The sequence below is a fragment of the Microtus pennsylvanicus genome, chromosome 1 (genome assembly GCF_037038515.1).
Source record: "Microtus pennsylvanicus isolate mMicPen1 chromosome 1, mMicPen1.hap1, whole genome shotgun sequence".
Lineage (NCBI taxonomy): Eukaryota > Metazoa > Chordata > Mammalia > Rodentia > Cricetidae > Microtus > Microtus pennsylvanicus.
Genome location: NC_134579.1, coordinates 409,494 through 479,702, shown reverse-complemented (window position 1 = coordinate 479,702; position 70,209 = coordinate 409,494). Strand labels below are relative to the sequence as shown.

The window sequence follows — 70,209 nt, the reverse complement described above, 5'->3', positions numbered from 1 at the left end:
TCTTACATGTGAGATGTATGTTCCTGCATGTAATATGTTCACACCCCCAAATATGCATGGATTCTAATTGTTCTTAATAATAAAAATCTGAAGTCAACTATCAAGGGGTGAAAGCTGAAGGATCAGAGAAGCAGAGCGGTCAGCTGCAAAGTTCAGTGCAAAAGGGTTACCTTATCCTCAGACTGCATCCTCAGGCTGACTGCTACAGACTGCTGCTCAGACTGCATTGCCTCCTGCCTCCTCCCACCTTATATTTCTCTCTCAACCTAGCCATATCGCTCCTGTCTCCACCACCCTAGTTCTGCTCTGTTTCTCTTTTAAAATGGATCAATTTCGTGTAGTGCAGGGTGGCCTTGAACTCATAGAGATCTGTCTGCCTCTGTCTCTTGTGTCTTGGGATTAAAGGTATGTGCCACCACTGTCTGGCCTCTAGTGGCTTAACTCTGCCCTCTGATCTTGAGGCAAGCTTTATTTGTTAGATTACAAACAAGATATCACTACACCCCCAAACACATAAGGACTATTTAAAACATTTATTAGATTTATTAATTTTTATCACATGTTCACATGTGATCTCTCTCTCTGTATAGATTCAGAGATCAGAAGACAACTTTTAAGAGTTAGTTTTTTCTCTCTGCCACGTGCGTCCTGGGAATCAAACTTAGCTCATCAAACTTGTCACCTACTGTGTCGTCTCACTGATTCCTCCTGTATTCATTAAACCCTCCCCAGATTACAAATAGTTCTAGTATAATGTAGATTCTGCGTAAATAATTCTCTCACTGTATGGAATGGAAGAGAATGGAAACCGGCTGTGTATCACACAGGACAATGTTGGTTGATAAATTTAGATCTGTAGCTGTTTGAAACTCTGTATACTGACCTGGGATTAGGGAGAGGCCACTGTACAGAGAAACTAGGACAACAGTGAGCAGTCAGTTCATCTGTCTGTGCTTTCAGTTTATGTGACATATCAGAAATAAAATTGTCTGTGACATGGCATTTTCCCTTTCCTGTAAAAATTTTCTCTCAATTAAGAGTTCTGTCTCTTAGTATATTGCTGTTCTCATGGAATATGGTTCTTTTACTCCCCTCTCACACCCTTGCTAGAATCAGCTGTGGCAAGAGCGGGAAATATAATCCTGTTTGTGGTACCAGATGAAGCCACTAGAGTGAGACGTGCTGGTTAAGGTGTAATTGCTCAATATTGCCACGAGATGGAAGCAAAGCACACACATTCCTACCTGCACCCCGGCTTTTTCTTAAGCCGTCCTTTTTTTTTTTTTTAAAGAAAAACCACAAACTGAACGAAAATTAATTTGTGCTTGTCAATACAGGAGAGAAGGAAAGAGAAGGTTAGTGACAAATAGTCAAATGGTTTAAACAATAACCAAAAAAGAGAAAATTATTGAAAAATAGTCAAATGGTTTAATCAACAATAGAAAATTAAACCCTGTTATTAAGATAGACACATTTTTCTCTTTTTGAATGGTGGTTAATGTGTATTTCTTATATTGAATAGCGAGCATAGTTTTAAGGTTCTACTTTATTCTATAGAAAGAAAATTATTTTTATTTGTAAATACCAAGAACTAGAGATGAATGCAGTGGAAACACGAGCTTTCTATCAAAAAGACTTGTTGACATGACTACTGTTTGACATGAGAATCACAGGGCCTGGAAGGTGGGGCTCTGGGGCTGGATGAAGAAGGTTCTGGATGATTCTCTTTTTGGAGGGTGGGCATTATTTGGCTTAAACTTCCACACTGTAATCTATCATTGAAGGGCAGGAACTCAAACAGGATAGGAACCTGGAGACTTTATACCAATAATAATAGCAACACCCTCAAGTCGGTATAGGTCACTTTGGAATATCACGATGAGGCAATAAAACATAGTAATCTTGAATGAAATCTTTTCTTGTCAAATGTTCTGAAAATGAAATATAGTTCCACTTACTGGTTGTGTGAATATTAACATAAACTTAATGTTTTTCTATATGTTAGGTACTTCATATTTCCTTGAATTCATGGTTCAGACATGTCACCACATCAACTCTGCTTTTCCAAGAATATAAAAAGTCTTTCCATTTTCTTGTGTCTTAATTTCTTCAGTGTTTTAAAGCTTTCAATGTAGATATCATTCACATCTTCTGCTGGGAATATTCTAGGAGTGAGTTTTTTGTCTTCCATTCAACTTCTGTGCTTTTCAATTGGAGAGTTAAGACTGTTTACCAGTTGGGGTTATTATTGAAAGATTTGTGAAATGAAATGAAAAAAAAAGAAATTTATGCCCTAGCAATGCGGAAGCCCGTATATGGCGGTTCTGTTGTCCATATTTGGTTTTATGGTCTAAATTGATGAGGATAATTGAAGTTGACCTGATCTCTTCCTCAAGAGGGCATGAGATTTCATTACAGAAGATTGTGAGCCACTGTGTGGTTGCTGGGAATTGAACTCAGGACCTTTGGAAGAGCCAGCAGTGCTCTTAACTGCTGAGCCACCTCTCCAGCCCTGACTGCTTTCTAGTTGGGGTTGTTATTGAAAGATGTTCCACTTTGTATTTTGATTTTTGTAATAAACTCTGACTGTGTAGTCCTAGCTGTCCTGGAACTCACTATGAAGACCACACTGGCCTTGAACTCAGAGAGATCAGCATGCCTCTGGCTTCTAAGTTCTGGGATTAAGGGTGTGTGCCACCATGCCAGGCATAAATTTGTATTATTAACTTCTCTTTTGATTGTGCTGAGGTTCACTGGTTTATTGACTTAATGTTCAATTCTTTTCTATTTTTTGTTTGTTTACTCTTCTATTGAGAATTTATTAGTTGCTCAACTCCTGCCATTGGGAACCCATCTCTTTCCCTTTTTATGCCATTTTCCTTAGGTATCTTCTGTTATGCTGCCTTAGTGGTCATGAACGTATTCGGTTTACACTTATCATGAAGTCTTTATTTTACTTTTGCTTTTAAAGGACAGTGTTGCTAAGATAATAATCTTGGCTGTTAGTTGTTTATTTCAGGGTTTGAACAACATTAGTCAGGATTTTTCTGGCCTTTAGGATTTCTGCTTAGAGGACTGCCAGTCTACCTTTATACTCATAGATTAAATTGTATAACTAACATTATATGTTGTAGAGGGCAAACTGTCTTTTGCACACAGACAAGCACTGGAGAAGCCAAGAAAGTTAAACATACAGCTCACTTCTTCAGTGGAATAAGGTACTTACCTGGCCTACTTAGACTGCTAGGAATGATGTAGTTTTGTAATCTGGCAATTCTTTGCTGTCTGATGCAACAGGTTTTCCCCAAGTCTTCTAGAATTTACTTTGGTTAGATCCTTTCCATGTAAATCTTGAGCATTGCTTTTAGGAAATGGAAAACACTCTTGTGAGTAATGTCACTTGTGTTTTACAACATCCTAAGTGACTTCCGTGTTATCCTAGAGCCAGGTCAATACTAACTCACACAGGCAGTGTATTTACCTCAGCCATTCTCCCTAGACCTTTATCCTGAGCATTATTTCTAAGCCAACAGGAAACCATCTTACAGATGCAACCATATGTACTTTGCAAAAAGCTTCAGTGTAAAAGTGTCTAAATTGTTGTGCACTTGGGACTGAGTTAATTGTCATCTGAATACAAATTTTTTTTTGAAAATTGTGCTATGCTTAAATATGGCTAATGTAAAATGATCTGGTACAGAATCTAGAAGTCCTGGTCCAACATGGGCTACAATAAAATCAGGCTAAGCCAAGTTTTATTCTTGATTGATTTTCTTTCCCTTGTCTCCTGTAAAGTCTGTGGGGTAATCACCACAACACTCTTCTTTTGCAGTACTCTGCCCTGTGGGAAGTCCAAGGCCCTCCACACTACATTTAGGCTGAGCAAGGTATGCATCCAAAGAAAATAGGATTTCAAAAAGCCAGGACATACAGTACAGACAAATCCCAGTGCCATTGTCATTGGTTCTCCCCCTCCCCTCCCAGTCTGCCCCAACTGTAAGCCACATTCAGAGAGACCAGTTTGATCCCATGCTCATTGAGTCCCAGTCCAGCTGCCTTTGGTGAGCTACCATTAGATCAGGCACACTGTCTCAGTGGGTGGACCAACCCCTCGTGGCCCTGACTTTCTTGCTCATATTCTCCTTCCTTTTTCTCTTCAACTGGACTTTGGGTGCTCAGTACAGTGCTGCCATGTGGGTCTGTTTCAGTCTCCATCTGTCGCTGGACGAAGGTTCTATGGTGATATTCAAGATAGTCATCAGTCTGACTACAGGACAAGGCCAGTTCAGGCACCCTCTTCTCTACTGCCCAGGGTCCTAGCTGGGATCATCCCCATAAACTCCTGGGAATCCCTCCAGAGCCAAGCCTCTTGCCAACCCCAAAATGGCTCCCTCAATTAAGATATCTCCTTCCCTACTCCCATATCCATCCTTCCTCCATCTCAACCACCCCACTCCCCCAAGCTCTCCCAACCCTACCCTTCTCTCCTCTCCCTCCCCCTCTCCCTTTCCCTATACCCTTTGCCACCATGCTCCCAATTTTTGCCAGGCGATTTGGTCTGCTTCCAATTTCCAGGTGGATCTATACTGGGTTCACCTTATTACTTAGGTTTTCGAAGATAATGTACTATAGGCTCAATGTCCTTTGTTTACGGCTAGAATCCACTAATGAATGAGTACATACCATATTCATATTTTTGGGTCTCGGTTATCTCACTCGGGATAGTGTTTTCTAATTCTGTCCATTTGCATAAAAAATTCAAGATGTCATTTTTTTTAACCGCTCAGTATTACTGTAATCTGTAGATGTGCCACACTTTCTTTCGCCTTTCTTCCATTGAGGGGCATCTAGGTTGTTTTCAATAATGCTGTTGTGAATAATGCTGCTATGAACATACCTGAGCAAATGTCCTTGTTGCATGGTTTGAACATCCTTGGATATATGTTCTAATGTGTATATGTGCCATACTTTCTTTACCCATTATTCTGTTGAGGGGCATTGAGGTTGTTTCCAGGTTCTGGCTATTACAAATAATGCTGCTATGAACATAGTTGAACAAATACGTTTGTAGTATGATTGGGCATCTTTTGGGTATATTTCCAAGAGCGGTATTGTTGGATCCTGAGGTAGGTTGACTCCCAATTTTCTGAGAAACTGCTATACTGATTTCCAAAGTGGTTGCACAAGTTTGTATTTCTACCAACAATGGATGAGTGTTCACCTTACTTCACATCCTTTCTAGCATAAATTATCATTGGTGTTTTTGATTTTAGCCCTTCCGACAGGTATAAGATGATATCTCAACGTTGTTTTGATTTGCATTTCCTCGATAAGGAAGAAGTTAAGGAAGTTGAACATGTCCTTAAGTATCTTTTGTCCATTTGAAATTCTTCTGTTGAGAATTCTCTGTTTAGTTCAGTACCCCATTTTTAAATTGGGTTATTTAGAATTTTAATGTCTAGTTTCTTGAGTTCTTTATATATTTTGGAGATCAGTCCTTTGTCTGATGTGGGGTTGGTGAAGATCTTCTCCCATTCAGTAGGTTTTTTTTTGTCTTATTGACTGTGTCCTTTGCTTTACAGAAGCTTCTCAGTTTTAGGAGGTTCCATTTATTAATTGTTGCTCCTATTGTCTGTGATACTGGGATTATATGTAGGAAGTGGTCTCCTGTGCCCATGCATTACAGTCTACTTCCCACTTACTCTTCTATCAGGTTCAGTGTGGTCAGATTGATATTGAGGTCTTTAATCCATTTGGACTTGAGTTTTGTGCATGGTGATAGATATGGATCTATCTTCATTTTCCTACATGTTGACATCCAGTTATGCCAGCACCATTTGTTGAAGATACTTTGTTTCTTCCATTGTATAATTTTAGCTTCTTTGTCAAAAATCAGGTGTTCATAGGTGTGTGGATTAATATCTGGGTCTTCAATTCGATTCAATTGGTCAACATCTCTGTTTTTATGCCAATACCAAGCTGTTTTCATTACTGTGGCTCTGTAATAGAGTTTGATGTCAGGAATGGTAACACCTTTGGAAGTTCCTTTATTGTATAGGATTGTTTTGGCTATCCTGGTTTTTTTTTCATATTAAGTTAATTATTGTTCTCTCAAGGTCTATGAAGAATTTTGTTGTGATTTTGATGAGAATTGCATTGACTCTATAGATTGCCATTTTTTACTATGTTGATCATACCTATCCAAGAACATGGGAGATCTTTTCATTTTCTGGTGTCATCTTCAATTTCTTTCTTCAAAGGCTTAAAGTTCTTGTCAAATAGGTCTTTTACTTTCTTGGTTAGAGTTACCCCAAGATACTTTATGCTATTTGTGGCTATCATGAGAGGTGATATTTCTCTGATTTCCCTCGTGGCTTCTTTATCCTTTGTGTATAGGAGGGTTACTGATTTGTTTGAGTTGATCTTGTAATGTGCCACATCACTGAAGGTATTTATCAGCTGTAGGAGTTCTCTGGTAGAGTTTTTGGAGTCACTATGTAGCTGCTGGAAAAGAAAGATGCCTGTGCACTGGTACTAGTAAACCACAAGCCTTATGCTAAAATATAAAATAATGGAAATGGGTTAATTTAAGATTCAAGAGCTAGCTAGAAATACACTTAAGCTATTGACCAAACAGTACAATATATTTTATGTGTGATTATTTTGGGTCTGGGCAGCTAAGAATGAATGAGTAGTCTCTGTCTACAGAGATTACTGCCTTTTTCCATTATATCACTTTGGCTTCTTCAATTTGCTTCCATTGGTCCATATGTCCGTTTTTATGTCAGCACTATGTTCTTTTTATTATTATAGCTCTGTAGTAGAGTTTCAAGTCAGGGGTAGTGATGACTCTGGAAGTTCCTTTATTCTACAGGGTTGTAATAGATATTTCATATGTTTTGTTTTTTTCATATAAAGTTTAAGATTGTTCTCTCAAGGTCTGAGAAGAATTGTGTTGGTATTTTGATGGTGATTTCATTGAATCTATATGTGTAATCTTCATCTAAGCTTCATTAAACCCATTTTGAAATTATTTTTATATATGGTGTAAGATATTGAGTTGTAAATTTGATTCTTTTTTTATTTATTAAAGATTTCTGTCTCTTCCCCGCCACCGCCTCCCATTTCTCTCCCTCTCCCCCAATCAAGTCCCCCTCCCTCGTAAGCTCAAAGATCAATCAGGGTCCCTGCCCTGTGGAAAGTCCAAGGACCACCCACCTCCATCCAGGTCTAGTAAGGTGAGCATCCAAACTGCCTAGGCTCCCAAAGCCAGTGCGTGTAGTAGGATCAAAAACCCATTGCCATTGTTCTTGAGTTGTCAGTAGTCCTCATTGTCCACTATGTTCAGAGAGTCCGGTTTTATCCCATGCTTTTTCAGACCCAGGCCAGCTGGCCTTGGTGAGTTCCCAATAGAACATCCCCATTTTCTCAGTGTGTGGGTGCACCCCTCGCTGTCCTGAGTTCCTTGCTCGTGCTCTCTCTCCTTCTGCTCCTCATTTGGACCTTGAGATTTCTGTCTGGTGCTCCAATGTGGGTCTCTGTCTCTGTCTCCTTTCATTGCCAGATGAAGGTTAATATTCAGGAGGATGCCTATATTTTTTCTTTGGGTTCACCTTCTTATTTAGCTTCTCTAGGATCATGAATTATAGGCTCAATGTCCTTTATTTATGGCTAGCAACCAAATATGAGTGAGTACATCCCATGTTCCTCTTTTTGGGTCTGGCTTACCTCACTCAGGATAGTGTTTTCTATTTCCATCCATTTGCATGCAAAATTCAAGAAGTCCTTGTTTTTTACTGCTGAGTAGTACTCTAATATGTATATATTCCACACTTTCTTCATCCATTCTTCCATTGAGGGGCATCTAGGTTGTTTCCAGGTTCTTGCTATTACAAACAATGCTGCTATGAACATAGTAGAGCATATACTTTTGTTGTATGATAAGGCCTCTCTTGGGTATATTTCCAACAGATTGACATCCAGTTTTGCTAGCACAAGAGTGATATTGCTGGGTCCAGGGGTACGTTGATCCCAAATTTCCTGAGAAACCGCCACACTGCTTTCCAAAGTGGTTGCACAAGTTTGCACTCTCACCAGCAATGGATGAGTGTACCCCTTTCTCCACAACCTCTCCAGAAAAGGCTATCATAGGTGTTTTTTATTTTAGCCATTCTGACAAGGTGTAAGATGATATCTTAAAGCTGTCTTGGTTTGCATTTCCCTGATCGCTAAGGAAGTTGAGCATGACCTTAAGTGTCTTTTGGCCATTTGAACTTCTTCTGTTGAGAATTCTCTGTTCAGCTCAGTGCTCCATTTTATAATTGGTTTGACTAGCCTTTTACAGTCTAGTTTCTTGATTTCTTTATATATTTTGGAGATCAGACCTTTGTCAGTTGCGGGGTTGGTGAAGATCTTCTCCCAGTCAGTGGGTTGCCTTTTTGTCTTAGTGACAGTGTCCTTTGCTTTACAGAAGCTTCCCAGTCTCAGGAGGTCCCATTTATTCAATGAGGCCCTTAATGTCTGTGCTGCTGGGGTTATACGTAGGAAGTGGTCTCCTGTGCCCATGTGTTTTAGAGTACTTCCCACTTTCTCTTCTATCGAACTGATTTTGAGGTCTTTAATCCACTTGGACTTGAGTTTTGTGAATGGTGATAGATATGGATCTATTTTCATTCATCTACAGATTGACATCCAGTTTTGCCAGCACCATTTATTGAAGATGCTTTCTTTTTTCCATTGTATACTTTTAGCTCCTTTATCGAAAATCAGGTTTTCATAGGTTTGTGGGTTAAAGTCAGGGTCTTCTATTCGATTCCATTGGTCGACTTCTCTGTTTTTATGCCAATACCATGCTGTTTTCAATACTGTAGCTCTGTAATAGAGTTTGAAGTCAGGGATGGTAATGCCTCCAGATGATCCTTTATTGTATAAGATTGTTTTGGCTATCCTGAGTTTTTTGTTTTTCCATATAAAGTTGATTATTGTCTTCTCCAGATCTGTGAAGAATTTTGATGGGATTTTGTTGGGGATTGAATTGAATCTATAGATTGCTTTAGGTAGAATTGCCATTTTTACTATGTTGATCCTCCCAATGCAAGAGCAAGACAGATCCTTCCATTTTCTGGTGTCCTCTTCAATTTCTTTCTTCAAAGACATAAAGTTCTTGTCAAATAGATCTTTCACTCCCTTGGTCAGAGTTACCCCAAGATATTTTATCCTATTTGTGGCTATCGTGAAAGGTGATGCTTCTCTGATTTTCCTCTCTGCTTCCTTATCCCTAGTGTATAGGAAGGCAACTGATTTTTTGGAGTTGATCTTGTGTCCTGCCACATTACTAAAGGTTTTTTTTTTTATCAGCGATAGGAGTTCTTTGATAGAGTTTTTGGGGTTGCTTATGTATACTATCATATCATCTGCAAATAAGAAAAGCTTAACTTCTTCCTTTCCAATACAAATCCCTTTGACCCCCTTATGTTGTCTTATTGCTATTGCTAGAACTTCAAGCACTATATTGAAGAGGTATGGAGAGAGGGGACATCCTTGTCGTATTCCTGATTTTAGTGGGATGGCTTTGAGTTTTTCTCTGTTTAATTTAATGTTATCTGTTGGCTTGTTGTAAATAGCTTTTATTTTATTTAGGTATGACCCTTGTATCCCTAATCTCTCCAAGACCTTTATCATAAAGGGGTGTTGAATTTTGTCGAATGCTTTTTCAGCATCTAATAAAATGGTCATATGGTTTTTTTCTTTCAGTTTATTTATATGGTGGATTACATTGATAGATTTTCATATGTTGAACCAGCCCTGCATCTCTGGAATGAAGCCTACTTGCTCATAATGTATAATTTTTTGGATGTGTTCTTGGATTCGGTTTGCCAGTATTTTATTGAGAATTTTTGCTTCGATATTCATGAGTGAGATAGGCCTGTAATTCTCTTTCTTGGTTGGGTCTTTGTGTGGTTTTGGTATCAGGGTAACTGTAGCTTCATAAAAGGAATTTGTTTCTATATTGTGAAATACATTAAGGAGTATAGGTATTAGCTCTTCTTCGAAGTTCTGGTAGAATTCTGCATTGAAACCATCTGGTCCTGGGCTTTTTTTTGGAAGGGAGATTTTTGATAACAATTTCTAGTGTTTGCGACTAACAGGTCTATTTCGAGCATTCGTCTGGTCTTGGTTTTGCTTTGGTATATGGTACTTATCTAAAAAAATGTCCATTTCTTTTGCATTTTCCAGTTTTGTGGCATACAGGCTTTTGTAATAAGATCTAATGATTCTCTGAATTTTCACTGAGTCTGTGGTTATGTCCTCCCTTTCATTTCTGATATTATTTATTTGCATGTTCTCTGTCTGTTGTTTCATTAGTTTGGATAGGCATTAGTCGATCTTGTTGATTTTCTCCAAGAACCAACTTTTTGTTTCATTGATTCTTTGGACTGTTTTCTGTGTTTCTATTTTGTTGATTTCAGCCCTCAGTTTGATTATTTCCAGTCTTCTATTCCCCCTGGGAGCATCTGCTTCTTTTTTTTCTAGAGCTTTCAGGTGTGCTGTTAAGTCCCCAATGTATGCTTTCTCCATTTTCTTTAAGTGGGCACTTAGTGCTATGAACTTTCCTCTTAGCACTGCTTTCAACGTGTCCCATAGGTTTGAGTATGTTGTCTCTTTATTTTCATTAAATTCAAGGAAGACTTTAATTTCTTTCTTAATTTCCTCCTTGACCCAGGTGTGGTTCAGTAGTTGACTGTTCAGTTTCCATGAGTTTGTCAGCTTTGTTGGGGTGGCATTGTTGTTGTCTTCTAACTTTAGTCCGTGGTGATCTGATAAGACACAGGTGGACACTGATATTTTTTTTGTATCTGTGGAGGTTTCCTTTGTTTCTGAGTATGTGGTCAATTTTCGAGAAGGTTCCATGAGCTGCAGAGAAGAAGGTATATTCTTTCCTATTTGGGTGCAGTGTTCTATAGATGTCTTTAAGTCCATTTGCTTCATTACCTCCAATAATTCTCTTAATTCTCTATTAGGTTTCTGTCTGATTGACCTGTCCATTGGAGAAAGAGGTGTGTTGAAGTCTCCTACTACTAGTGTGTGTGGTTTGATTTCTGCCTTGAGTTCTAGTAATATTTCTTTTACATAAGTGGGTGCTTTTATATTAGGGGCATAGATATTCAGGATTGAGACTTCATCCTGATGAATTGTTCCTGTTATAAGTATAAAATGTCCATCTTGATCTCTTCTGATTGACTTTAGTTTGAAGTCAGTTTTGTTAGAAATTGGTATGGCCACACCTGCTTTTTTCTTAGGACCGTTTGCTTGAAAGACCTTTTACCAACCCTTTACTCTGAGTTGATGCTGGTCTTTGTGGTTGAGATGTGTTTCTTGCAAACAGCAGAATGTTGGATCCTGTTTTCGTATCCAATCTCTTAGCCTGTGCCTTTTTATAGGTGAATTGAGACCATTAATATTAAGTGATATTAATGACCAGTGGTTGTCTATTCCAGTTATTGTTTTTGGTAGTAGAGTTTGTGTGTCTCCCTTCTTTGAGTTGTGCTGGTGAAGGGTCACTGGATGCCTGAGTTATTGTAGGCATTGTTGGCAATGTTGGATTTCTTGTGTAGCAATTTTCCTTCTATTAATTTCTGCAGGGCTGGATTTGTGGCTACGTATTGTTTAAATTTGTTCTTATCTTGCAATGTCTTGTTTTCTCCATTGATAGTGAACAATAGCTTGGCTGGGTATAGTAGTTTGTATTTGCATCCATGGTCTCTTAGTGTCTGCAGTACCTCTATCCAGGACCTTCTCGCTTTCATGGTTTCCATAGAGAAGTCAGGTGTAAGTCTGATCGGTTTACATTTATACGTTACTTGGCCTTTTTCCTTTGCAGCTCTTAATATTCTTTTTTTAACCTGTATATTTTGTGTTTTGATTATTATGTGGTGAGGGGATGTTTTTCTTTGATCCAGTCTGTTTGGTGTTCTGTATGCTTCTTGAATATTCAAAGGAATATCTTTCTTTATGTTGGGAACGTTTTCTTCCATAATTTTGTTAAAAATATTTTCTGGGCCTTTGAGCTGTGACTCTTCTTCTCCTTCTACTCCTATTATTCTTAGATTTGGTCTTTTTATTGTGTCCCATATTTCCTGAATGTTTTGTGATGAGTATTTGTTGACTTTGCTGTTTTCTTTGATTAGTGCGTTTATTTTCTCTATGATGTCCTCAGAATCTGAGATTCTTTCTTCTATCTCTTGTATTCTATTGATCATGCTTGTTTCTGTAGACTCTGCTCATTGACCTAGATTTTCCATATCCAGCCGGTCCTCAGTTTGTGTTTTCTTTCTTGCTTCCATTTCAGTTTTCAATTCTTGAACTGTTTCCATTACCTGTTTGATCGTTTTTTCTTGGTTTCCCAGGGTATCATGTACGTATTTACTCATTTCTTTAAACTTTTTGTTATACTTCTCATCCATTTCTATAAGGTCGTTTTTTACATGTTGTTTAAGGGACTCTATTGCTTTCATAAAGTCAATTTTTTCCACTTCTTCTGTGTTAGGGTGTTTGAGTCCTTCTGGTGTAAGATCATTGGGTTCTGGTGTTTTCATGTTGTTTTTCACATTGTTGGTTGAATTCTTGCCTTGGTGCCTGCCCATCTCCTCCTATCGATGTTATCTAATATGTCTTTAAAACCGGATCAGGTTTCCCTGCTGGCCAGGGGCTCCGCTTACAAAATGCCCTCGCTCCTTTTCCTAGCTCCTGCTGCTGTCCAAGATCCCTCTCACCACTCAGAGGGGTCTTCAGGAACAGGGCCAGGCTTCCTGTTTGCCAGGGACCTCGACAATAAAAGGCCTACCTCTTTGATTTAATTGTAGTGGGCGATCTGCTCTCGCTGTCGTGCTTGTCCCTGCTGCTTGTGTCTCTGGGCTGAGCCAGTCTCCGCCACTTGCATGTCCGCTGCGTGTCTGCGCAGGTCTCTCTGCTGCGCGTCTGCTATATTTGATTGTTTTGTCTGTAGAAGAATATCTTTCTCAATACCTCTTACCGGAGAGACTTTCATTTCACTTTGCCATCTTTTGGTGCCATTGTTAAAAAACATTGAGCACAAATACTTCAGTTTCCATTCTTATCTATTAGTGTGTAAGGTGTAGCCTGACTTCCTTTGGACTGTCAGCTTCTGAATAATGACACAAAGATTTTTATTTTGTATAAAAGCTTGACCTTAGATTGAGCTTGTTCCCAACTAACTCTTTGATTTTTTTTTTGTTGTTGTTTTGTATGAGACATGGTTTCTCTGTGTAAAAGTCCTGGGTGTCCTGGAACTTACTTTGCAGACCAGGCTGACTTCAAACTCACAGAGATCTGCCTTCCTCTGTCTCCCAGATGCTGAGATTAAAGGCATGTACCACCACTTCCTGGCTCAACCAGATCTTAACACTTGAGCTGTTTATATATATCTGCTTTCTTCTACATGGCTTGTCACCTCTCCTTGGTCTTGTACATCTGACTTCCTATGCACCTCACTGGCAAAATCTCCTGCTTCACAGATTCTTCCCTTTAAGTAGTCTCTCTCCCCAGAAATCCTACATATCCTCTCCTTCCTAGTTATCAGCCATTCAGCTCTTTATTAAACCAGTCAGAAGATGTCTTAGCAGAGACATACCTTCACAATATACAAAAAGATTATCCCACAACATATAGGGATAATTACATGTTAGTGTGTAAGATGTTTTCTAAACTTTTTTTTATGCTATTAACATGCTTTGGTATATACTTCAAGATTAGGGAATATGATTATTTCAACACTTTTTTTCTTTTCTTCATGACTGATTTACTGTGTGAGGTATTTTGTGGTTCTTCACAAATTTTTGATTGATTTTGTTATTTATAAAAAGAAAGAGAGAGGGGCTGGGGAAATGGCTCAGAGGTTAAAGCAATGACTGCTCTTCCAGAGGAACAAGATTCAATTCCTAGCTCCCACATGACAGCTATCAACTGTCTGCAACTCCAAGATCTGACACCCTCACACACAGACATACATGCAGTCAAAGTACCAATTTAGGTAAAATAAAAAAATACACTACTGAAAATTGAAATGGAATGAGGTGGTATATATGAAGGTTTGGAAGGAAGGAAGGGAGGGAGAAAGTAAGACAATAATTTATTTTATTTAAATGTTTATTTAAGGTATTTTAATATCTTAAAAGTGTAATATGCATTAATTTTGTGTAAAAGATATCCATTATATTTTTATATACTTCATAGTGATTCAGATTAATATACACATGGCTAAGTGACTTGGTGTCTATGGCCGTCTCAATAACCTTTCAGAAAATTACATGTAACAAAAAGCATACCCATCAAAATTATTAAGAGGAAACCTCCTGTTTCTCTCATGCTTTAAAAGAAGAAGAAAAACATCACCCTATCTGTTGATTAAGGAGACTCTGGGTTCTAGGAATGTGAACTCTCTCTAATTTCATTCTCACATGTCTCGATTACATTTTCCCTATTTCTTCTCTCTGCAGTGTGAGCAGCCTGAGGGGAAGTGATGGAAGTGAACAGGATTCAGAGCTGCAATTACCCTTGTACTTGGTGTTCTTCTTTATTAATATTAATTCTGTCAGATCTCAAAATGACAAGGTAACTAGGAAGGATAAGGCTTATAGTAGATGCAGGCTGAAACATTTATTTTAAAATGTTAATGTGTTATTCATTTTTCACCCTTGAATATGTCTCATTTTTCAATTTAAATCACTACATAGCTTACAGACAGCATGAGCTAGATGTAAAAACTTTTAAGTATAGAGTTAAATTTTTATTATCATAAATTGCCAACAGGAAATCATATGCCTCAGTTTTATTCTTCTGACCCTTATCTCTTGCAAAAAAAGATGAGCGAATTTCTCTCTACAAAAATCAAATGATAAAAATGAGTTAAGTCACTATTTTATACCCTTTACTCTCTGTCAAGTACAAGAAGGACTTGATATTCATTCTTTCATTTTGCCCCTGTTACTCCTTGTTAAGTTCCTATTATTAATTTTAAAAGTGAGGATATCAAGACTTAGAGAATTTACTTGATTAGTGTTTTCGAGGCAAAGACCTTAAACTGGTGTGCTTTAAAGTCTATGGTATTAACTTTGTAACTCTGCCTCTCCTATGGCTGAATGCAGAAACCTAGTATTTATTGTGTCTTTAACATTTTAAAGTGATATGAAGCATAATTTTAATTGTCATTGCTAACTTTAAGATATGTTGCATGTTTCTCCTATGTTATTTTTGAAATTTATGCAAGTTTTTATAAGATTACCTTTCAGATTAATATAGTTTTCTAGTCAAAATATTTCCTAATTATTCTATCTTAAGTAGGATTAAAATTATATATTATTTTAATCGATTAAAACCCCCTAACTGGTTGACTATTCATAATCAAGTAGTTACCAATATCAAGATAGTGGTCTAAAGTTAGACATATTGAGCAAAGTACAGAAATAAACAAATACTAAAACCTTGAAAACTGATAGTCTTCAATTCATAGTGTTCAAAATTGCATATTTATATTCAGAAAATTAAAGTTAACTGATATTCTAATTATATGCAAACATCAATTCAAAATAAGCTATTTGCTTAAATAAAGGTATATCAAAACTCTATTACTCCCAAGGAACAAAAAAACCTCTTACATTTGCCTGGACAATCTTTGTTGAATATTAAGCCCAAAATTATAAGAATGAAAAGTTAAATTAGACTATAAAAGTTTTGCATAAAATAACCAAATATAACTGATGAGATTATAACCTATATAATGGGACAAAACATATGCAAGTCATATATTTGATAAGCATAAGATATGAAAAAATAAAGAACAGAAGCAAGAATGTCATGAAAAGTGATTAAAATGAGAAAGTGTAGATATTTTGTGATGAGGAAGTAAAAATATCCAGCAAATCAGACACATATACATACACACACAAACATACAAATTACTTTTGGCTAGTCTAAATTTTATAATGTTGTATTTCCAAATATATATTATAAATCTGCTCATTGTAGATTTAGGAACAAAATTCTGAGCAATATTAACTTAGTTTGACAATAATTTTTCAATTCTAGAAGTTTAAAAATAATAAATTCTTAATAAAAATAATGTGGCCAGGAAAACAGTTCATAATTTTGGGAATTTGGGCATTGTTTTTTTCCAGACTGCTTTCTGCTGCTTGTTGGGTGAAGTATTTTTAGGGTTTACAGAGACATTTTGGGGAAGGATCTTGTTCCATCAAAACACATTAGAAGGAATCCACAGGTTCTCGTCTTCTGTGGAAACAAAAGCAGAACCTTTTATTCCCCAAAGTAACATATTCTTAGACTCGACTTTTGGAATCAATATACCATATATATATATATATATATATATATATATATATATATATATATATATATATATAGGTTTAACTTAGCAGTCAAGAGAATAAAATGTCTCTCTGCAGTAAAGGAATTCAAAGACAGCACACTAATATTCATAATCTATGTGTATCTCCATCTTTAGGAAGCTTATTTTTAACTCTATTACTTTTTAATATTTATTTTATTATGTTGCCTCCTTTAATCTAGGACTGTCTGTAATCTTTTATATTACTTTTACTGTCTCTTTAAAGACTTTTATTTTTTGAAACTATCTTTTATGTAATTGTCCATACTCTTTTTCCTCTCTCTCAAGCCTGTTTATATTTTTAAACACTTTAGGACTCATCTAAAGGTTCATTTTTGTCTAAATCTGTCTTTAATGTGTATCTCTAATTCTTTTGTGATCACTGCTTTAAACTGTTAAGTAAACGTGGGTAGGACCAGAGTGCTTTGGTTGTTGGTTCCACCCTTCGTGGTCCATTTGCCATCAGCTGTGGGAGCCAAGTTTACCACCCCAACTCTGGGAAGCAATTGGCCCATGCTGACACCAAGTAACTTGTAGCACATTGCTCACAAAAACCCATTCAAGCTGGACCTCCCAAACGAGCCAGAGCTATTCTTGCCACCAGCACAAATTAGGAAGCCGTTTCTTTTCTTTACTTTTTTTTCTTTTTTCTTTTTCTTTTTTGGTTTTTCAAGACAGGATTTCTCAAGGAAGCTACTTCTTAAAGAAATCAAGCAGGTTTTGCTGCTAAGGCTGAGACAGGAAGCCTTCTCTTAAAGGAGCCACACCTTTGCTTGCTGTCAGCAAAGACTCTATCTGAAAACTTGTGGCTACCAAGAAGCTCCAATTGACTTGTATTTTTGTGGGTCTAGAAGTCCACTTATTTTTTTAAGCTTTATTATTAGGTCTTATGTGAATCCATGCTCTGGATGGCGGGCCTCATTCTGTAGACAGAGACAGCATTTTGCTTTCTGGCCACCCAGACCTGAATAAACACACAGAAACTACATTAATTACACACAATTTGGCCCATGTCTTCGGCATATTTCTAGCTAGTTCTTACATCTTAAATTACCACTTTTCTATTAATATTAACCCATGTAACAACACAAGGCTGTGGCATACCAGTAAGGTTTTGGCATCTGTCTCCTTTGGAAGCTATATAGATTCTCTGTGACTCCACATACTCTTTTAATATCTCTTTTCAGATTTCCTGCTTGGCTTTACTCTGTTAAACCATTGGCTGAAAGAGCTTTATTCATCATCCAATAAAAGGAATTCATATATAGAAGGGAATCCCACATCAAACTGAAAAGAAAAAAGGAAATATTTTTCCAATGTAGACAGCATGGTTGTTGCTTAGAAGTAAAGTTAGATAACATTTTTAAAAATATCATTTAAACAATGTGGATGTATTAAATATTTCATTTGACTTAAAATTGACCTTTGGCTTTAGTTTTTGAAAAAAAGTAGAGCATATAAGGACAGTTACAATAGCATTATTAGTTTTGATCTGCTGATTAGTGAACAATGCCCAGCAGATTGGATTTATCCTACTGGGAGTTTTTGTCAGCATTTAGGGAGTTTCAGTGTTCATCTCACAAACAGGATTGAAGATTGGAAGAGATAAATATTCCTCCAAACTGGGCTTTTTAAGAAAAATTGACACAGAAAGAACAATTTTTGATATCTTTGTTCCTTCACTTAAAATATTTTTCATGAAGATTTTTTCTTACATCCATAGGTAAGAGAAAATATTTTATTTTTACTTTCTTTTAAAAAAGTTAAATGGTGCCTGTATCAAATATAAATTTTTTCCCAACCTATTTAACATTATATGTGGAAATATCTTTTTAGGGGAATTTATCTAATAAATAGAAAACAAAGCAGTTCCAGCCGAACTATGGACTCACAGGTACCTGTTCGTGGACCAAATATTTGTTCCCTACCAAGAGGTTTTGTGAAGTCCTTGTAGGTAACCTCTATGCTATGCTTCTTCTTAATAATATGGGGGAGTTGAGATTTTTTGACTACTGAGCGCTATTGCATCATAGAAAACATCATACACTGTGGTGAAACTTGAACCAACAACTTTATAAACATGTATACAAATAATAGTAAGTCAAAGGTGGAAATGAGACTCATTGGTTCTGAAAATTTGAGTTCTGTATGCTTAATTAAGACAATGGAATAAATTGAAATTTATTTTAAAAATATTGTGGAATCCAAGTTAAGCCACTCAGAGATGTGTAACATCGAGGCAGTTATCTGCCTGTTTCCTCACCTGGTTCTTGGTTCACATGGTATTCCTGGAAGCATTAAGAAAGGAAGGGTCCATCACCCTGGTACATCAGTTACATTAGTAAATTTTTGGCATTTAACAATTATAAGATTATAATCTTACAATTTTTGAAGTTCAGATGCTTGATTCTTTAATGTCTTCACAAGCCTAATAAGACTATAAACAATTTCTTTTCTCTTTTCCCAGTAAGGAGCAAGAAGGCAACACTTCCCAGGACAGTGTCTGTTTCTGAGTGAAACAAAGGCCCTAATAACATTCTATGTAATGATCAAGTCCTCCATGTTTTTAATTCTTTAAAATTATTCTTAATTGATGTGATTGTTCTTTAATTCTGCATTCCAATAATTCTCCATAATTCTTTTGGTTTTTAACAATGGATCTTGGAAAAATTGCCTTCAGAAGACCACAGATATGAACATGAGTACTTTAGTTACATTCATAAGAAAATGATGAGATTAAAAAAATGAAAAAGGTATTGGTACAAATCTATTTGTCTAGTCTGGTAACAACCCATGTCTGTCTATTGTTTAGGCACTCATGCCTATTGTTTACAGTTGACCTGTTCTTGTTTAGTTTACCAATGCAGTGTTGTGTATACACAAACACATTATGTGCAGGATTCTGTGTATTTTGTCATTACAGAAATGTGATGCGATGGTGGTGTCTTCATTTCCCTTCTGCTTGACTTCTACTAGACATAGCTTAATTGTCTGGCTTATTGAACACATGAATACATATTGATCTTGTTTTTCTTCTCTCTCCATATATTAATAATAATAATAATAATAATAATAATAATTTGTTTTTGAATTTTGATCTTAATGATTTTCTTTTTAAAAAATAAATTTAACTTATTGTTTTTGTGTCTTCTTGGATGTTTTCTCTACTGGATGTATGTGTGCCCTCTGCCCTTAGAGGTCTGGGGAGATTTTTAGCTCCTAAGGAACTGGACTTACATATGGTTGTAAGTCATCGTGAAGGTGCTCAGAACTGAGCTAAGATCCTTTGGAACAGCAGATAGTGATCTTAACCACTCAGGCTGTTCCCCATGCCCTCTATTTCTTTCAATCTCACTGTTTTTCTTTGTAAGCATCTCAAACTTCAGCACTTAAAATGAATACAACTGCTGAAATATTAGCTTTTCTTTCTACTGTTTCTTTTGTAATATTTTCTATTCTGCCTTCACTTTGAAAAATCTCACTCAGGAAACTGAAAAGAACTTACTACTTTTTTTTTTACCATAATTTTGTTGAGAGAAAATAAAAAGGATGAGTTTGTGTCTCCTAAAGACATTTTATTATAAGTCTCGCTTGATTGCATGCGCCTTTAATCCCAGCATTCTGGAGACAGGCAAGTTGATCTGAGTTTGAGGCTAGCCTAGTCTGCATATTAGCACCAGGACAGCCTGGGCTACACAGATAAGCCCTGCCTCAATAAACAGAAACAAACAAACAAACAAAAATGACATTTTAATATAAAATATATCATGTATTTTTTCATTCTAAATTCTGTATACAATCTCTTTCTCTCTCACATACATATATGCAATTTATAATTTATTTGGGTATGCTTGAGAAGAGATAAATTACTGTTTATTGATCTATTATTTATTTTTCAGATAATTGGATATGGAAAATTTATATGTTAAAACTGTTCAGAAAGTATTTTCTGTTTCCGGCATGATTAAAAAGCAGAAACATGAGACCTTCCTATCTATTGACTGTGGAGTACCTGAAGCACGAGTGTGGTCTCAATTGATCCTATTGTTACTTAGTCTTAGTTACATTTAAAAAACTCTCCTCTCTCCTTTCAGTGAAAAGTCTGAGTGGGTGTGATGGAAGGAAACAGGACCCTGCTGACTGAATTTGTTCTCAGAGGAATAACAGATCGTCCAGAGCTGCAAGTCCCCCTGTTCCTGGTGTTCTTCTTCATCTATGTCATCACCATGGTGGGCAACCTTGGCTTAATCTTTCTCATCTGTAAAGATCCCCATCTTCATACTCCCATGTACCTTTTCCTTGGAAATTTAGCCCTTGCTGATGCCTGTTCTTCATCCTCTGTGACTCCTAAGATGCTTATGAAATTTATAAATAAGAATGACATGATATCCCTGGGTGAGTGTTTCTCCCAATTTTATTTTTTTTGTTCAAGTGCGACCGCGGAATGTTACCTCCTGGTAGCGATGGCCTATGACCGCTATGTAGCCATATGCAACCCTCTGCACTATGCAGTTATTATGTCCAATAGACTCTGTGTTAAGTTCATATGTGTGTCATATCTAATTGGACTTCTACATGCCTTACTTCATGTAGGAATGTTATTTAGGTTAACTTTTTGTAGTTCCAATATAATAGATCATTTCTACTGCGAAATCTTACCCCTCTATTCAATTTCATGCACTGACCCATCAATTAATGCATTGGTCATTTTCATTTTTGTTATCTTTATACAGGCAAGTACTTTTATGAGCATTATAGTTTCTTATATTCGTGTGCTTTTTGCTATCCTGAAAACAAAGTCTGAGAAAGGCAGAAGCAAAGCCTTCTCCACCTGCAGTGCCCATCTGGTGTCTGTTTCCTTGTTCTATGGCACCCTCTTTGTCATATACGTGCTCTCTGGATCTGACACACACAGTTTTCAGGGTAAAATGTATTCATTATTCTACACCATCATCATTCCTCTGTTGAACCCCTTTATTTACAGCCTTAGAAACAAAGAAGTTTTGGGTGCCTTGAGAAAGCTCACAAAATGATGACTTTTTCTGAAAACTTCAAGGTGTTTCCTTGCTCCAGATTCTTTCTTTTAAAGTTTATTATAATATTTGGCCCTGTACTTTGCACATAATAATTTTTTCACATATTGTTAGGTAATCAATAAAATGTAGACTAAAATCCCTGCATTACTGTTATTATTATTATTGTTATTATAAAATCAGTGGTCTTTAAAGAAAGATAAAGTGTAAATTGTTTTTGAACTCACAAAGAACATGAATTATTCTCAAATTATTATCATAAGAACAATAAATTTTTTCCTAATACATGTGTTTGTATATTATTGAAACAAATCTTTATGTGTATGGATTTGACTTCTATTTTTCACTTATTGATTATTTTTTGTTTTATACGGGAATGTGTTGCATATGATTGCATCACCCACTGTCCCCTCTCATCCTCCCTCCATACACCTGCTGATTGTCTTCTTATTGCCAAGTAGTGCCCCTCCCTACTCTTATGTCTTAGTTTATGAAGGCATTCCCCACAGCTGTCTGTTCATGATGCCATGGCCATGATGAATACAGTGGTAGTATTTCACAGAACTCCTCTTCTGCCTCTGGCTTTTACTTTCCTTCTGCCCTCCCTTCCATCTTGTTCTGTAGGCCTTACAGCAGGTGTTGTAGTTCTCTGATTCAGGACTGAGGACTCCAGAATTGCTTATTTTCAGCATTTTGACCAGGTTTTTTTTTTAAACTGTGGTTTTTTTGAAATTTCATTTATGAATACAATATTTGTACCATTTCCACTCCTCTGTCTTTTGCCTCCATTTTTCCTGTCACCTACATCTTCTCACAGTCAAAAGCTCTGTTTTGAATCTCTGCATTAATCATTAGTCTTATTCCTCCAGAATAAGAAGCTTCTCTAATCAAGGTTGAAAGCTGTACTACTCTAAGGCCAATAATAGGCCTATTTAGAATGCAATTGACCACATGTTCATTTAGCAAAATAAAAAGTAGTAACTCTTAACCCAGAGTACTTGTGACTCTCCCTAGCCAGGCATTTTGTTCATGTTCGTAGTACCAGGTATACATTTCCTTCCTTGGAATCTGTATAAGATCCAATCAGAAAGTCATTGATTAGCCCCTAATTAGCTATCATGATATCTGTGGGCACAAGTTGCCTGGCAGGCATCAGGGCTGTTAATGAGTGTTCTCCCTGTGTAGGCTCAGTATCACCTTCTGCTACTCTGAGGGCTAGAGCTACTCAACAAGCAAAGAGCTTCTAGCTTGGTTCCAGTCTGTTGGCTCGCTCTTCTGGATCAAGTGTGTAGTGCTTTCCTTAATAGAGTATTACCATGTAGTTTGGTAGACACCTAAGAAAAAATGCAACAACTTCTATTGCTTTGGGATTATCTGGAATCTCCATGGTTAACTCACGGAGAGTTATCCTAAACCTGACAATAAAGTTTCCTTAAACATCCATGGATTCTGGTATCAGAACTGATCAACACATCAGAGTGCCACAATTTAAAAAGAAACAAATTTCTTTTATTTTAATTACCTATGTTGTTAATATTGTTAGCTATCTGTCAAAGTAGTAGTTTTCCTTATTTACTCAACTAAAATTTATTATTTCAAATCATTTTAATTGCTTCTCTCTGATTTCCTGCAATGTGATTACATAATCTGTATACAATAGGAATATTTTATTTTTATAATAACTGAGTATTAATTACATACATCACACTGTATTTGATGGAGTCTTAATAAGAACAATATTGACAGCAACCCTGAATATCTACTCTAAATACTCAACATCAGACATCTGAATGTTTTGCATTTTTCTTCACTTTACAGTAAAACCTACTTGCCTTACATTGCTATTTTCTTTTTTTCAATTTCTTTTATTTATTTATTTATTTTTTAAATTTATTTATTTATTAAAGATTTCTGTCTCTTCCCCGCCACCGCCTCCCATTTCCCTCCCCCCCCAATTAAGTCCCCCCCCAGCCTGAAAAGCAATCAGGGTTCCCTGTCCTGTGGGAAGTCCAAGGACCACCCACCTCCATCCAGGTCTAGTAAGTTGAGCATCCAAACTGCCTAGGCTCCCACAAAGCCAGTGCGTGCAGTAGGATCAAAAACCCATTGCCATTGTTCTTGAGTTGTCAGCAGTCCTCATTGTCCGCTATGTTCAGAGAGTCCGGTTTTATCCCAGGCTTTTCCAGACCCAGGCCAGCTGGTCTTGGTGAGTTCCCAGTAGAACATCCCCATTGTCTCAGTGTGTGGGTGCACCCCTCGCGGTCCTGAGTTCCTTGCTCGTGCTCTCTCTCCTTCTGCTCCTCATTTGGACCTTGAGATTTCAGTCCTGTGCTCCAATGTGGGTCTCTGTCTCTGTCTCCTTTCATCGCTTGCTGAAGGTTAATATTCAGGAGGATGCCTATATTTTTTCTTTGGGTTTTCCTTATTTAGCTTCTCTAGGATCACTAATTATAGGCTCAATGTCCTTCGTTTATGGCTAGAAAGCAAATATGAGTGAGTACATCCCATGTTCCTCTTTTTGGGTCTGGTTTACCTCACTCAGGATAGTGTTTTCTATTTCCATCCATTTGCATGCAAAATTCGAGAAGTCATTGTTTTTTATTGCTGAGTAGTACTCCAATATGTATAAATTCCATACTTTTTTCATCCATTCTTCCATTGAAGGGCATCTAGGATGTTTCCAGGTTCTGGCTATCACAAACAATGCTGCTATGAACATCGTAGAGCATATACTTTTGTTGTATGATAGGGCCTCTCTTGGGTATATTCCCAAGAGTGGTATTGCTGGGTCCAGGGGTAAGTTGTTCCCGAATTTCCTGAGAAACCGCCACACTGCTTTCCAGAGTGGTTGCACAAGTTTGCATTCCCACCAGCAATGGATGAGGGTACCCCTTTCTCCACAACCTCTCCAACAAAGGCTATCATTGGTGTTTTTTATTTTAGCCATTCTGACAGGTGTAAGATGGTATCTTAAAGTTGTCTTGATTTGCATTTCCCTGATCGCTAAGGAAGTTGAGCATGACCTTAAGTGTCTTTTGGCCATTTGAAGTTCTTCTGTTGAGAGTTCTCTGTTCAGCTCAATGCCCCATTTTATAATTGGGTTGATTAGCCTTTTACGGTCTAGTTTCTTGAGTCTTTATATATTTTGGAGATCAGACCTTTGTCAGTTGCGGGGTTGGTGAAGATCTTCTCCCAGTTAGTGGGTTGCCTTTGTGTCTTAGCGACAGTGTCCTTTGCTTTACAGAAGCTTCTCAGTCTCAGGAGGTCCCATTTATTCAATGAGGTCCTTATACATTGCTATTTTCTATAACTCTTTTTAACTTTAGAACACACACACACACACACACACACACACACACACACACACACACACGATATATTTCATTCATCCCATCATCCATTTCCCCCCCATTCCTTTCTCTCTGGATACCATATTCTAACCTAGTTACCTCATAGCAGCAGGTTTCTATGTAGCTTTTTCATGCACCCATAGTTTTGGTTTACTCTCCTACAACCTTCACTTTCCCGCATCCCCACTTCCCCATCCCCATTTGTACCTTCCCACTACTGGTATTTCCTATTTTCATACTGTTTGTGTTTTACTGTCCTCACCAAGATCACACCCAATATCCCCACATCCTGTGGCTCCCCTCTTGTTTTCTGTCTTGTAAAGATACTGTCTCAACCTTAATCACACAAATAAAACAAATTCTCAAAAATAAGGTCATCAGTGAGGAGTAACACGCAGAGTTTGTGTACCTGAGTTACAGCACTTTCTATAATATTTTTAGTTCTACCCATTTTCTTATAATTTCCATATTTCATTTTCTTACAGATGAACTAAACGGAATTGAATTATGTATATATATACATATATATATATGTATATATATATATCTCACATGTTAGTTTTAGATGCATAACTTTTTGACTGTCTTGATTGATATTATTTCCCAGCTAGTGTACAGAGAGCAGCAATGATCATGGGTTTTCTGGTATCTGTATCAGAAAGTATAGAGTTACATTCACAGAGATAGTAGAGCTGGGTCTCATGATTTTTCTTTCAGCTATTTGAGAAACCTGTGTATGGCTGCCCTGGTTGGTGAACAAGTTAGAGTCTCTCAATGTGATCATGATGATTCCTTTTCCTCTATGTTGCATCAGCATTTCTTTTCTTTTTTATGTTATAATTCCACAAATTTAAGGCATAATGTTCTTTGTTCAAAATCCCTTTCATCATCCTCTCCTTTCTTTTCATTTCTTCTTAAGTTCATGCCCTACCTTTCTGGCATTTTGTGAGGGATAGAGTACTGAATTTAATTAGGAGAATAAATCAGAGGTTATTTAAATGACGACAGTAAATGAGTGGCTATGCTACTGGACAATATGACTGTATTCCACTTGCAACATTTAAATGCCTGTACTTCCTCTTAGAGTGAGGTCATGTGATCCATTTCTCCATTTATGACAGAGTTAATGATGTATGCAGTGCCATGTAGGTTTTGTGTGAGTAGTCACTATTTGTTTATTCATGCATGCAGTAGCCGTGTCATGCTCAGAAGATGACAATTTACATCACTCCTTCTAGTCTTTGGCTCTTATATTCTTTTTTTTCCTATAATTTTAAAATTTTATTTCAAAAACTATCTTTTCTCATTTTACATGCCACATCCATTTCCCATTCCCTCCTTTCCTCATCTCCCTCTCATTTACCCCCTCTTATACCCCCATCTTATCCCATATCCACTCCTTAGGGAGGGTAAGGCTTCCCATTAGGAGTCAACAAAGTCTAGCAAATTGCTTTGAGGCAGGACCAAATCCTGGCTCTTATATTCTTTTGGCTCCTCTTTAATGCTTCCTGACCTGAGGAGGGATGATTTAGGTATTGCATTTAAGGCTGAGAGAACTTAACAGTCACGTTTTCTCTGAGCATTGACTATTAAAACTTAAGTGTTGCTAACAGCAAACTGAAGTTTTTCTGACCAAGGTTGAAAGTAGCACTTAGGTATATGAATATAACGGACAACTTTCACCACACCTGTTTCCAAACTACAATTATTAGTAGGTTCTACCAGATTATCAGTGACCTCCCCAGTCATATGCTCTTGTCATATTTAAAGTGCCAGATATGAGTTCCTTTATGGAGTAGGTCTAAAATCAAATGAGAAAGGAGCTGTTTACCCTACATAACCATGCCACTATTGCACCAGAGGGCAGATTTTGCCTAGAAAGTAGGTATTATAGTTTAAATGGTTCACAGCCTGTTAAGATTATTAATGGATTTCTTTCCTGGTAACCTTCGTAGCATATTCCTGCATGAAGAAAGCTAGCCAGCAGGGAGTAAACTTTCCTGTAAGTTCAAGAATGATTTATCCATTTTCTGTGATCAAAGTATGTGCTGTCTTCAGCAATAAGAGCTTACTTTCTAACTCACAACAACAATGAAAATCAGAGTTTGTTCAGCTTATGAACACAGAAACATTTGTTTAATAACTCATGTCTACTGAAAGTAACATTGTATCTCCTGAAGGATATCAACATTCAAACTCCTTTCATAAGTTATATTTTTAACATTAGCCTATCAACTAGCATATAAGGTTTTTTACTCATTCTTGTGTTAAATATTATTGTATGTGTTTGTCAGTTTGCCTGTACATATGCATATGTACATGCCTTACATACATGAGGAGTACTTTGACATCAGAAGAGAGTTTTACAATCCCTAGAACTGGAGTTACAAGTGCTTGTGAGCCACTTTGTGAGTGCTGGGAACCAAACCTCTCCAATGTTCCCTACTTTTCTTTTTCAAGTTCTTAATTTTGATTTGCATTTCATCTTTTTTCTAATGGTATATAATAATAATCATAATAAAATATGGAAACATACAAATGTGTAGAAGGTAGGAGTCGCATGCATGAAAATATTACCTGGACCAGGAGATCAAAGTGATTTGTTTCTTTTGTGATTTTTTTACACATTTTTATTTTTTAAATGTTTTCAGATATCATATTTGAGTGAACCACAGTAAATTTCTTGGTTTCATATGTAAGAAATGATTAGACATATATATCATATGGTCAAATAAAAATTATTCTCAATGGCAGCAAGTGTGAAATAACCCACTAAACTTTTGCTAGATCCTCAAATCTCACAACGTTGGTTGAAAGTAGCAAATACTATGAGAAAAATTTATAATTGTCATAAAGAAAATTAATACACATATTCGCATATAATATATTTAATAATATAAATATTTTCTATGATGTATATCATGTTTTTTTTGTTCAGATTTAAGTTTTGAGAGAAAGCCAGTTATATCATCTGAGGAATCTCTTTGGAGTACACATTTCATTTTACTTTAATTGGCCTCTAATTTGGAAGTCTGAATGTGGTGATATTTTGTTTGTATAAATAAAGCTTGACTGAAGATAAGGTAATCATAGAGGTCTGGAAGTCTGCACAGACAGACAGGAAGTGATATGGCTGGGCATAGAGAGGAAGTGATAAGGTGGAAAGAGACAGGAATCAGTCTTTTTTTGACTGGGAAGTTAAATAGGTAAGGTGGCTGTTGTTTCACTCCATGTCCCTGATCTCTCAGCATTTTTCCTTATATCTGACTCCAGGCTTTTATTATTAAGACCTATTGGTGTTCAACTTAAAGGTGTGAATTCATGAAAAAGCTACTTACTTGTGGCTTTGCAGCCACCAGCCCAGGCTGGAGCTGCATATACGATTCCTGCCAGAGCTGCACGTAGGGTTCCCACAAGAACCACCACTCTGCCTGGCTAGGTTTTCTTTTATTTTGTCCTTAAGCTTCTAAGTTAGTTTAAGAATCCTTCATCTGGTGATGGATGGAGATAGAGACAGAGACCCACACTGGAGCACTGGACTGAGCTCCCAAGGTCCCAATGAGGAGCAGAAGGAGGGAGAACATGAGCAAAGAAGTCGGGACCACGAGGGGTGCACCCACCCACTGAGACAGTGGAGCTGATCTTTTGGGAGCTCACCAAGGCCAGCTGGACTGTGACTGAAAAAGCATGGGATTAACTGGACTCTCTGAACATGGCGAACAATGAGGGCTGATGAGACACCAAGGACAATGGCACGGGGTTTTGATCCTACTTAATGTGCTGGCTTTGTGGGAGCCTAGCCAGTTTGGATGTTCACCTTCCTAGATATGGACAGAGGGGGGAGGACCTAGGACTTACCACAGGGCAAAGAACCCTGACTGCTCTTTGGACTGGAGAGGGAGGGGGAGATGAGTGGGAGGAGGAGAAGAAGGGTGGGAGGAGGGGGAGAAGGGTGGGAGGAGGGGGAGGAAAATGGGAGGCTGGGAGGAGGTGGAAACTTGTTTTTTTTTCCTTTCTTTTCTCAATGAAAAAATAAATAAATTAAAAAAAGAATTTTTAATGTTGTTGCAGCATCTCTGCAATTAACTCCACAGGCCCCAAAGTATATAGGCACCTGGACTCCAAATGCCATAGGACTTATTGGTTCTAGACTGACTGTCTCTGCCTTCGGGCAGATGTGCTTTTTCTGCATAATCCTGTGTGCATTTTTTCAGATAGTGCTCTCTCTCTCCCTCTCCACTATGGCTTGTGGGTTTTCCCTATACCCCTTCTCCTTGGGCTGCCATTCTCAACTCAAAGCTACAGTATTTTCTCTAAGTTTATCAATTATTAATGGGTTAGACATTATTGATGTATTTATTGCCTGTATATACTATATATAGTTCTTGTGCTTATTGTATATAGTTTTTCTAATGCTAGTTATAATCCTTTTTAAATTTTTAGACAAAAAAGAAGAACTATGGTAACACCGTTTTTTTTTAAAAAAAGAAAGCAAATTATATTTTTATTATACATACCAATCCAAGTTCTCACTCCCTTCCCACCTCCCATTCCCTTTTCCTTTCTTCCTACTCACCCCCATCCACTCCTCAGAGAGGGTAAGGTACATTGCTTTGGGGAAGTGTCAAGGCTCTTCTTACTATATCTTGGCCGAGCAAGGTATCCATCCAAAGAGAAAGGGTTCCCAAAAAGACTACAAGCAGTAGGGATAAATCCTGTTGCCACTGCCAGTGGCCCCACAGTCAGCCTCAGCCATACAACTGTCACTTCACATTCAGAGCAACTATCTTGGTTCTATGCTGGTTCTTTCCCTGTCTGGCTGGAGTTGGTGAGCTTCCATTAACTCAGGTAAACTGTTTCAGTGGGTGTCACCACCATGGTTTTGACCTCTTTGATCATATATTCTCACTCTTCCCACTCTTCAACTGAACCATTTGAGCTCAGCCCAGTGCTCTGCTGCAGGTCTCTGCCTCTATTTCCATCAGTTGCTGGATAAAGTTTCTATAGTGACACTGAAGATATTCATCAATCTGACTATAGGGCAAGGCCAGTTTGGGCACCTTCTCCACTATTGCTTAAGGTCTTAGCTGGAGTCATCCCTTTGGAGTCTTGGGAACCTCTATAGAGCCAGGTTTCTTGCTGGCCCCATAATAAATCCCTCAATCAAGATATTACTTTCCTTGCTCCATCTCTGTCCTTCCTCCACATTGACTATCCCATTCCCTCAAGTTCTCACCCCTTCCCTTTTCCTCTCTTCTTCCCCTTCCACCTTCCCTTCCCCCTCAGCCCTATGTTCCCAATTTTGTCAGGTGATCTTTTTTATTTTGACTTTTCAGGTGGATCTATGTATGTTAATTTTTAAGGTTCTCCTTGTTACTTAGCTTCTCTAGGATCTTGAACAATAGGTTCAATATTTGTGTATAGCTAGTATCCACTTATGAGTGAGAACATACCATATTCATCTTTTTGGGTCTAGGTTACCTCACTCAGGATGGTGTTTTATAGTTCCATCCATTTCCATGCAAATTTCAAGGTGTCATTGTTATTTATTTATTTATTTACTGTTGAGCAATGTTATAATATGTATATGTACTACATTTTCTTTATCCATTCTTTGGTTGAAGGGCATCTAGGTTGTTTCCTTGGGTATTACAAATAATTTTGCCATGAAAATACTTGAACAAATGCCTTTGTAGTATGATTGAGCATCTTTTGGGCATATGCGCAAGAGTGGTGTTGCTAGATCCTGAGGTAGGTTGATTCCAAATTTTCTGAGAAGCCACTATATTGATTTCCAAAGAGGTTGTGCAAGTTTGCATCCCCACTAGCAATGAATGAGTGTCCCCCTTACTCTACATCCTCTCCAGTATAAGCTATCATTGGTGTTTTTGGATTCAGTCATTCTGACTGGTGTAAGATGGTATCTCAGATTTGTTTTGATTTGCATTTTATTTATTGTTGTTCTCAGAGACTGTGCTACTGGGTTTATATTTAGGAAGTGGTCTCCTATGTCCATGCATTGAAGTCTACTTCCTACTTTCTCTTCTATCAGGTTCAGTGTGGTTAGATTTATATTTAGGTATTTAATCCATTTGGACTTGAGTTTTGTTTATGGAGACAGATATGGATCTCTTTTCATTCTTCTACATGTTGACATCCAGTTATGCCAGCACCGTTTGTTGAAGATGCTTTCTTTTTTCCATTGTATAATTTTAGCTTCTTTGTCAAAAATCAGGTGTTTGAAGCTGTGTGGATTAATATCTGGGTCTTCAATAGAATTCCATTGGCCAAAGTCTTTGTTTTTATGGCAATACCAAGCTCTTTTCATTACTGTAGCTCTGTAATAGAACTTGATGACAGGGGTAGTGATGCCTTCAGAAGTTCCTTTATTGTACAGATGGTTTTGGCTTTCCTGTTTCTTTTTCCCATATGAAGTTGATTGTTTTACTTTTGAGGTCTGTGAAGAATTGTGTTGAGATTTTGATGGAGATTCCACTGAATCTATAGATTGCTTTGGGTAGGACTGACATTTTTATTATATTGATCCTACTGGTGATGCCTTTCTGTACAAGTAAAGCTTGTCTGAAGATAAGAGGGCAGAACTATGCACTAACTAACCAGAGAGATCTGGAGGTATGCTCAGATAGATGGGAAATGACATGGCTGGGCAGAGAAAGAGGAAATGATAAGGTGGGAGGAGATAGGAACTCAGTCTTCTTTCATCTGGGAAGTTGAGTAGATAAGGTGACTGTGGTTTGGCTCCTTTGCCTCTCTGATCTCTCAGCATTTCCCCCTCTGACTCCAGGTTTTTAGCAATACCCATTGGAACTCTTGCTACATAACTTGGAAATGTGAAAGAACAAAAGCTTATGTAAGACCAGTTACACTCATCTGTTAGTTTTTACTTGCTGATTATCGAGCAATGCCTAACAAATTGGCTTCATCTTTTAGGGTGTTCTTGATAGTATTGAGAGAGTTTTTTTTTTATTGATACAGAGTTGAAGATTGTAAGAAATAAAATGGTATTCTCTTTAAATTGTTATTCTTATAGAAAATTGATGTGAGATGGACAGTTATCACTGATACCCTTGTTCCTGCAGTGTAAGTATCTTCATGAAGATATCACTCCTGTGGCATCTGTGCCTATACACATTTCCATAGGTATTGGATGAAAAGGTAGCATTTTTATTTTACTGACAATTTAAACATTTGATCATTTCTATTCCAACAATTTCTCATAGTTTATATTAGAATATATTGAAATATGTTAATTTATATGAGAATATCTTTTCAGAGGATTATTTAACAAATGGAACATAAAACATTCCTGAAAATCTAAGTGAAATATTTTGTGTACTTTCTCTAAATTTCTATGTGCTCACAGCTTTGTGTTTATGGTCTAAAGATTTGAGATCTGTCATGTAGGTTTGTAGGCGTCCATGTGGTGAACGTCTATGCAATGATAGATAATTTATGGATATTATTCTGATATTATTAGGAGACACACAATCTTAAAGCCAACTCCCTGATCTTTGTGTGCTTACAAATCATATGCCTCTTCTCCTGCAATGTTTCTTGAGCCCTCATTATGGGAACATTTTCACAAAACCTTTATAACCGAAAAAATAAGGCTATGAAATTTTAAAATTAATTTTCATTTATTAATTAATTTTTTCATCCTGATCACAGTTTCCACTCCCTCTGTTCACTCCTCACAGTCCATTCCCTCAACTTCTCCTATTCTGCCAATCCCCCATTGACTCCTGTTGTGAGAATATGGTGTTGTACCCTGTATAGATTTGTTACTTGTATTTTAATAAGATACTGATTGGTCAGTAGCCAGGCAGGAAGTATAGGCAGAGTGACCAGAACAGGAGAATTGTGGGAAGAGGAAAGGCACAGTCTGGTAGTCTGCAGATATAACCTAGACATAGAGGAAGCAAGATGAGAATGCCTTGCTGATAAAAGGTACCAAGCCACATGGCTGACACAAACAAGAATTATGAGCTAATGTAGGATGTAAGAGTTAATAAGAAGTCTGAGGTACTAGGCCAACCAGTTTATGGTTAATGTAGACCTCTGTGTGTTTTTTGGGACTGAACAGCTGTGGGACCAGGTTAGATGGACACCTCTGTCAACACACTCCTCCTACTTTCTCTTCTGAAAAGTGCAGACCTCACATTGTATCATTCAGCCAAGCTATATCAATTTACAATAACTAGGTACAGCACCCCCTCTCCCACTGAGGATGGACAAGGCAACCCAGTATGAGGTAAGAGTGAGAAGCAGGTGTCAGAGTCAGAGACAGCCCCTGTTCTCACTGTTAGGAGTCCCATATGAGGAGCAAGTTGCACAACTGTTACATATATGCAGAGGGTATAGATCAGTCCCATTCACATTCCCTGGTAGGTGAGCCCCTATGTGCTCAAATCAGTTGATTCTTTGGTTTTCTTGTGGCCCTCTAGTGCTCACAATTAAGCCCATGAATTTTTAAGTTAAGACATTAGAAAATATGTCATTTATTTTTAAAGAAAGTATATATACATTCATAGCACTTTGTTTTTAACATATATATGAATACTATATACACAGTATATATAAATGGAAAGACATGGATAGGTAGAAGGAAGGAGATGACAGAATGAAAATGCTGTCAGTATTCACCAGTAATCAGTTTGATTGATGCAATTTGTTATTTTTATATCTTATGTATTTTCATTGCTTTAAACATTTTATGATATTTGATTATAGTAAGCGATGCTAAATTTGTTGCTTTTATATTTGAGAAATCTATTCATATAGGAAATATCATATTTCAATAAATTTTTTCTCAGTGGGAGAAAGGTGCAAACCAATCTATTCCACCATTGACTGAATCTGAATTAGTAACTGCTGGCTTTAATAGGAACATGCTATGAGAACACTTGACAATTGTCATAATGGTAAGTAATATTTATACTAGTATATTATATATGTATTAATAAAATATTTTCTAATCATTATAATATTGCTATTGATTAAAGATTAATATTGATGGTAAATCAATTCCACATAAAATATCTGAAGAATGTCAATGGAGTAAATACATTTATGTATAACTAAACTTTAATATTAGGGTTTTAGAAAGCAAGCAATCTTATGTAAGACTAATTACAATAGGTTAATTAGTAAGAATTAGCTGAATAATAAACAATGCCCAGCAGATTAGCACTATCCTATAGGGAGTTTTTGGTAGCATTGAGGGAGTTTTAGTATTGGACTTAAAAATAGGATTGAAAATGATAAGAAATAAATATCCTCTACAATTTTCTTTTGTTGTTTGAGAAAGCCAGTTATCACTGACACCCTTGTTCCTAAAGAAAGCTTCATGGAATCCATGCCTACAGCTGTTTTAATAAGAATTTGGTGAGAAAAAATATTTTATTGTCATATTTTTATTCAACCATTATTAGTCAAAGCTTGTCATAATGTGCCAATATATTTACAGAAATTATAATGTGGAAATATATTTTAGGGGAATTATCTCACAAATACAAAACATAGCATTCCTGCAAAGCTCAATGAACTATTTTGTTTACTTTTTAAAATCCCTGCGGACTCACAGCTATGGTTTTATACACAGAAGATCTGAACTCAATCATATGAGTTTCTTAGAGTCCATAGGTCAACTTCTGCTGGGATTCTTATGGAGTAAAATTACCCTTTCTGACTTTAGCTTTGAAAATTTCCATAGTCAAGATGAATTCTGGTTCCAGGAGGCATAGAACTCTGTGGCTTCTTACAGCATCTATGCCTGCTTCTTCACCTGGCCATTGGATTCCTTGGGGATGCTGAGAATATAAAGAAAGGAAGAGTCCCCCACAATATCAGCATCTGTTTCATTTTAAATGCTTGTAAAATGAAAAAAAAAAAAACAAAGATCATCTTAATTGTTTTTGAGGAATGACTGTGAATTGTGTGATAATTTTGACAAATATTAGCTGATTCTGCCATTGTGTTTCAGCATCCAATAATACTCTAAGCAAACTCAATCTTTTCTATTCTCAGTTAAGATGAAGGTGAACTATTTCTACATAGTAATTTTTCTATGTAACTGGAAGAGAGAAGCAAAAAGTGCCATGCGCAATTTTCTGTACATTATTTCAGTTCAATGTCATATTTTCATTGCCTCAAGATTATTTTTTGCATATTACCTTAAAAAGATCTCATTTTCCACTTCTTTAAACAAATAAAGCAAATGATTTGAGAAAAGTAGTTTTTTCAAGTATTTTCTTCAAGAATTGCTTCGGTTTTTTTTTTTTTTTATGGTTTTTCGAGACAGAGTTTCTCTGTAGCTTTGGTGCCTGTCCTGGAACTAGCTCTTGTAGACCAGGCTGGCCTCGAACTCCCAGAGATCCACCTGCCTCTGCCTCCAAGAATTGCTTCAAAATAATTCTTCACAGACTTGAGAATAGAGCTGTTAGCTAATTCTATTTGACTACTAAGATTCAAAAAAATAAAGTTCATATTGCTAAGAAACCCTTTAGGCTGGAATTGTCTTAATACTGCATTCTATTCATTGGATACTTAGACCCTAAAATCAGATATTTCAAGTGATCACTCCAATTTTAGATCAGTAATGCAAATACATAAACCACCTTATGCCCAAAAGTGTGCATATTATCATTACAGAAACATAGCAACGCAGTTCCAATTTGAATGCTCTCTCTGCTGTATTCTAGGATCTGGCACCACTGTCCTGATTGATTAAACTCATGGGTGTATGTGCCTTGGTGAAGTTTCATTCCTTGCATGTTATTTCTCTGATCATTGTAAATCAGGTAGTTTTATGTTTTACCTATTTGATTTGTTATATAAATGTAATGTTTATCATTTATGCCAGGGCAGATATTGGAGACACTGGTCATTCACTCTATGGTAATGTGTTCTGTGATTTTAAACAGAGCCTTTAATTACACAATCTCCTTCAAGGAAATTTAATACTTAGGAAATATTTAATACTTAGGAAACATTGCAACATTGTTAGAATCTTTTCAAAACTATGGACAATTCAAATATTAAAGACATTCTTAATTGATGGGGTATTTTCCACAAAGACATATTTAAATTTCATTTATTAAAACAATCATCAACATGTAAACAAGTTTTGTACACATGTGTGTATATGGGTTTTAACTTAAAACGAAAGTGCTTTTAACATCATGGATTAACATGTGTAGCAGGTTCATTTCTTACACTATAAAAATTATAATATTTTAATTCTATTGTCTTTACCTATAAAGAAATGAATTAATGATTCTTTACATGTATTTTGTTGAAAAAATACATGAAAAATTATCCTCAAAATTTGTGGTTGTTCTTACAAATGTATAGACAGGTAGAAAATATGAAAAGGATAGACATTGAAGAAATATTGCAAATTACTATCTTATTATCTGACATGTTCATATATTAGAATAATAGATATAATAATAGGTAATATCAAACACCAAAGCATAGTCCATTCTCTCAGATAAGAATACTTGAAAGTTATACATGGAAAGATAGTGGGATGATGCCATTTGAGAAGGTGAAAAGAACCATTAGAAGAGGGAGAGAAAATTGAGTATCAGCATTTCCAAAATCCATTTAAAACAACAATGAAAATGTTATTATATTAGGTAGTATTTCATGCCATGAGACTTTTCATTGTGAGCTTGTTTTGAATTATTAGGATAAAGTATATTTTGAACTTTTATTATTCTAATTTTTGTGTAAAAGTTATATAACATATGTACTAAAATAAAACACAATCAAAATGTAAAGTAAATTACAAATATTTATAATTATTAAGGGTAAGATGTATAATGTCAGGTAAATCAATGTCTATGGGCTTCTCAGGTATTTTTCAGATAATTGCATGTTTAAAATGCAGTGTCAAGATTGTTCAGAAATTATTCTGATTTCAGCAAGGTTTCAAAAGCAGAAACAGTACACTTCATTCTTGTTTATTAAGGAGATTTTGGCATGTACAATGTGAACTATAATACGATCCTCGTCTCAATGAGTCTTGGCCTTATATTTTTGTCTCATCTCTTTTCAGTGAGCAGCCTGAGGGGGTGTGATGGAAGGAAACAGGACCCTGCTGACTGAGTTTGTCCTCAGAGGAATAACAGATCGTCCAGAGCTGCAAGTCCCCCTGTTCCTGGTGTTCTTCTTCATCTATGTCATCACCTTGGTGGGCAACCTTGGCTTAATCTTTCTCATCTGTAAAGATCCCCATCTTCATACTCCCATGTACCTTTTCCTTGGAAATTTAGCCTTTACTGATGCCTGTACTTCATCCTCTGTGACTCCTAAGATGCTTATGAAATTTATAAATAAGAATGACATGATATCCCTGGGTGAGTGTTTCTCCCAATTTTATTTCTTTTGTTCAAGTGCGACCGCGGAATGTTACCTCCTGGTAGCAATGGCCTATGACCGCTATGTAGCCATATGCAACCCTCTGCACTATGTAGTTATAATGTCCAATAGACTCTGTGTTCAGTTCATATGTGTGTCATATCTAATTGGACTTCTACATGCCTTACTTCATGTAGCATTGTTGTTTAGGTTAACGTTTTGCAGTTCCAATATAATAGATCATTTCTTCTGTGATCTCATACCACTCTATTCAATTTCATGCACTGACCCATCAATTAATGCATTGGTCGCTTTCATTTTTGCTGTTTTTATACAAGTGAGTACTTTTATAAGCATTATTGTTTCTTATATCCGTGTGCTTTTTGCCATCCTGAAAACAAAGTCTGAGAAAGGCAGAAGCAAAGCCTTCTCCACTTGCAGTGCCCATCTGGTGTCTGTCTCTTTGTTCTATGGCACCCTCTTTGTCATATACGTGCTCTCTGGATCTGACACACACAGTTTTCAGGGTAAAATGTATTCATTGTTCTATACCATCATCATTCCTCTGTTGAACCCCTTTATTTACAGCCTTAGAAACAAAGAAGTTTTGGGTGCCTTGAGAAAGCTCTCAAAATGATGTTTAATTCCTGTAAACTTCAAGGTGTATTTTATCTCCAGATTCTCTCTTTTTAACTTCATCATAATATCTTGTGCTTGGCACATAATATGTATTGGTTTTTGTTACATATTGTTATGTAAAGCAATAAAATGTAGACTAAAATGCCTGTATTATTATTAATATTTCTACTATTATTATAAAAATAGTGGATTCCCTAAGGAAAATAGAGCATAAAGGAGAACATAAATTGTCCACAAATTAATGTTAATAAATTCTTTTCCTAATAATTGTGTCTGTATATTATTGGAGCATCATGTAAGGATTCTATTTTTTATTTATTGATTATTTCTTGTTTTATATATTAATGTGTTGCACATGATCATAGCACCCACTGTCCCCTTTTACCTTCCTCCAGTCATACCTGCTGATTCTCTCATTCCCAAGTAGTGCCCCTCCCTACTCTCCTGTCTTAGTTTACACAGAAATTCTCCAGTTGTTCATAATTGAAATGACCATGTTGAATACGGAACTTCCCCTCTTACTCTGGCTTTTACATTTCTTCTACCCATTTTATTTTTCCATCATGTTCCTTAGGCCTTGGAGTAGGTGTTATTGTTGTTCCATTTAGGACAGGGGACTCTAGAGTTGCTTATTATCAGCACTTAGGCATTTAAAAAATTATGTCTTTGGAAATTTCATATATGAATAAAGTGTTTATATCATTTCCACTCCTCTGTCATCCCCCTTCAACTTTTTCTGTCACCTATATCCTCTCTCCCTCAAAACCTCCATTTAGAGTCTCGGCATTAATCTCTGTCCTCCACAATAAGAAGCTTCCCTGATCAAGGCTGAAATCTGCACTATTGTATGGCTAATAATGCACCTGTTTAGAAAATAGTTTGGCCACATGTCCATTTAGCACAATAATAAGTAGTAATAAGTACCCACAGGACTTGTGACCTCCCTAGCCAGGTGCTTTTTATCATGTTTACTGCACTGGGTATACATTTCCTTCCTTGAAATGGGTATAAAATTCAATCAGTACATCATTGATTAGCCCTGAGGAGTCGCCTGGCACTGAATCAGTGGCCTTACTTCATGTAGGATTGTTATTTAGATTAACTTTTTGTAGTTCCAATAAAATAGACCATTTCTTCTGTGAGATCTTGCTACTCTATACAATTTCCTGCACTGACCCATTTGTTAATGCATTGCTCCTATTCATTTTTGCTGTTTTTACACAAGTGAGTACTTTTATGAGCATTATTGTTTCTTATATCCGTGTGCTTTTTGCCATCCTGAAAACAAAGTCTGAGAAGGGCAGAAGCAAAGCCTTCTCCACCTGCAGTGCCCATCTGGTGTCTGTTTCCTTGTTCTATGGCACCCTCTTTGTCATATACGTGCTCTCTGGATCTGACACAGACAGTTATCAGGGTAAATTGTATTCATTATTCTATACCATCTTCATTCCTCTGCTGAACCCCTTTATTTATAGCTTAAGAAACAAAGAAGTTCTGGGTGCCTTAAGAAAACTCACAAAATGATGACCTCTTCTGAAAATTTCAAGGTGTTTCTTCTCACCAGATTCTCTCTTTTTAACTTCATCATAATATCTGACCCTGTACTTTGTACATAATATAGATATTTTTACATATTTTTAAGTAAAGCAATAAAATGTAGGCTAATATGCATGTATTAGTATTATTATAAAAATAGTGAAGTTCTTAAGGAAAGATAGAGCATAAATTGTTTTTGAATTCCCACTCAAAGGAGAACATGAGTTATCTGTAAATTATTGTCTTCATAAGAATAAATAATTCTTTTGCTGATACATGCAATATCATATTATTAAAGCATGACTCAATGTATATGGATTCAACTTTTATTTTTTATTTACTGAATATTATTTATTTCATATATGAATGATCATAAGTATCTCCCAGTGTCCCCTCTCATCCTCCCCCCACACCTGCTGATTCTCTTCTTCCTGTCAAGTATTGCCCCTCCCTACTCTCATGTCTTTGTTTATGCATGCATACTTCAAAGACTCTGTTTATAATTGCAATGATCATGCTGAATACAGAGATTAGTTTTTCACAGAATCTTTTCTTTAAAATCTTTTTTTGGCTTGTACATTTTTTTCTGCTCATTCTTCCATCATGTTGCTTGCAGCAGGTGTTATAGTTGTCCCATTCAGGATTGACGACTCTAGGTAGAGATGCTTATTTTTAGCACTTTGGACAATTTTTTTAAAAAAGCTACATTTTTTGAAAATTTCATATATGAGTACAGTATTTATAGCAATTCTATTTCTCTGTCTTCGCCATCCAATTTTTTTCTGTCACCTACATCCTCTCACATTCAAAATCTCTGTTTTGAGTCTCTGCATTAATCATTGTCCTCCGCAGTAAGAAGCTTCTCTGATCAAGGCTCAATGTCTATGACTAATAATACACTTGTTTAGAAAGTAGTTTGACCACATGTCCATTTAGCACAATAATAAGCAGCAATTCCTACCCATAGAACTTGTGACCTTCATAGTCAGGTGCTTTTGGTCATTTTTACTGTACCAGGTATACATTTATTCCTTGGAGTCCATATAAGATCCAATCAGAAAGATGTTGATTAGCCCCCACCGGTCGTGCTGGCACTGAAACAGTGAGCACAAGCTTCCTGACAGGTATAAGGGCCATTGAGGAGTGTTCTTCCCGTGTAGCCTCAACAGCACCTTCTGGTACTCTGAAGGCTAGGGCTGCTCAGCAGGGAGAGAGCTTCTAGCTTGGTTCCAGTCTTTTGGCTCGCTATCTTGGGTCAAATGTGCAGTTCTTTCTGTAATAGATTATTACCATGTAGTTCTGGTAGGGCCCCAGGAGAAAATGCAACAACTTCTATTGCTTTGGGATTATCTGTGAGTTAGCTGTGGTGAGCTAACTCACAGAGAGTTATCCTGAACCTGACAATAATACTTTCCTTAAAACACCCATAGATTCTGGCATCAGAATTGACCAGCACAAATCAGAGTACCTCGATTTAAACTTCTTTGATAATAACCACCTATATTGTTAACACTTTAGCTAGCTCTCAAATTAGTTTTCCCTGTTGACTCCTCTAAAGCCTGATAGGTCAAATCTTGATTGTTTCTGTTTTATTTCCTGAAATGTCATTAAATAATCTGTATATAATAGGGAGTTTTTATTTTTATAATAACTATATAGTACTCACATTACACTATTTAGATGAAGTCTTAATAAAAACAATCCCAGCAGTAATCCTGATATTCCACTCTAAATACTAAGCATCAGATACCAGAATGTTTTTCACTTTTTTCATTTGGTAGTTGTTGACCTTGTTTCTGTTAAATACTATTGGCCTTATATTTAAAGTTTCTATGTCTTTTTAACTTAAGTTTTTTTGACACATCTATCATCTATCTATCTATCTATCTATCTATCTATCTATCTATCTATCTATCTATCATTCACCCCAAACCCACTTCTTCCCCCCTTCCTCTCTCATTGGATACTGCCTTCTTATCAAGTACCATAAAGCACCAGGTTTCTATGTAGCTCTTTCATGCTCCTATAATTTGGTTTACTTTCCCACAACCTTCACTTTCCTCCACCCCACTTTCCCATCCCCATTTGTACCTTCCCATTCTTGGTATCTCCTATTTTCATACTATTTGTGTTTTACTGTCCCCAAAAAGACTTCACCCCAAACCCCCACATCCTATGGCTTCTTTCTTGTTTTCTAGCCTGTGGAGATAATCTTAATGATACTCTTTCTTTTGCATTCTTTTTTTATTGATTTTTATTGAGCTCTACATTTTTTTTCTACTCCCCTTCCTGCCTCTCCCCTTCCCTTCAACCCTCTCCTAAGGTCCCCATGCTTCCAATTTACACAGGAGATCATGTCTTTTTCTACTTTCCATGTAGATTAGATCACTGTATGTCCCTCTCATTGTTGTCTAGGGTCTCTGGAATTGTGATTTGTGGGCTGGTTTTCTTTGCTTTGTCTCTAAAAACCACTTATGATTAGAATTATAGGCCAATCTCACTGATGAACATAGATGCAAAAATCTTCAACAAAATACTGGCAAACTGAATCCAAGAACACATTAGAAAAATTATCCATTATGATCAAGTAGGCTTCATCCCAGAGATGCAGGGCTGGTTTAACATACGAAAATCTATCAATGTAATCCATCATATAAATAAATGGAAAGAAAAAAAAACATATGATCATTTCATTAGATGCTGAAAAAGCATTTGACAAAATTCAACATCCCTTTATGATAAAAGTATTGGAGAGATTAGGGATACAAGGGTCATACCTAAATATAATAAAAGCTATATACAGCAAGCCGACAGCTATCATCCAATTAAACGGAGAGAAACTCAAAGCCATCCCACTAAACTCAGGAACACAACAAGGCTGTCCACTCTCGCCATACCTCTTCAATACAGTGCTTGAAGTTCTAGCAATAGGAATAAGACAACATAATGGGATCAAGGGGATTCGAATTGGAAAGGAAGAAGTTAAACTTTCGCTATTTGCAGATGATATGATAGTGTATATAAGCGACCCCCAAAACTCCCCCAAAGAACTTTTACAGCTGATAAACACCTTTAGTAATTTGGCAGGATACAAGATCAACTCCAAAAAATCAGTCGCCCTCTTATACACAAAGGATATGGAAGCAGAGAGGAAAATCAGAGAAGCTTCACCTTTCACGATAGCCACAAACAGCATAAAATATCTTGGGGTAACTCTAACCAAGGAAGTGAAAGATCTATTTGACAAGAACTTTAAGGCATTGAAGAAAGAAATTGAGGAGGATACCAGAAAATGGAAGGACCTCCCTTGCTCTTGGATTGGGTGGATCAACATAGTAAAAATGGAAATTCTACCAAAGTCAATTTATATATTCAATGCAATCCCCATCAAGGTCTCATCAAAATTCTTCACAGATCTTGAGAGGACAATAATCAACTTCATATGGAAAAACAAAAAACCCAGGATAGCCAAAACAATCCTATAGAATGAAGGATCTTCTGGAGGCATTACCATCCCTGACTTCAAACTCTATTACAGAGCTACAGTGATGAAAACAGTGTGGTACTGGCATAAAAACAGAGAAGTCGACCAATGGAATCGTGTAGAAGACCCGAATGTTAAACCACAAACCTATGATCACCTCATTTTCGGTAAAGGAGCTAAAAGTATACAGTGGAAGAAAGAAAGCATCTTCAATAAATGGTGCTGGCACAACTGGATGTCAACCTGTAGAAGAATGAAAATAGACCCATATCTATCACCATGCACAAAACTCAAGTCCAAATGGGTAAAAGACCTCAATATCAGTCCTAACACACTGAACCTGATAGAAGAGAAAGTGGGAAGTACCCTACAACAGATGGGCACAGGAGATCGCTTCCTATGTATAACCCCAGCAGCACACACATTAAGGGAAACATTGAATAAATGGGACCTACTGAAACTGAGAAGCTTCTGTAAAGCAAAGGACACTGTCACTAAGACAAAAAGGCAACCCACTGACTGGGAGAAGATCTTCACCAACCCCGCAACAGACAAAGGTCTGATCTCCAAAATATATAGAGAACTCAGGAAACTAGACTTTAAAATGCTAATTAACCCAATTAAAAAATGTGGCACTGAACTGAACAGAGAATTCTCAACAGAAGATGTTCAAATGGCCAAAAGACACTTAAGGTCATGCTCAACCTCCTTAGTGATCAGGGAAATGCAAATCAAAACAACTATGAGATATCATCTTACACCTGTCAGTATGGCTAAAATCAAACACTCCAATGATAGCTTTTTCTGGAGAAGTTGTGGAGGAAGGGGTACCCTCATCAATTGCTGGTGGGAATGCAATCTTGTGCAACCACTTTGGAAATCAGTGTTTCTGTTTCTCAGGAAATTCGGGATCAACCTACCCCTGGACCCAGCAATACCACTCCTGGGAATATACCCAAGAGATGCCCTATCATATGACAAGAGCATTTGTTCAACTATGTTCATAGCAGTATTATTTGTAATAGCCAGAACCTGGAAACAACCTAGATGCTTTTCAATGGAAGAATGGATGAAGAAAGTGTGGAATATATACACATTAGAGTACTACGCTGCGGTAAAAAATAATGGCTTCTCGAATTTTGCATGCAAATGGATGTAAATAGAAAACACTATACTGAGTGAGGTAACCCAGACCCAAAGAGATGAACATGGGATGTACTCACTCATAATTGGTTTCTCGCCATAAATAAGGGTCACGGAGTCTACAATTGGTGAACCTGAAGAAGCTAAGTAAGAAGGTGAACCCAAGGAAAAACATATAGTTATCCTCTTGGCTATGGGAAGCAGACAAAATTGCCGGGGAGAAAATTGGGATCTTGGGGGTGGGGTGGGATGGGGGTTAGGGGAGATGGGGAGAGAAAAGGGAGAAGGGGAGGATGGGGGGAACTTGGGGAAAAAGGATGATTGGGATAAAGGAAGGTTGGATAGGGGAGCACGGAAGCACAATTCTTAGTTAAGGGAGCCACCTTAGGGTTGGCAAGAGACTTGAACCTAGAGTGGCTCCCAGGAGCCCAAGGCGATGTCCCCAGTTAGTTCCTTGGGCAGCTGAGGATAGGGAACCTGAAATGACCCTAGCCTATAGCAATACTGACGAATATCTTGCATATCACCATAGAACCTTCATCTGGTGATGAATGGAGATAGAGACCCACACTGGAGCACTGGACTGAGCTCCCAAGGTCCCAATGAGGAGCGCAGGGAGGGAGAACATGAGCAAGGAAGTCGGGACCACGAGGGGGGCACCCACCCACTGATACAGTGAGGCTGATCTATTGGGAACTCACCAAGGCCAGCTGGACTGTGACTGAAAAAGTATGGGATAAAACCGGACTCTCTGAACATGGCGAACAATGAGGGCTGATGAGAAGCCAAGGACAATGGCACGGGGTTTTGATCCTACTTAATGTTCTGGCTTTGTGGGAGCTGAGCCAGTTTGAATGTTCACCTTCCTAGATATGGACAGAGGGGGGAGGACCTTGGACTTTCCTCAGGGCAGGGAAACCTGACTGCTCTTTGACTGGAGAGGGAGAGGGAGAGGAGTGGGGGGAAGGGAAGAAGGGTGGGAGGAGGAGGAGGGAAATTTGAGGCTGGGAAAAGGCCGAAACTTGTTTTTTTTTTCCTTTTCTCAATTAAAAAAAAACTACTTATGAGTGAGGACACGTGATAATTTTCTTTCTGGGTCTGGGTTATCTCACTCAAAAAGATGTGTTCTAACTCCATCCATTTGCCTGCAAAATTCAAGATGTCATTATCCGAGAAAGGCAAATGAAAACAACTCTGAGATTCCATCTTACTCCTTTAAAAATGGCCAAGATAAAAAACACTGATGACAACTTATGCTGGAGAGGATGTGGGAATACTCCTGCATTGCTGGTTGGAATACAAGCTGGTATAGCTCCTTTGGATATCAGTGCGATGATTTCTCAGAAAATTAGGAAACAACATTCCTCAAGACTCAGTAATACCACTTTTGGGTATATATATCCAAACGATGCTCAATGATGCCACAAGGACATGTGCTCAACTATGTTCATAGTAGCATTGTTTGTCATATCCAGAAGCTGGAAACAACATAAATGCCTCTTGAATGAAGAATGGATAAGGAAAATGTGGTACATTTATACAAAGGAGTACTATACAACAGAAAAAAGTAATGACATGTATGGAGATACTTTTTCAAGCTTAATTACACGAATAAAAATTTCAAAACTAATTCATTAATGAGGAATGTTATATAAAGTTTGTCTGTGTGTCTGAGTTACATTACTTACTGTAATATTTTAGCTCTACTAATTTTTCTGTAATTTTCATAATTCATGTTGCTTACAGCCAAATTGATTTGACTTATGTATATATATCATATGTTAATTTTCCATATTTTTCTGACTGTCTTGGTTGATTGTCTTTCCCAGCTATTGTGTGTAGAGCAGCAATGATCATACATGTACTGGTATCTGTATCAGAGTGTGTAGAGCTACTTGACTTGTACAGAGATGGTATAGCTGGGTCTCATGATATTTCTTTTTTAGCTATTTGAGAAACCTGTATACTGGCTTTCCTAGTTGTTGCACAAGTTTACAGTTCCTCCAAATGATCAGAATGCCGCCTTTTAATGTCACATCAGCATTTATTTTTGAAGTATTTTTTTCATTTATAATTCCACAAATTAAATAATAATGCCCTTTGTTCAAAATGTTTCTCATTATCCTTCCCAATTCTCTTCATCTCTCACCAAATACCCTCTTCTTTCCGAGCTGATGCACTACTTTCATGACCTGTTTGTGATGGATTAGGTGTTGCATTATTTAGGGATACCTAGATAAGAATAAGTCAGAGGTTATTTGAATGACAACAATGTATGAATGACTGCAATACCGGAGATTGTAATTATATTCCCCCTGTGACATTCAAATGGCTGTAATTCCTCTGTGAGTGAGGTCACATGATACATTTTCCCATTTATGGTGGATATATTAATGGACCACGTGCCATGTAGCTTTTGCGTGGATATCCATATTTTGTATTAGTGCTCGCATCTGCCATGTCATATCCAGAAGAGGACAATTTGTATCACTCCTTCCATTCTTCAGCTCTTATATTCTTTTGGTCTCTCTTTCTGCAATTCTCCAAAAGCCTGGAAGGGATGATTTAGTATTTCAGTCAAGGATGAGAACTTAACAGTCGTTTGTTCTCACTGCATTGACTCTGTATACGTATCTGCATTAAGTGTTGCTAACTGCAAGCTGAAGCTTTTCTGATCAAAGATGATAGGAGCACTTAGATATCGGGGTATAAACAGGACAATTTTCAGGGAAGTTTAACATCATATCTGTTTCCCAAATACAATCATTTTTTTTCCTCCAGAGGGCCTATGACCTCCCCATCATATACTCTTATCAAATGTAAAGTGCCAGTTATGAGTTCCTTTATGGTGTAGGTCTAAAATCCAACGAGAAAGAAGTTATCCTCACATAGCCCTGCCACTGTTGCATCTATGGGCTGATTTTGCCTAGAAGGTAGGTATCAGTTTAAATTGTTCACAGCTGGTTAAGGTAGTTATTGGCTTTCTCTCTGAGAATCTTCTATAAAACATTTCAGCATGAAGAAAGTTTGCCAGCAGGGAAGAAGTTTTCCTGTTAGGTCAGGAATTATTTATCTGTTTAATGTGATCAAAGAGTTTGCTGTGTTCAGCAAGAAGAATTTACTGTCTAACTGACATGGGCAATGAAGAACAGAGTCTGTGTAGGACTCTGACAAATAAGGAATAAAGAAGTAGCCCATGGCCAACACAAAAACATTTATGTAATAAATTATGTCTTTGGAGAGCAACACTCTCTTCCATGAATGCTATCTACATTCAAACTCCTTTTATAAATTAACAAATAGCGTATAAAGTAGTATATTTACTTCACTCCTTTTTACTTATTCTTAGATTAAAATATTATTTTATGTTATGTGAGCTGGCCAGGATGTATGTATATGTAAGTGCATTGCATACATGTAGGAACCATTGGACATTAAAAAAGGATTTTATATCCCCTAGAACTGGAGTTACAAGTGCTTTTGAACCACTTTGTGAGAGACGAGAACCAAACCTCTACAGTACTTCCTCTTTCCATTTTGAGTTTTATATTTTTTTGTGTTGTATTTCATCGTGTTTTAAACAGTATTTTGTCATCATTTTATTATTATTATTATTATTAGTAATAATAATATGATGTGAAATTTCCCTCTGTATGCTCTGTATATATTATGATTAATAAAGAAACTGCTTTGGACCTATCACAGGCAAGAATAGAGAAAGCCAGTAATTCCAAGGAGAAATAGAGGAGAGTCAACTATTTTTCAACACACAGATTAATAGGAATGTGTTAATTTCAGATGTAAGAGCTAGCTCAAAACATGCATAAGCTATTGGCCAAACAGTATAACAAATAATATAGTTTCAGAGCAATTATTTTGAGTCTGGGTAGTTGGGAAACAAACGAGCAATCTCTGCCTATATTAATAAAAAATGGAAACACATGAATACGTAGAAGGTGAGAGTTGCATGCATGAAAATATTACCTATATTCACCAGTGATCAGGAGAATTGAAGCAATATTTTGTTATTTAACACATTTTTATTTTCTTTAATATTTTTCAAATATCCTATTTGAGTGAGCCATACTAAATTTATTGGTTTCTTATTTAAGACATGATTACATATGTATATTATATGGTCAAATAAGAATTATTCTCCATAGCAGCAGGTGTGAAATAATCCACTAAACTATTGTTAGATGTTGAATTCTCAGAACATTGGTTTAAAGTAGCAAATAATGTGGGAAAATTTGATAATTGCCATAAAGAAAATTAATATACATATTCACATGTAATGTATATATGTGGTCATATAAACATTTTTATGATGTATATTATGTTTGTTTTTCAGATTCAAGTTTTCATAGAAAACCCGGTACCTCATCCGAGGATTCTCCATGGGGTAAGCCTTTTATTTTCTTTAATTGGCATCTTAATAATTAAACCAATAAAAGCTTAAATAACATCGGTTACAATCATCTGTTAATTTTAATTTGCTGATTAGTGAACAATGCCCAACAAATTGGCTTTATCCTTTGGGAAGTTCTTGATAGCATTGAGAGAGTTTGAGATTGCAATAGAATTTGAGATTGCAAGAAATAAATGCCATTCCCTCCAAACTGCTATTTATAGAGAAAACTGATGTGAGAAGGACCTTTGCCACTGAAACCCTTGTTCCTGCAGGTTAACTGTCTTCATGTAGATATGTCTTGTGTTATCTATGCCCATGCACATTTCCATAGTATTGTGTAAAAATATATTTTATTTCACTGTAATTTTAAACATATGGTCATTTTGATACTAACCGTTTCTTATAATTTATACGAGATATAATGACATATATGTCAATTTATATGAAAATATCTATTAGGGTTCTTATTTGACAAATGGGACATAAAGCCTTCTTCAAAATCTAAGTGAAATATTTTGTATACATTCGCTAAATTTCTATGCACTCACAACTGTCTGTTAATGGTCTGAAGATTTGAGATCGGTCATGTAAATTTGTAAGCGTTCATGTGGTTAACCTCTATGCTATGATTCTCATTAGTAACAATAAAGAAGCATATTGGGAGAATACACCATAGAAACTCAACACAATTTATAAGCCCTCAAATCAAGGCTCCTGAACTGATGGAAATAAGGCTGGAATATTCTGAAACTTGTGATACAAATCCTTTATTCAGATAGTGTTGTAAAATTGACCTGTTGAATATTTTATTACATAAAGCATACTTTCTGAGTCTTTAGAAGTAGTCTTCCGGAATCAGGAATACTTTCTACAACTACGAGTTATAAAAGTACGTGACTTCTCCTTTTTTCCCCTCTTTTTGTTTTTGAGACAGGATTTCTCTGTGTAGCTTTGTAAACTGTACTAGAACTTACTCTGTAGACTAGGCTGGCTTTGAACTCACAGAGATCCACCTGCTTCTGCACCCCGAGTGCTGGGATTAAAGGCATACACCAACCATCGCCTGTCATATGTGACTTGGTAGGATATTTGCACCTGCTTTCTCAGCTGGTTCTAGGTTTATGTATTTTCCATAATATGAATAAGGAAGTTTGCCATATCCGCTGCATTGGCTTTATCAGTTTTTTTTTCAAATTTTATATAAATTTTCATATTGTATATTTCGATTAGGTTTTTCCCTTTTCTTAACTCATCCTAAATTCTCTCCCTCTCCCTACCTCCCAAGTTTATTGCTTTTCTTCCTGTCTCTTTAAAAAATAGGCACAGAGGAAAGTCTACAAGGCCTCACCCCTACACAAAGAATTATAGGCTGCCAAGGAAAGCTGGAAATAGGAGAGATGTTCCTCCCAATGGAAGAGAACAGCAAGCAGTTTTCCAGTCCCAAATGGTCAGAGCTGAAAAGTACATACAAGTAACACCCAGATTGAACAGTGCTGAAGGAAATCCTTCAGCCAGTAGCCTTTAAGAAGCCAGCCAACTTGAGCATGGCATCTTATATATTATAAATGTCAACATAAAGCAGGTGCTTGATCTCTTTCTCTCCTGTCTTTTGGATTTGGTTCCTGTTCCCGTTCATGCAGAGAACTGTGATCTGTGAGTCTACCCCTAAATAAGTAACCCTTCATTATACGCAATTCTAAGTTAGTGTGGGATTATTTAGTAACTTGCATCTTCAGAATAGGTTATATTTAGGGAAGTATGTGTATATTTGTCTACACATATGCTTGGAGTAAAAATTTTTGAAAATAGAGACCTTGAATTTGAAAAATTGTAGAGAGAGCTATTTGAGCAGGTTTGGAGTGAGCAAAGGGAAGGGAGAAATCTTGAGATTAAATTATAATATCAAAATATTAATAAAGTTATAAAAAAGATACATACAGAGGGAATGATTCCTAAAATCTTGGGTAAAGTTTAGAGTAAAGAATGAAGTGTGACAACAGCTACTAGACGCCAGAAGGGTAAAGAAAGGGTTTTCTCATGAATTCTAAAGGGAACACATTTGACTCACAGTGTTGAGTGTCAACCAGTGATGCTGATGTTAGACTCCTGACATTCTGAGAGGTCAAATAATACATTTAGGTTTTTTAAATTACATTTTGATGTACCAGCCACAGGGATCCAAAACTAATACTTTTATTTTTCAGTGAAAGTATTCATACAATCAATTTCAATGATGTAAGTAGTTCCAGGCTTTCGGAAGAATCCTGGAGAGGATTATGCCATGAGCTGAGTTCTGAGGGTTCCACACTTAGAGGATCTAATGAATAAAAATGATATTTTCTGACATAATGGATCAAGACAAACAGAATTCAACCCCACAGGCTATTTTAGAGTCGTAGACTACATAGTGTTTTTGAATGACTGAGGCCTTTTAAGAACATCAGAGATATAAACATTATTTTGTCTCTCTTTCCATATAAAAATATCTCTACAGAAATACAAACCCAAAAATCACTACAAACAAATAAAAGCATAGTAAGACTCTGTCAGTACTCTCTGACAGACATGTATACTGATAATTTTTACACAATTATTACATAGACATCAGTTTCTCAGTTAATGTGTTTAGATGAATAATAAAACTTGAACATTTTTTCTTTTTTTTTAGTCCCTATAAAGATAAAGGAGAACACACCTCTTAAAAAGTTTTGTTATTTAAGTGGAACAAAAATATCACACACCTTTCTATGAAATATTTCAGGGCTTCGTATTTAAATAATCTGAAATTATATTTTGTGTACATACGTTCCTCCATAAACTCTATATTAAATTTGACGTTATTTTAATTTTTATTATTTTTTTATTTTTTCATTTTTTCAAGAAAGCGTTTCGCTGCATCTTTGGAACCTGTCTTGGAATTGGCTGGCCATGACCATGCTGGCCATGAACTGACAGATATACGTCTGCCTTTGCTTCTCAAGGGCTGTCATTAAAGGTCTGTGCCACGACTGCTTGGCTTATTTTTGTTTTTAAAAGTAAAACAAAAATGTTTTGAGAAAATTAGTTGTTTGGAATCACATATTTGGGTATGAGGTTATTAGTTAATTGTATAAAGAATTGGTGACTATGATAAATCTAAAAGTTTAAGTTTGTAGACCAGCCACATGACAGATCAATATCTGTCAAAATAATCTGGCTAGTCCTATTAGTAAATTAATAGCCCTTAGTCACTTAAGCTGTCCCTTTTTATTTCCCAACTCCTATTTTAAATCAGAAGTAAGGGATGTCAAGGTATAGATCATTCTATGTCTAGAATATGCATATTTTATCATGGCAGAAATATATTATGGTGTTGATTAGAATTTCTTCCTTTGTGGTTTTCTACATTATCTATCCTAACTTCCTTTATTTGTTACATATGTAGCTACCAATTGAGCCTGAAAATTTTTCTCTCTTCTCAGTTATATCTATAGTCATTAATATTCAATTTGTTTCATTTTCCCTCATTTGTTTTCTATGCAAAAATTATAACTTGACTTTTAAGTTGATTTCAGATATTGAAAAACCTAACCACTGTATCTATACTTTATTATTATTGAGTTCCATCTCATCTGATCTTTGGTAATCTCACTCATATAAATTCATTGATATAATGCATGTGTCTTATTTAATCTGTTATTGTTTTTATGAATATGTATCAGATAACACAATAGCAAGTGAAAGAAAGCAACATAAGATTTTTATCATTATCCTGTTAATTGACAATGTCTTTAGATGACAGAATTACGCACATAACAAAGATAACTTTCAGTCTTACATAAAATATTTGAAAGTTTTATATGAAATTAAAGTAGAAATGGCATATTTTAGGAGGAAAATGAGATTAGAAGGAGGAGCAAGAAAAATGGAAGAGTCTTTTGAGAAATGAGTATGTTCAGTGAGCATTTTACACTTCAGTGAAAATGCCGTTAGGTAAAACACTACATTGTATAGCCTCATTAAAATACAACAAAACATTTTATATGGAATTGAAAAAGAGACTTTTCACATTCAATTAGTATTTAAAGATGTTTTAGTATAAAATGTACTATACATTTTCCCTGTAAATTATGTATACAACATATCTGTCACATTTATTTGAGACTAATAAGCATAAAGTCAAATCAAAAATTGGTTTCCAAGGCCTACTCTTTTAATTTTCAGACAACTGCGTGTTAAAACTTTGTATATCAAAGTAGAAAATACTTTGTGTTTTCAGTATGCCATTAAATGCAGAAACATTACACTTTCATATTTCATGATTACGGAACAAATGCAGCACATGAGACTGGAATGTGATGCCATTCTCAGCAGTTTTATTCAAATTTTATGTCCCTTCCTTTTTTGCAGTGAGATTCCTGAGTGGATGTGATGGAAGGAAACTGGACCCACCTGACTGTGTTTGTCCTCAGAGGAATAACAGATCGTCCAGAGCTGCAAGTCCCCCTGTTCTTGGTGTTCTTCTTCATCTATGTCATCACCATGGTGGGCAACCTTGGCTTAATCTTTCTCATCTGGAAGGACCCACATCTTCACACTCCTATGTACCTTTTCCTTAGAAATTTAGCCTTTACTGATGCTTTTATTTCATCCTCTGTGACTCCAAAGATGCTTATGAAATTTTTAAATAGGAATGACATGATATCCCTAGGTGAGTGTTTTGCCCAATTTTATTTTTTCTGTTACAGTGTAACTAGTGAAATTTTTCTCCTGGTAGCGATGGCCTATGACCGCTATGTAGCCATATGCAACCCTTTGCTCTATCTCGTGGTGATGTCCAAAAGACTCTGCACTGTGCTAATAAGTATGTCATATGTAATTGGTTTTGTAAACGCTGCACTTAATGTAGGCTTATTATTTAGATTGACTTTCTGTAAGTCCAATGTAATTGATCATTTCTACTGTGAAATCTTGCCACTCTATACAATCTCTTGCACTGATCCATCACTTAATGCATTGGTGACTTTCATTATTGCTAATTCCGTACAAATCAGCACCTCTGTGACCATTGTAATCTCTTATGGCCGTGTCTTATTTGCTGTCCTGAACATGAAGTCTAAGAGTGGCAGAAAGAAAGCCTTCTTCACCTGCAGTGCGCACCTGCTCTCTGTCTCTTTGTTCTATGGCACTCTCCTCTTCATGTATGTCAGTCCTGGGTCTGGACCAGGTAAAACCCAGGATAAAATGTATTCACTGTTCTACACAGTTGTGATTCCTCTGCTAAACCCCTTTATTTACAGCTTAAGGAACAAGGAAGTTTTGGGTGCTCTGAAAAAAGTCATAAAATTATAATCATTTTCAGAAAATTTCATAGTTCTACTACTTTCCCTTGTTTTTTGCAATGCATCATAATATTTTATTTTGTATTATGCACATAATTGAATTTTTATGTACTGTTAATTAAAAAATAAAATTTAGACTGTGAATGGCTGTCTTAGTAATATGATTATCTAACAGTTAATAGGAAATTTAAAGCTAATCCCTGTTACTTGTTGTTTTGAAATTCATACTCACTGAGAAAAGTTACTTCATTAATTTCTTCATTAGACTGACAAACCTTAGTTTTTAAGATCTATATTAATAATCTTTGAATTTATTTTTATCGAAAAGCAAACTTTGGTGGTGAAATGATTTGTTTAAAACCTATTTTCCCTTTTATATAATTCTAGAAGAAATTACATTTAAATTATAAATAATCTATTATTATACTATCATGCATAGGAAAATAGTAATAATTTAACACGTGACAAGGAATAACTATCAAACACTTGAAGGTGGTAATTTATTTAGATTTAAGAGTAATTTAAAAGAGATAAATATTTATGTCATATTCATTGAAAGTTCTCAAAGCTAAAGTATTGAAAATGAAAATGAGCATTTTTAATGTAATATAAACAAAAAATTTTAAATTGTATAAAACATCTATCTCTTTGCTACCTGTACCTGTCTTTTGTTTTCACTTATTTCTTTGACTTTGAATCAGACACCTGGGTTCATCTTCTAGGTAGGATCTCCAATGCATCTCATTAGAAGTAAGGTGAACAGATGCTTTGTACTTCATGTCTTGAGCCACATGAAGTCAATAGCATCATTTAGATATATTCTTGTTATGACTGTTTATAATTTCTCTGGATTTCAAAACAATATGAAAAAGAGGGAAACATGTTGACCAGTATCAGCTGCAAACATCATAATGTAGAATACATGAAAACATGACTATTCTATTTACAGACTTTTTTTTAATTTATTTTTTTATTGAGAAAAGGAAGAAAAAAAAACAAGTTTCCACCTCCTCCCAGCCTCCCATTTTCCTCCCCCTCCTCCCACCCTTCTCCCCCTCCTCCCACTCCTCTCCCCCTCCTTAAAGGAATAGGAACAACTCTGTTACAGTGACTGTGAAAACGCCCCAGAAACTCTCATGTTGGGCACTTAGTTTTGATCTGGTGTCACTTTTTGGGAATACTATGGAAGTTTCAGTGGTGCAGCCCTGCTGGAGGAGGTGGATCAGCACAAGCAGGATTGAGTCTCTATGTCCCCACCCACTTCTTTTTGTTTCTCCTGAGTGTGTATACAATGTGCCCACTGTGTAACCTCAGTCACATGGACTGTATTTTCCAGGAATCACAAACCTAATTAATGCTTTTCATTTTACATAATGCAGCTCAGACAGAAGATTGGCAGCAGGCAATGTTGTTACTGTGATTGTGCTGACCTTGTGGTTCTTAGGTCTTTGGAAGTCCTTAACAGAGAAACATGTGATAGTTTGAAACTTTGAGCAAGAGACACCTTCAATTGCTACAAGCAGAAGTTAATAGACCATTCTAATGGGATTTTGGAATGTCAGGATTTAGAGAAAATATACGGCACCCTTAACCCTGTTTAATGATGTTACAGAGGAGAGTAAGGATGACCTAATGGTCTCTCAAGGTATACTGTGGCAAAAAAATCTCATGGTGCCTCTAAACACCATGAATGAGACTGAATTGGAAAGTACTGGACAAATATGTTTCATACTGGAAATTTTAAGTGAGGACAGCATTGTGGTTGTGTTTTGGTTATTTATTACTGTTTTCACACAGTGTTGGAGAGAGAGAGAGAGAGAGAGAGAGAGAGAGAGAGAGAGAGAGAGAGAGGAGTAAAAAAGATATAAATATTTGACTATGGTAAGAAATGTGTGTAAGATTGAAGTTTTCAACATAGACTGTGTAGAACCTGTAAATGATATGGGAATTAGTTCCTTTAAACTGAAACCTGGTCCTCTACACTAGTATAATAAGAAAGAATCTTTGAGGAGAGTAAAAGTCCATCCATCAAAGATGATTATTTGGGAAAATATAAATATATTTGAAACCAGAGACCCTAAGCTCACAATGAAGAAGTACTGTAGTAATCCTATAAAGTAACTGTATAGCAGAGTGTTTCCTCAAAGCTAAGAAGCTAAAGCAGCTGTGATGCCAGGGTTAAGGTCTACATCTAAAACTGCCAGGAGAACTTGCCAGCATTGGCCATGGTACTACTTTTGAAAGAATTAAAGTTGCAAGATTGAGGGAGAGTCGTGGCAAGCATCTCTGCTCAGACAATATGGCAAGCATTTCTGTCCAGACAATGTGTGGAAGGTTCAGAATCCATGTGAGGAAGTTTTGAGCACACTCAGTGTGAAGTTATGAAGGCAAAGCAATGGAGACCTGAGAGAGTTGGAAGTACAGAACCACGGGAGTTCTGCTGAGGACAGCTGCACACATGAAGATGAGTTGGCCCCGCACAGTGGTTGTATGTGCCACAGGCAGCAGAGTTTCAGAGATGAGGCCCCCAAGCCCTTTTCAGCTGAAATGATTACTTTTCAGTTTTGTGGGCTGGACATGGAGCTGCAGGATTTGGTGTTTGTGCTACTGGATATTGGCTTTGCTTTGGTCCACATTTCCTTGCTATGCACTTAATCTCTTTTGGAATGGGAAAGATTACTCTCTATCACTGTGTGAATAAAGTATATATTGTTATTTTATTTTACTTGGGTTACAGTTAAGTACTTACCTTGCATATGTCATTAGTGGAGAATCTGACTTGAGATGTTAGACTTTTTGGTAGTACTGTGACTTATTAAGACAATGGGGCCACTAAAGTTATACTGAATCCCCTTCACATCATGAATCGGCCATGAGTGGAACATACGGACCAGCAGTGAAATGCTTTGGTTTGATGGGAAATGTTCAGTTTGGGGTCAGGGATTTGACTCCTTCCCAGCTGGTTGTGCTATTGGAATGATCTTGGAACTTTTAGGATGTGCAGACTTTGCTGGAAGAAATTGGTCACTGATAATATGCCAATTTCTTAAGTCTTTAGACCATTTGAGATTCTTCTGTTGAGAATTCTCTGTTTAGATCTGTACCCCATTTTTAAACTAGATTATTTAGTATTTTGACGTATTGCTTCTTGTGTTGTTTATATATTTTGGAGATCAACCCTCTGTCAGAAGTTGGGGTTATTGAAGATATTTTTCCATTTAGTAGGTTGCCATTTTGTCTTGTTGGCCATGTCCTTTACCTTACAGAAGCTTTTTAGTTTCAAGAGGTCTTATTTATTAATTGTTGCTCTCAGTGTTTGTGCTATTGCTGTGATATTCAGGAAGGGGTCTCCTGTGCCAATGTGTTCAAGGCTACTTCAGACTTTCTATTCTTTTTTTCCATTGTATAACTTTAGCGTCTTGGTCAAGAAATAAGTGTTCATAGGTATGCAGATTTATGTCAGTTTCTTCAGTTAGATTCCATTGGTCTACCTATCTGTTTTTATGTCAATATCAAGCTGCTTTCATTACTATAGGTCTATAGTAGATCTTGATGTCAACGATGTTGATGCCTCAAGAAGTTCCTTTATTGTACAGAAGTGCTTTGCCATTTTATTATGTTGATCCTACCTACCCATGAGCATGGGAAATCTTTTCATTTTCTGATATCTTCTTCAATTTAATTCTTCAAAGACTTAAATTTCTTGTCATGCAGATCTTTAACTTGTTTGGTTAGAGTTACTCCAAGATATTTCATGTGTTTGTGGCTACTGTGAAGGGTAATGTAGGAGAGCTACTGATTTTTTTAGTTAATCTTGCATCCTGCTACATCACTAAAGGTGATTATCAACTGTAGGAGTTTCCTGGTAGAAGTTTTCCAGTCACTTATGAAAATAGCAATCTTACCAAAAGCAATCTACAGATTCAATGCATTCCCCATCAAAATCCTAGCACAATTCTTTACAGACTTTGAAAGAACAATACTCAACTTCATATGGAAAAACAAAAAACCAAGAATACCCAAACAGGACCTGCCTGGTCCCACCTTTTATCAGTGAGGCAGGAAGTATAGGCAGGACCACAAAAATAGAATACTGGGAAGAGGAAAGCCTCAGTCTCCAGTTGTCACCCAGACACAGAGGTCACAAGTTGAGAATACCTCACTGATAAAAGGTACCAAGCCACATGGCTAACACAAACAAGAATTATGGGTTAATGTAAGATGTAGGGCTTAATTCATAAGAAGTCTGAGCTAATATACCAGCCAATTTATAGTTAATATAAGCCTTTGTGTGTTTCTTTGTGACTGAAAGGTGGTGGGACCAGAAAAAACAGAAACCTCTGTCAAAATTGGTACCAATGTGGCCAACTAAATCCAGTTAAAACCTGAGAGAGTTTGGGAGGGAATTCTAGACACATAGACACATAGACACATAGACACAGAGACACATACACAGATACACACACATGAAAACAGAGTTTAGCACAGATTCTTGGAAGTTGTCCTTTTTTTTCTTTCAGATAGGCTCTGTTTGCTGATGGCAAGCAGAGACATGGCCTCTTTAAGAGGTTTCCTCACTCAGCTTTAGTGGAAAGAACTACGTGATTGCTTTAAGTGAAGTCTTCCTGGTTCTTGGTAGTTACAGGAACAGTTCTGGCTCTTTTGGGGGGGCTGATGCTGGCCACCCACTTTAGGTCTGGATGCTTATGTGCCCATTCAGGGTCGGAAGGAAAGTAACTGAGACCATGCTCAGCACTCCCTGCCTGGGCAAGTGGGGGATTTGGGCATGTATAGGGAGTAGAGCATGGTGAATCCTACAGCCATAAACAGAAATATTTCCAGGCTGTGCAGTGCACTACATAGCAGAATTAGCTTTTACTCAGATAAAAAGGGTTTATATGCTACACATGCAGAGTCGAGGTGGTGAGGATGGCTCCCACCCAGCAGCCCCAGAGCAGGTGGTAAACTATCTCTTCCATAGGGAAAGCCTGAGAGAGGTGGAGTCAGCATCCAGGGCCACTGAAACCAAGCTGCTGAAAAAAGCACTCCTGGTCAGAAATTTGTTACGGATATGCAATAAAGACAAATTCAGATGTAAAGGACCTCTAAATGAGTCACAGCGTTGGGTAAATGTATTTAGGCTTGGAAGATGTAAGAAATAGTTTGAAAACAAAGTAAATGGCTTTAAAAAATAAAACAAAGCCTTTAAAGAGACAGAGTACAATCATTTATAGATTAAAGGAGTAAAAAGAAAAATAAGCTACATAAAGATGGAATATACACAGAGAGTCTGGATTATGTGCATTATTGTGTTTTCTTTGAATTTTTTGACTGTAAATTATCTCAGTACAGAGAGAAATCTCATTGTAAGAGCTGCTAAGCTAAACCAATATATATATTTTAAAGGTATCTTGACTCCAAAATTTGGGTCTAAGGATATGTTACTTTGGAAGCAGTTCCTCTTTTGATTCCACAGATGATGAGAACCTGTGGATTCCTTCCAGACTAATGTTGTTTAATAGACCAAGACCCTTTGAAATATCTGATAGAGGCAGATGGTCCATATGAATCAACATTTCAGAGAACCTCTCTTGGAATTTTCTCTGAGTTCTATACCCAGAACAGCCTCAAGACTGCTGTTTGAGATGATCAAGCCACAGAGAATATTTTAGTCAGGACTTGACCATAATCCTAATTTTTCTTTTGGTCCCCAAAAGATTACTAGTACTCCTAAACAGCAGGAAATATCCAGGAAAACTACACCCACATTTCCAATAAATGAATTATGAATATTTTTCTTTGTTTAGAGTGTTGGTTATAAGTTGTTTTGTGTTGGCAGGGCTTTTCTGTCCTGCCTAATACCTGTCCTGCCCAGTTCCTGCTGTCATTAAGTCCCAAGGAACCCACATAGAGGTCTTCATTAATTATAAACTGATTGGCCCACTATCTCAGGCTCTTCTTATTAACTGATTCTTATAACTTATATTAGCCCATATTTCTTGTCTATGTTAGTCATGTGGCTTGGTACATTTTTCTGTGAGGCAGTCACATCTTGCTTCCTCTGAGTCTGGGTCACAACAGCAGACTTTGCTTTTCTCTTCCCAGCATTCTCAATGCCCCACCTTTACTTCCTGCCAGGCTACTGCCCAATCAGCATTTTATTAAAAATAATACAAGTGACAGGATAAAAGACCATTGTCCCACAACAGTTATGTATAATGGTCAGGCCAAAAGCTAAACAAAGGAGATTAGATTTAGAGTTCTTATTTTGAAAAAAAAGGGAAGTATTGTGGGACAATGGTCTTGTACCCTATAAAGATTTATCAGTTGCATTGGTTTGATAAAATGCTAATTGGCCAGTAGCAAGGCAGAAAACATAGTTGGGGTGGCCAGAATAGGAGAATTCTTGGAAGAGGAAAGGCTCAGTCTGTAGTCATCACCTAAATGCAGAGAACACAAGATGAGAATGCTTCACTGATAAAAGGCACCAAGCCACATGGCTAACACAGAAAAGAATTATGCGTAATGTAAGATGTAGGAGTTAATTAATATGAAGCCTGAGCTAATAGGCCAGACAGTTTATAATTAATGTAGGCCTCTGTGTGTTTCTTTGGAACTGAATGGCTATGGGACCAGGTAGGACAGAAAGCTCTGTCAACAACTCATCAATGGCCCTGAAACTTGTCAGACAACTTGTGACTACTGTTTCAATGGTTTTCTGATCGGATCTTATACGGACTCCAAGGAAGGAAATGTGGTACTGTAAACATGACCAAGAACACCTGTCGAGTGTGGTTATGTGTCCTCTTGGGTAGGAATTACAACTTATTATTGTGTTAAATTGAGATGTGGCCAAACTACTTTCTAAACAGGTGTATTATTAGCCATAGTGCAGCTTTCAGCTGTGATCAGAGAAGCTTCTTATTGCGAAGGACAATGATTAATGTAGAAACTCAAAACAGAGCTTTTGAGTGTGAGAGGATGTAGGTAACAGAAAAATTGGAGGTGGGAGAGAGAGAAATGAAAATGCCGCAAATACTGTATTTATGTATAAAATTTTCAAAAAGCATAGTATTTTTAAAGAATAATTGACAAAAATGCTGAAAATAAGCAACTCTAGAGTTCTCTGTCCTTAATGGGACAACTATAACACCTGTTCCAAGGCTTAAGGAATATGATGGAAGAGTGGGCAGAGGAAATGTAAAAACCAGAGAAAGAAGAGAAGTTTTGTACATTCTACCTACATTAGCACATTCTAATACTCTGAGGGCTAGGACTACATAGCCGGGAGAGAGATTTTAGCTTGCATCCAGTCTGCTGTCTCACTGATTGAGATCAAGAGTGTATTGTTCTTTGTGCAAGCATTCTCCACAAATGAATGTTCATTATTGCCATGAGCATGTTGAATACAGAAGAAAAAAGACATGGGAGGAGGGAAGGCCTTTACTTGGTAGTAAGAAAAGAATGAGCAGATGAGTGCAGTACATTCATGTAAAATAAAAAATAATAAATAAAACTAGTAGTCAAATCCTTATATATGGAGCTTTTCTTTCAACAATATGCAAACACATATATTAGAAAAAGAATTTATTAATCTTATGAAAAAATAATTTGCAGATAATCCATGATCTTTGAGTGTGAATTCAAAAACAATTTATGGTGTATCTTTTCTTAGAGACTTTACTATTTTATAATAATAATAAACACAGACATTTTAGTCACATTTTATTGTGTTACTTAATAATATGTAAAAAATTCCCATTCTGTAAAAATACAGGGTCAAATATTATGATGAACTTAAAAAGAGAGGATCTGGTGATAGGAAACACCTTGAAGTTTTCAGAAAATTGTCATCATTTTGCAAGTTTTCTCAAAGCACCTAAAACTTCTTTGTTTCTTAGGCTATAAATAAAGGGGTTCAGAAGAGGAATGATGATGGTGTAGAATAATGAATACAATTTACCCTGATAATTTTCTGTGTCAGATCCAGAAAGCACGTATATGACAAAGAGGGTGCCATAGAACAAGGAAACAGACACCAGATGGGCACTGCAGGTGGAGAAGGCTTTGCTTCTGCCCTTCTCGGACTTTGTTTTCAGGATGGCACAAAGCACACGGATATAAGAAACAATAATGCTCATAAAAGTACTCACTTGTATAAAAACAGCAAAAATAAAAAGGAGCAATGCATTAATGAATGGGTCAGTGCAAGAAATTGTATAGAGTGGTATGAGATCACAGAAGAAATGATCTATTATATTGGAACTGCAAAACGTTAACCTAAATAACATTCCTACATAAAGTAAGGCATGTAGAAGTCCAATTAGATATGACACACTTATGAACTGAACACAGAGTCTTTTGGACATTATAACTGCATAGTGCAGAGGGTTGCATATGGCTGCATAACGGTCATAGGCCATCGCTACCAGGAGATAACATTCAGCAGTTGCACTTGAACAAAAAAAATAAAATTGGGAGAAACACTCACCCAGGGATATCATGTCGTTCTTATTTAATAATTTCATAAGCATCTTAGGAGTCACAGAGGATGAAGTACAGGCATCAGAAAAGGCTAAATTTCCAAGGAAAAGGTACATGGGAGTATGAAGATGGTGATCCTTCCAGATGAGAAAGATTAAACCAAGGTTGCCCACCATGGTGATGATGTAGATAGAGAAAAACACCAGAAACAGGGGGACTTGCAGTTCTGGACGATCTGTTATTCCTCTGAGGACAAACTCAGTCAGCAGGGTCCTGTTTCCTTCCATCACACCCACTCAGACTGTTCACTGCAAGGAGGGAGGAGATTTTTTTTAAATGTTACTAAGTCTCAGTAAGAATAGGGTTGTATTAAAACCACTTTTGTGTGCATCAGGTGCTCTGCAGTGAATAGACAGGAAGGTGTCATATTTCTGCTTTTTAAATATGCCAGAAACCAAATATATTTTATGAACAGTTTTAATGTATAAACTTTCACATCCAATTATCTGAAAGGTAAATAATGAGATAATAGACACTAATTTACCTCGTTTCATGCATACTTGAATCACTTATAAATTGTGTGTGTGTGTGTGTGTGTGTGTGAGAGAGAGAGAGAGAGAGAGAGAGAGAGAGAGAGAGAGAGAGAGAGAGAGAAGAGTTTATACAAAATTTAGAATAATAAATACATAATGTTTATACTAATATGTCATTTTTGATTTTCTGTTTATTTTTGTTTATTGTTTATTAGGTTTTATCTGTGTGGCTCAGGCTGTCCTGGTCCTAGTATTTAGACTAGAGTGACATCAAACTCAGATCTACCTCTACCAGTCTCTGTCTCGGATTAAAGGCATGTCTCATTCCAGGTAAATAAAATACTGTCTTGAAGAGACACTAACTCAAATTAAAAAGTTTTTTGCATTTTTCCACAAAATTTTATATGTTCTCATTAATAAAAGTTGTTATACAAAGTAATAGTTTACATATGTCACATTTATTTAATTGTATTATGTACTTTGAAAATACAACAAGGAGTATCTCATATTCTTCCCTCTTTTGTAATCTTTCTTTTTCCAAATGATATTGTTCCTTCTTTCATTTTACGTATATTCATAAATCTTTCAAAAGTTTTATGTGGTAAAGGTACTTAACAGATCTTTGGTATTATTCGTGTGCACGATTCTTTTATCTTAACCTATTAATATTCAAATGATAACAATTTGAATTTTCATTTATGCATTTTTCTTATTTTTGCTCCTTTCACCACCATAGCTTTCTAGTGAAAGTAATATTATTTCCTCTCAAGAGAATTATGTTAAAAAACAGTATGTTCCTTCCACTTTCTGAGTGAGATTTCCAACATTAAGGCAAAATTACACATTAAAAAAGAAACAACAGTAGAAAGGCTAAACTTTTCAACAGCTGGATGTAATTCAAGTGTTGAAATTTGTGAAGGATACAAAGAAAAACAGCGAGATGGAAAGAAATAGAGGGGACACGAAAATGACTTAGTGGATAAGAGCACTAGCCACTATTCCAAAGGATCTTAGTTCAGTTCCCAGCAAAGACATCCAGTAGGTAAAATACCACAAACCATAAAACAATAAACAAAATATATGTTTTAAGAAGAAAATCCTGCCTTCTTTAAGTTGCTTCTTACCTGACTTTTGAACACACAGTCTAGAAAAGTCACTAAGTTTGTGGGCTGTGCAGCACACACGATGGAGAGCCCATGCTCATATTACCGCAAGAATATGCTTTCATAGGATGCAATCTGTGAGTCTTCACAGATGATTGTTGTGAACACCCACACCTCTGATATTTCCTCTTGTCAGTTAGGATGTCCACTCTAACAGGTCATCACAAGTAACCTAAAAAAAAAAAAGAAAATCATATTACTGAAATTCTGCAACAAATTGATTGATAATGACTATATACATAATGAACAAAGAAGAAAAAAGATCAAAATAAATCCATGAGTGCAATAAGCCAGAAAGTGAAGATTGATCCAGTAGAAACCGAGAAGGAGTGAAGACAGTACCACTACATTGCATTTCTGGGATGCCAAAATATGCAGAATTCTGCACATAATGTGTTTGTGTACATTAACATTTCTCTGGTAAACTAAAACAGGAAGAGTTCAATTGTAAACAGCAGGCATGAATGTCTAAACAACAGACAGTCATGGGCTATTAAAAGACTACACAAATAGTTTTGTGCCAATACATATTTTTTTATTTTTTTACTTTAGCATTTCATTATGAAATTAACTAAAGATGTCATGCTAATGTCTGTGGTCTCCTACAAGTAATTTTAGAATTCTCATTAATTACATCATTATTACAAACTGAAAGAAAAATGGAAAACTATTGAAGTATAAATTGAATAAACAGCATGTTGACTAAGAAAAAATTTAAGGATGTAAAAATATGCAGAAAGTTATCAAGGGGCGTTGTTTCTCTTGAATAGAGGCAATATTCTTGGAAGGATTTCCTTCTCCCTCCTTACTCGAAATAGAGAAAAGAAATTGTTTTGTAGTTTTATTAGGCTTGTAAATACATTAATGGAAGCTGGTATGTTTGAAATAAATTCAAACATCTGATCTCCAAAAACTTTTACACTATGATTGTCATTTGTCAAAAATTTACTAATGTAACTGATATTCCCAGTGTGGTGGACTCTTCCTTTCTTCATGTTTCTAGGAAAGAAATGTGAACCTAGAACCAGACAGATACTGCCTAGATGTCACACACTTCTGAGTGATTTAACTTGGAGGCTAGAACATTTTAAAATAAAATTCATTTAAACGCTAACTGAAATTTTGACAGATTGGTTTTATTACATTGTCTTTATTAAGGACACAAAACAAAATTTTCAGAACCCAAGAGTCTCAATTACACCTTTGACTTACTATTAGTTATATAAAAATTTATGAATTTTGTTTTAAGGGTTCATCACAGTGCACTAAGTTTTCTGTGATGCAAAAGCCCTCAGGAGGAAAAAAAAACACTTCCCAATGTTATTAATAAGAATCCTAGTGTAAGTTTACCTGAAAGGACTTCCCAAAACCTCATGGTGGAGGTCAAATTTCTGGTCCACAAACAAGTACCTGTGTGTCCTAGGGGTTTAGCTCTTTCAATAGGAATGGCTTTGCATTATTTTTATTAGATAAATTCCATAGAAAATTATTTCCACAAATGTTGTCTAATATATTTGAGAAAGAGTTTGTATTTGACGTGTGCATCATTATACTTTTTTTAAAAAAGAAAGCAGAAAAAAAATCTCTTACCCTTGTATATAATATCAAAATTTTCATGACGAATACTTGAAGTGAAGGAACAAGGGTATCTAGAACTGTTCTTTCTGTTTCAAATTTCCTTAAGAAACACAGTTTGGAGGGAGTGATATTTATTCCTTCCCATCTTCAATCCTGTTTGTGAGATGAACAGCGAAACTCCCCAAATGCTGGCAAAAACTCCCAGTAGGGTTAATCCCATCTGCTGGGCATTATTAACTAATCAACAGATCAAAACTAATAAGAGTATTGCAGTTGTCCTCATATGGTCCATTTCTTTCAAAATCTAAAGATATAGGTTAATTATAAGTTAAATAAAATGCTTACTCCATCAATATTCTTTCAGTGATATAATAGATTTGCTCTCTAAATTTACTTCTAAGTAACAGCCATGCTGTCCTGCATTGGAAAGTATTTATTTTTAAAATATTCTTCCATTTATTTTACATAGCAACTGCAGTTTTCCATCCCTCTTCTATTCCCATTCCTACCATCACCTCCTGCATTCCCATAATCCATGTCTCCTCTGTTCAGAAAGGGGCAGGCTTCACATGGGATTTAATAAAGCACAACATATCACGTTGAGGCAGGATCAAGCTCAGGTTCTTTACGTAGGCACTTAGTGGCATGAACTTTCCTCTTATCACTGCTGTCATACTGTCACATAAGTTTGGATATGTTGTGTATTCATTTTCCTTGAATTCTAGAAAGTCTTTAATTTCTTTATTTCTTCCTTTACTCAGGGGTGATTGAATTGAGTACTGTTTAATTTCCATGAGTTTGTGGGCTTTCGGCAATTAATGTTGTTGATGAATTTTAACTTTAAGTCATGGTGATTCAATGAGATACAGGTGGTTATTCCTTTTTTTGTACTTGTGAGGTTTTCTTTGTTACTGAGTATGTAGTCAATTTTGGATAAGGTTTCATGAAGTGCTGAGAAGAATATATATATATATGTTCAAACTCTCTCTCTCTCTCTGGTGTGTGTGTGTGTGTGTGTGTGTGTGTGTGTGTTTGGGTAGAATATTCTATCATTGTTTTTTAAGTCCATGTGAGTCATGACATCTGTTAATTCTCTTATTTCTCTGTTAAGATTCTGTCTTGTCAGTACTGCCAGTGGTGAGAGTGGGATGTGAAAATTTCTACTATTAGTGAATAGGGTTTGATATCTGATTTAAACTTTAATATTTGTTTTGCAAATGTGGGTGACCTTGGAGAATTAAGACTTCATTTTGGGCTTTGTTTACGAGCCACCCAACCAGCACAGAGACCTGATCTCTCAGCGCCAGGAGAGTCAACATTGGGGTGAGTTTCTGACCTCGCAGCACCTGCCCGGGACAGAGAACTCAGAAGTTCCTCAACCCCCTATCTTTCTTGGGCTCTCTGCAGGGCCTCTACTCCATGCATACTGCCTCTTTCTTCCTATCCCACCCAGCTTGCACCGAGAACCCTCCCCACTTCCGCCCCCTGCCCTCTTTGGGCAAAAAACATCACCCAGATCAGCCTTTCTGGGCCCTGGGTCCGAATCCTCAGGTAAACCAAGTGGGCGGGAGTTCCTTTGTTTCAATAGCCTGACTGCACCAAGCAAGTCAGGTGCTTTGTTTACGAGCTACCCAACCAGCATGGAGACCTGATCTGGGTGCCAGGAGAGCCAGCATTGGGGAGAGTCATCATTGGGCACCGAGATCTGATCTCGGCACCAGGAGAGCCATCACTGGGGAGCGCCATCACTGGGAAGGTACATCAGTAGGCAAGGAGACCTGATCTGGTAAAAGAAGATCCATAGGGGAGCATTTGGAGGAAGAGATGGGCAGACGCCAATGCAAGAATTCACCCAACAATCTGAAAAGCAACATGAAGCCACCAGAAACCAGCGACCTCACAATGGGAGGACATGAACACCTTAATCAAGAAGAAGTAGAAAAGATTGACTTCATGAAAGAGATTGACGCCCTTAAACAGCATGTAAAGAACGCCCTTATAGAAATGGATGAGAAATATAACAGAAAGTTTGAAGAATTGAATAAATCAGTGAATGATACCCTAGAAAACCAAGGAAAAACAATTAAACAGATAATGGAAACAGTTCAAGACTTGAACACTGAAATGGAGGCAAAGAAGAAAACACAAACAGAGGGCTGGCTGGACATAGAAAATTTAAGTAAACAACCAGAGTCTACAGAAACAAGCATAACCAACAGAGTACAAGAGTTAGAAGAAAGAATCTCAGATTCTGAAGATACCATAGAGAAAATAAACACATTGATCAAAGAAACCAGCAAGTCCAACAAACTCTCATCATAAAACATTCAGGAAATATGGGACACAATAAAAAGACCAAACCTAAGAATAATAGGAATAGAAGGAGAAGAAATGCAGCTCAATGGTCCAGAAAATATATTTAATAAAATTATAGAAGAAAACTTTCCCAACCTAAAGAAAGATATACCTATGAAGGTCCAAGAAGTATACAGAACACCGAATAGGCTGTATCAAAAATAAAACATCCCCTCACCATATAATAATCAAAACACAAAGCATACAGAATAAAGAAAGAATATTAAGAGCTGCAAAAAAAAGGCCAAGTCACTTATAAAGATAAACCTATCACACTTACACCTGACTTCTCCATGGAAACCATGAAAGCCAGAAGGTCCTGGATAGATGTACTGCAGAAACTGAGAGACCATGGATGCAAGCACAGACTACTATTCCTAGCCAAGCTTTCGTTCACTATAAATGGAGAAAACAAAATTTTCCAGGATAAAAACAAATTTAAACAATATGCAGCCACAAATCCAGCCTTACAGAAAGTAATAGAAGGAAAATCACAAACCAAGGAGTCTAACAACGACCACAATAACTCAGACATCTAGAGACCCTTCACCAGCGCAACTCAAAGAAGGGAAACACACAAACTCTACGACTAAAAAAGTGACCGGAGTTAACAACCAGTAGTCATTAATATCACTTACTGTCAATGGACTCAACTCACCTATAAAAAGGCACAGGCTAAGAGATTGGATAAGAAAACAGGATCCAACATTCTGCTGTTTACAAGAAACACACCTCAACCACAAAGACAGGCACCTACTCAGAGTAAAGGGATGGCAAAAGGCTTATCAAGCAAATGGACCAAAGAAACAAGCAGGTGTGGCCATACTAATCTCTAACAAAGTTGACTTCAACTTAATTCAATCAGAAGAGATGGAGAGGGGCATTTTATACTCATAACAGGAACAATTCATCAGGATGAAGTCTCAATCCTGAACATCTATGCCCCTAATATAAAAGCACCCACATATATAAAAGAAACATTGCTAAATCTCAAGGCAGCCATCAAACCGCACACACTAGTAGTAGGAGACTTCAACACTCTTCTCTCACCAATGGACAGGACAATCAGACAGAAACCTAACAGAGAAATAAGAGAATTAATGGAGGTAATGAAGCAAATGGACTTAACAGACATCTATAGAACATTCCACCCAAATAGGAAAGAATATACCTTCTTCTCTGCAGTTCATGGAACCTTCTCTAAAATCGACCACATAGTCGGTAAAAAGGAAACATCCACAGTTAGAAAAAAATTATTAGTAACCACCTGTGTCTTATCAGATCACCATGGATTAAAGTTAGAATTCAACAACAATGCTACCCCCATAAAACCTACAAATTCATGGAAACTGAACAGGCAACTACTGAACCATACCTGGTTTAAGGAAGAAATAAAGAAAGAAATTAAAGTCTTCCTGGAATTCAATGAAAATAAAGAGACAACATACTCAAATTTATGGGACCCTATGAATGCAGTCCTAAGAGAAAAGTTCATAGCACTAAGTGCCCACTTAAAGAAAACAGAGAAAGCTCACATTGGAGACTTAACAGCCCACCTGAAAGCTAAAAAAAAAAAAAAAAAAAAAAAACCAAAACAAAACAAAAAAAGCAGACTCACTTAAGAGGAGTAGAAGACTGGAAATAATCAAACTGAGGGCTGAAATCAACAAAATAGAAACACAGAAAACAATACAAAGAATCAATGAAACAAAAAACTGGTTCCTGGAGAAAATCAACACGATTGACAAAACCCTATCCAAACTAATCAGACAGCAGAGAGAGAATTTGCAAATTAATAAGATCAGAAATGAAAAGGGGGACATAACCACAGACACAGAAGAAATTCCGAGAATCATAAGATCTTACTACAAAAGCCTGTATGCCACAAAACTGGAAAATGTAAAGGAAATGGACACTTTTTTAGATAAACACCATATACCAAAGTTAAACAAGGTCCAGGTGAACAATCTATATAGACCCGTTAGTCGTGAAGAATTAGAAGCGGTTATCAAAAACATCCCTACCAAAAAACGCCCTGGACCAGATGATTTCAATGCAGAATTCTACCAGAACTTTCAAGAAGAGCTAATACCTATACTCCTTAATGTATTTCACAATATAGAAACAGAAGAGTCATTGCCAAATTCCTTTTATGAAGATACAGTTACTCTGATACCAAAACCGCACAAAGACTCAACCAAGAAAGAAAATTACAGGCCAATCTCACTCATGAACATCGACGCAAAAATCCTCAACAAAATACTGGCAAACTGAATCCAAGACATATTAGAATAATTATCCATTATGATCAAGTAGGCTTCATCCCAGAGAGGCAGGGCTGGTTCAATACATGAAAATCTATCAATGTAATCCAT

General features: G+C 36.6%; 4 protein-coding genes across 4 annotated transcripts; 3 read left to right on the top strand and 1 right to left on the bottom strand.

Annotated features, from left to right (window-relative positions):
* The first annotated feature begins 20,532 nt into the window (after positions 1-20,532).
* On the top strand, positions 20,533-21,453 carry LOC142838169 (olfactory receptor 5AC1-like). Its single transcript, XM_075953520.1, has one exon. The coding sequence runs from the start codon at positions 20,536-20,538 to the stop codon at positions 21,451-21,453; it is 918 nt and encodes a 305-aa protein (XP_075809635.1). The 5' UTR covers positions 20,533-20,535.
* Positions 21,454-36,906: 15,453 nt separating this feature from the next.
* LOC142838163 (olfactory receptor 5AC1-like) lies at positions 36,907-37,824 on the top strand. The gene has a single exon (XM_075953506.1). It carries the CDS (start codon positions 36,907-36,909, stop codon positions 37,822-37,824), a length of 918 nt encoding a protein of 305 aa, XP_075809621.1.
* A 14,983-nt stretch (positions 37,825-52,807) lies between these two features.
* Positions 52,808-53,731, top strand: LOC142838155 (olfactory receptor 5AC1-like). The gene has a single exon (XM_075953494.1). It carries the CDS (start codon positions 52,811-52,813, stop codon positions 53,729-53,731), a length of 921 nt encoding a protein of 306 aa, XP_075809609.1. The 5' UTR covers positions 52,808-52,810.
* Positions 53,732-61,574: 7,843 nt separating this feature from the next.
* On the bottom strand, positions 61,575-62,495 carry LOC142838149 (olfactory receptor 5AC1-like). The gene has a single exon (XM_075953483.1). The coding sequence runs from the start codon at positions 62,490-62,492 to the stop codon at positions 61,575-61,577; it is 918 nt and encodes a 305-aa protein (XP_075809598.1). The 5' UTR covers positions 62,493-62,495.
* Positions 62,496-70,209: the final 7,714 nt, after the last annotated feature.

What these genes read in the sequence shown, in the direction of transcription:
- LOC142838149 (XM_075953483.1), bottom strand. Translation starts at nt 62,492, where the DNA reads ATGGAAGGAAACAGGACCCTGCTGACTGAGTTTGTCCTCAGAGGAATA.
- LOC142838169 (XM_075953520.1), top strand. Translation starts at nt 20,536, where the DNA reads ATGGAAGGAAACAGGACCCTGCTGACTGAATTTGTTCTCAGAGGAATA.
- LOC142838155 (XM_075953494.1), top strand. Translation starts at nt 52,811, where the DNA reads ATGGAAGGAAACTGGACCCACCTGACTGTGTTTGTCCTCAGAGGAATA.
- LOC142838163 (XM_075953506.1), top strand. Translation starts at nt 36,907, where the DNA reads ATGGAAGGAAACAGGACCCTGCTGACTGAGTTTGTCCTCAGAGGAATA.